General features: G+C 38.4%; 1 protein-coding gene across 1 annotated transcript; it reads left to right on the forward strand.

Annotated features, from left to right (window-relative positions):
- Positions 1-23222: 23222 nt before the first annotated feature.
- FUNDC1 (FUN14 domain containing 1) lies at positions 23223-41301 on the forward strand. The gene is made up of 5 exons (XM_043998786.1): positions 23223-23380; positions 24777-24933; positions 33766-33841; positions 39355-39483; positions 40670-41301. The coding sequence occupies exons 1-5, from the start codon at positions 23353-23355 to the stop codon at positions 40745-40747; spliced, it is 468 nt and encodes a 155-aa protein (XP_043854721.1). The 5' UTR covers positions 23223-23352; the 3' UTR covers positions 40748-41301.
- Positions 41302-72089: the final 30788 nt, after the last annotated feature.

The raw sequence follows: 72089 nt of genomic DNA on the forward strand, positions 1-72089 counted from the left end.
AAAGCAGACCAGAATAAAGGATTGATTGAAACAATCCACAGATCACCAACTGGAAAAACAACAAACAATCATAAACTTCTAGGCTGAAGACAGACTATTTAAATTTAATGATTCCTCATAGAAAAAAAAAATTCAAATAACCAGGAGAAAGACCTTCAACTATGAAAGAAAGACAAATCAAACAGTATTCTGTAGTCACACAAAATTGGAATTCAAACCTCAAACCAAAATGTCACATCCCACAAACCAGAACAAAGTCATCAATGAAAAAAAACTGGATGTTCAACAAAAAAGAGGTACTTAAGACAGTTCTCTAAAAAAGATCAGGGTTGGGTAGGTTATTTGACTTGCAAACACTCTGAACACAAGCATAAAAAATGTAAATTAGCATAATTAGCACCAAAGAAAACCTAAGTAATGAAATCAATTACCTCATATTTACAGGTTATTTTTTTTTATGTGGAGTAAAAGAGAAAGATTGATCAATGGGGTTGAAATTTTAAAAAAAGAAAAATAAACAAATAAATGGATAAATAAATTAAAAATAAATTTAAAAAAAAGAGACCCTCGGGGCAGCTAGGTGGCTCAGTGGATAGAGCACCGGCCCTGGAGTCCCGGGTACCTGAGTTCAAATATGGCCTCAGACACTTAACACTAGCTGTGTGACCTTGGGCAAGTCACTTAACTCCAATTGCCCCCCCCCCCACACACACACAAAGAGAGAGAGACCCTCAAAGAATAAAAAAGGCCTAAAGGACTAAAGATTTCAGGTGAACTGACTCAGGAGAAACAAAAGAGTAAATATTGGCCTTTTGTCCAGGTGAATCAATGTCTTTTGTGATAGTGAAAGGAAGAATGGAAGGTCATAGAAATGCATTCCAGGAGGGGAGTTAGTAGAGGGTAAGGTGGTATGAGTAATTTACCCCAATCAAATCCTAGGTTGAATTGTGAAAGGATGTGATTTCTATTGTGTATCTGCAAGGGGGAGGGCTGTGCCGGAAGGGAGGCTGCTGAACTGGGAAGGGGCTGTGGTTGGACCCAAAGGAACAGATTGCTGGCCAGTGAAGATCACTCTCACTGGGGAGGATGCAGACAGAAACCTTCTGAAAGACTTAGTTTAACAAAAAGTTATGTAATCTGAATGCTCTCTTAATGGAATTTAGATCTCTTTCCCACCAGAGAAAGACAGTGCCTGTGAAAATTAAAAGAAAAGTTTTATTAAGCCATGCAATAGATCACAAAGGTTTATATAAGGTTTAAACAAAGGCAAGTAAAGAATTTGTAGGAAAGGCAGGCTTAGAAAGGCCCACTCCCAAAAGGATGTGTGTGTGTGTGTGTGTGTAATTCCAGGGATGGAAGATGTGGCCTTCGATGCAAAAATCAGAAGGCATTCTTGGTGATATGCAGTTCAGTCCAAGGTCCCGATAAGGAGATCTCTTCAAAAAGAAAAAGGGTTATTCCAAATGTTATGGGGAAATAAGGTGGTGGTTTGGGATAGGGTTTGGGGTAGGGGTTCTTAGGAATTCCTCTTTAAAGAATTACACCCTCTTGCACACAAATCCAATTAGAATAAAATAATAGTTATAATAATAATAATAAGGGCTAGGGAAAGGAAACCAAGAGAGAAATCCTTGGACTTCTCATGGGGAGAAGACATGGCACAGAGCATGGCTCTGAGATACCGATACTTTTATAGAGGACTGATAGGTGTGATCATCTGTTTGTGGAAAGTTCCCTTATTCGGGGAGGATCATCCCCCACTGGTGGTGGCTGGGGGAATTTGGTGAGGGGTGGCTGTGGATCTCTCAAGCCATCTCTTTCCTCACACGACAAAGGTAGCAGCTACACCTAATCTTATCTCCCCAGGAGTGGGGGAGACTGGAATGAAAGGTGGTGGTCCTGGAGCTGGCTCAGTCCCAATCTGGTGCCACTTATCTCTTTTAGGTGTGTCTGTTCTTTGGTTTAGTTTCTCAAGGAGAAGGTTCTTTGATGTACCCCAAAGAACTTCTGGGGTATTAGGCCCATAACACCAAAGTTAGGGAATAGTTGAAGGTAAGGTCCATATCCAGAGTTGCATATCTTGAAGTTAGATAAGTCTTTGATTGGTTTCAAGGTTACCAATTCCCTGCATGTCCAGCTAGTTTTACTCTTAGTCAAGCAAAAGAATGATGGTGTTTTAGCCAATGAAGACAGATGTTCTGGTTACTTGGATAATTAGGGGACTCAAGCAACTTAAGGTATCCATTTTCAGTTAGTAGAATGGGAGGTTGTCTTGAGACATTGCTGTAACTCCCTTGGTAGCCACCTCCATCAAAGGGGTATATGAGTTCTTGGGTGACACCTGACAGAGTGGTGGGGAACCTAAATATAAAAATGTAGAAGTACTGAACATGACTTTTGCAGAAAAAAAATGTAATAAAATAGTAATCAATACAAGGAATGCAAACTAAAAAGTCCAAAATGGAGACTTAATCAAGATACCTTGATTAAAATAAATGGGCTCACAAAATTCTGGAGATACAAAGAGAAATCATTTCTATGAGGAAGATAAAGGAGGGGAGGGGGAAAGTTGAAAAAGATTGGTGTGAATTCAGGAGGCACTCATCAACCCATTATTATTATTTTTTTTTAGGCGATTGGGGTTAAGTGACTTGCCCAGGGTCACACAGCTAGTGTTAAGTGTCTCAGGTCACATTTGAACTCAGGTCCTCCTGACTCCAGGGCTAGTGCTCTATCCACTGTGCCACCTAGCTGCCCCAACCCATTATATATATGTGAGAAATGGGTAGTTGTCTTTTCTCAATGTGGATATGTCAGTCATACTCCCCCTTACCTGTTTGTAGGACAAAGGTCTCAGATCCCCTCCTCCCCCTCAGGTTAGCAAGGTCACATGGTTCAAGGAGCCCTGGTCTCAATAAGGTCTGCTCCAGAGTTGTGTCCATATAAGGAAGTATAAGGTTCACTCCTGAGTTATGCCCATACAAAGAAGAGGGGTGGGAATACTGTGTTCTGATTAGCTAGTTTTTGCACGTAGATTGTAACCCCACCAGTGATGAAAAAAGGGAAGGTGCATTTGCTAGGGACTAGGGTATAAAACAGGGCCTGCAAGCCCCCTTTCTGGGCACCCACTAGCTGCACACTAGGGTGCCTCCTTCTCATGAGAAGAAAATAAAGCCTTTGTCACATCGATGCTGAGTTCCTGAGAATTATTGAGAAGAGGATGAATTTTTCCATATATATATATATATATATATATGATGTTTGAACCTATTTTTAAAAAATCTATTTATTTATTTATTTATTTATTTATTTTATTTAGTTTTCAACATTTGTTTACATGAGATTTACAATTTACAATTTTTCTCCCTCCCTCCTCTCCCTCCTACCTCCCCTAGAGAGCAGGGAATCTGATATAGGTTTTATATATATACATATATATGTGTATATATATATATGTATATATATATATATAGTAACATTAAACATATTTCTGCATTAGTCATGTTATAAGAGAAGAATCAGAGCAAAAAGGAAAAACCTCAATAAAGAAAAACAACAGCACCAAAAACAAAAGAAATAGTATGGTCCAATCAGCATCCATATTCCACAGTTCCTTTTTTATTTATTTATTTATTTATTTATTTATTTATTTATTTATTTATTTATTTATTTATTTATTCATTCATTCATTCATTCATTCATTCATTCATTTATTTATTTATTTATTTATTTATTTATTTTTTGGTGAGGCAATTGGAGTTAAGTGACTTGCCCAGGGTCACACAGCTAGTAAGTGTTAAGTGTCTGAGGCCGGATTTGAACTCAGGTACTCCTGAATCCAGGGCCTGTGCTCTATCTACTGCACCACCTAACTGCCCCAGTTCCGTGTTTTTTTTTTTTTTTCTGGATTTGGAGAGCCTTTTCCATCATGAGTCCCTTGGAACTCTCTTGTACCACTGGATTGGTGAGAAGAATCTAGTCTATCCCAGTCAATCAACACACAATGTTGATGATACTGTGTATAATGTTCTGGTTCTGCTCATCTCACTCATCATCAGTTCATGCAAGTCCTTCCAGGTTTCTCTGAACTCCTCCTGCTCATCATTTCTTACAGCACAATAGAATTTCATTACATTCATATACCACAACTTGTTCAGCCATTCCCCAATTGATGGGCATCCCCTCAATTTCCAATTCTTTGCCACCAGAAAAAGAGCAGCTATAAACAACTGGAAAAATATAAATTACTTGTGAGTAGACCAAGCTAATATAATAAAAATGACAATTCTACTTATATTAATTTACTTATTCAGTGCAATACCAATCAATCTACCTAAAATAATTTTATAGATCTAGAAGAAATAACAACAAAATTAATCTGGAAGAACAAAAGATCAAGAATATCAAGGGAATTAATGGAAAAAATGCAAAGGAAGGTGTCCTAGCTATACCAGATCTAAAACTATTATTAAGCAGCAATCATCAAAACTATTTGGTACTGGCTAAGAAACAGTGGTGGATCAGTGGAATAAATTAGTGCACAAGACAGTAATAAATGACTACAGTAATCTACTGTTTGATAAACCCAAAGACTTCAGTTTCTGGGACAAGAATTCACTATTTGGCAAAAACTGTTGGGAAAACTAGAAAATAGTATGGCAGAAGCTAGGCATAGCCCACATCTCACAACATATAACAAGAGAAGGTCAAAATGGATACATGATTTAGACATAAAGGGTGATCTTATAAGGAAGGACAATAGTCATGAAGAGGTCTGATGTTTTAATAACTTTTTGAAAATTTTTTCTTCCATTTTCTATATTTTATATGTATATGTGTATATAGACACATATTTATTTCCTATATATACTTTATATGCCATGATATCACAAATTACAAACAAAAAAGGAGTTATTAAATATTGAAACCCCTTGATGATTTTTGGCCCACCCTATATAAACAAATTAGGAGAGCAGAGCAAGGAATAGTTTATCTGTCAGATCTATGGAGAAGTGAAGAATTTATGACTAAATAAAAAAGAACATTATAAAATGCAAAATGGATAATTTTGATTACATAAAATTTAAAGGTGTTTGCACAAACAAAACAAATGTAACCAAGTTTAGAAGGAAAGTAGAAAGCTAAGAAATGATTTTTACATCAAGTATCTTTGATAAAGGCCACATTTCTCAAATATATAGGGAATGGTGTCAAATTTATAATAATACATGTCATTCCCCAACTGATAAATGGTCAAAGGATATGAACATGCAATTTTTAGATGAAGAAATCAAAGCTATCCATAGTCATATAACCCCCTCTCCCCCCCCAGCACTGTCACTATTGATTAGAGAAAGGCAAATTAAAACAACTCTGGGGGCAGCTAGGTAGTGGAGTGGATAGGGTCCTGGCCCTGGATTCAGGAAGACCTGAGTTCAAATCCAGCCTCAGACACTTAACACTTACTAGCTGTGTGACCCTGGGCAAGTCACTTAACCCCAATTGCCTCACCAAAAAACAAACAAACAAACAAAAACAACTCTTAGGTGCCACTTCACACCTATCAAATTGGCTAATGACAGAAAAGGAAAATGATAAATGTTGGAGTAGATGTGGGATAATTAGGACACTAATCCACTGTTGGTAGAGCCAACCATTCTGGAGGGCAAGTTGGAAGGAACTATAACCAAAGGGTTATAAAACTGTGCATATTCTTTGATCCAGCAATACCACTACTAGGTCTGTATCCCAAAGAGATTTTTGAGAGAGAGAGAGAGAAGAATGGTATCTATAAACCATAGGTCAATAAGTTTGACTTTGATCCCCAGTCAATTTTAGAAGGTAGTGTTAAAGAGATGGTTAGGGAACATCTTAAAGAGGAAACAATGATCACCAAAAGCCAGCTTGGCTTCATGAATAATAGGTCATACCAAACTTTATTTACCTCTTAAAATTCTTTTTGACACTTTTATTAGCCTGGCCAATCAAAGTAAACTGCTATAGATATGGTTTACCTGAATTTTAGCATGGGCCAGCCAACAGGACTTTCCCAGGGACCTGTACACAACACAGGGATTGCAAAGATTGCAAAGATGCATAGGAAAAGATGTCTAGGAACACTAGAACCAGAAGCTGTTAAATGATAGCTTTCTTAATCATCTCTTAATAAGTGCCTCTTGACTCGACTTGAGCCCTCCTTCTAACACAATCAACTCTGCACCTGTGTCTGCAGCTTAGGAACAGCTGCAGACCAGAGGCTCTGGCCTTTAAGTGTTGCCTTTAGAGAGATAGGCTGGTGCTTCCTATTAATGCTTTTGATGATCCTTTCACTAAACCTTACAGCTTCCTACCCTCATCCCCTATATAGAATACTGCAAACATTTTATCTTGTCCCAACAAGTCCAGAACTTCCATTAGCCTCTTTCTTCACTATGTTCACCAGTTGATGGGAACTTCTTCAGCAACTCTCCTCTTTTCCTAATAATTCCTCAACTTTATCATTCATTCTCCTCTCCTTCACTCTTGGTCAAAGATGAAGCAGTATAGGGGCAGCTAGGTGGTGCAGTGGATAGAGCACCGGCCCTGAATTCAGGAGGACCTGAGTTCAAATCCGGCCTCAGACACTTAACACTTACTAGCTGTGTGACCCTGGGCAAGTCACTTAACCCCAATTGCCTCACTAAAAAAAACCAAAAGGAGGAATCCGTATCACCACTAAAGCCTACTGACTTCATTTTGTCCTCCCTCCTATAAGATTTTGCTCAAGCATCATTCCCTCTCTCATAAGTTTGTAAAATGAGGGTAATGATAATTAATAAGGTTGTTGTATGAACCAAGTGAGAGATGTTATATGTCAATCAATAAATGTTTATTAAGTACCTACTATGTTCCAGGCATTGTGCTGAATGTTGGGAATACAAAAAAGAGGCAAAAGACAGTCCTTGCCCTCAAGGAGCTGCAGAAAATATGCAAACAAATATATGCAGAGCAAGCTTTATACAGGAAAAATAGGAAAACAATTAACAGAGGGAAAGTACTAGAATTAAGAGGGGTTAGGGAAGGCTTCCAGGAAAAAATGCATAAAGGATTTTGAAAATCTTAAAGTGCTATACAAATGTGAGCTATGAAATTATTATCTCCTATCTCTTATTACTGATTCTTTATCTATTACCTACAAATAGGCTCAGATTTTCCACCCAAAGGACTTTCCTGGACCCTCTATCCTACTAATTATCGTTCTCATTTTTCATTCCCTTTAACTGCTTAGCTTCTTTTTCTGTTGTTGTTGTTTTGTTTTTGTTTTGCAGGGCAATGAGGGTTAAGTGACTTGCCCAGGGTCACACAACTAGTAAGTGTCAATTGTCTGAGATCAAATTTGAACTCAGGTCCTTCTGAATCCAGGGCCGGTGCTCTATCCACGGCGCCATGCTTAACTTCTTTGAATAGGATATATCTATTTCCTCTCAACCCACTCTCTTCTCCACCCTCTTCTCCACCTTTCCCCTGCCTCTAATACTCTGAAACTTCTCTTTTAATGACCAGATCCTAATTGTTAATTCAATAATCCTCTTTGATCTCCATGAAGCATTTATCATTTCCTCTTTCCATGCCACCCCACTCCTACGGACATCTTCTCCCTTGGTTTCAGACAACATTATTCTCCAGTCTGGCTTATCTTCCCAAATCTTGTGTCCTTGGCCTTCTTGCTCTTTCTTCACTCTCTGCCTTAGAAATCCCATTCTCTCCTACAACTTCACCTATTTATGTATGTTGTAGGCCCAGGGCACCCCAGAAGTTCTCTGGGGCACATCAAAGAAACTTCTCCTTGAGAAACTAAACCAGAGGACAGACACTCCTAGAGAGATAAGTGGAACCAGATTGGACTGAGCTAGCTCTGGGACCCCCCCACCCTTCATTCTAGTCTCCCTCAACCCTGGGGAGATAAGATTAGGTGTGGCTGCTTCCTTTGTGTCTTGAGAAGATGGCTTATCTGAAGCCATCCCTCACTCAATCCCTCCAGCCACCACCAGTGGGGGATGGTCCTCCCTCATTAAAGGAACTTTCCAGTCAAATGGTCATTCCCATCAGTCCTCTATAAAAATACCTGTCAGTCTCCTGCTCGAGGAGATTGGTATCTCAGAGCCACACTCTGTGCCATACCTTTCTCCCCATGAGAAGTCCAAAGACTTCTTTCATGGTTTCCCTTCCTTTCTCTTTCCCCTCCTCAGCCCTGAAATAAACTATTCTAACTGTGTGCAATTTTGTGTGCAAGAGGGTGTAATTCTTTAAAGAGGAATTCCCAAGGACCCCAAACCCCTACCCCTATCTCCTATCCCAAACCCCTTACCCTATTTTCCCCATGACATGCAAATACCTCCCAGAGTTTGGCAGTCTGGTGGCAGAGAGGACAAAGTACTGAACTTGGAATATAGAAGACCTGAATTCAAATATGAATTTGAACACTTCCATACTAGGGGTGTCACATTGGGCAAGCCACTTGATCTCCTTTTCTCATGGGTAAAATGGATGTAATAATAACACTCCTCCAAGAGTTGTTATGAGAATAAGATGAAATATTTCTAAACTGCTTTGTGGGATCACTGCCTTGGCCTGGTGGAGGGGCTTACATAGCTCAATGCAACTATGAGCTTTGCCCTGCAGGATTACCCAGGACACACAGGTCATAGTAGAGAGTTTCGACAAAAGGTGATCTACTGGAGAAGAAAATGATAACCAGTATCTTTGCCAAGAAAACCTCATGGATGGTATTAAAACAATAAAAGATCCAATACTGGAAGATGAACAGCACAGGTTGGAAGATGTCCAACACACTTCTAGAGAAGGGTGGGGGTCAACTATAAATAGTTCCAGTTCTAATGAAGAAATTGGATGAAAGCTAAAAGGAAGCTCAGCTGCAGATGTGTCTAGTGACAAAAGAAAAGTTTGAGGTTATAAAGAGCAATATTACATAGGAAGCTGGAATGTAAGATCTATGAACAAAGGCAAGCTGGGTGTGGTCAAACGGGAGATGGAAAGATTAAACAACATCTTGGGTGTGTCAGTGATTCTAAATGGAATGGAATGGGTGAATTTAATTTAGGGGATCATTACATATAATATATATTTTTTAAAGTTTCTCAACAAAAATTTATTTTTCCAGTTACATGTAAGGGTAGTTTTCAACATTCATTTTCATAAGATTTAGAGTTCCAAATTTTTCTCCCTCACTCCCTTTCCTTCCCTCCACAAGACAGCAACTAATCTGATATAGATTATATATGTGCAATCCACAAATTATCTTGTCAGTTCTTTCTATGGGAGTGGATAGTATGCTTCATCATTAGTCCCGTGGGATTGTCTTGGATCATTGTATTGCTGAGAGTAGTTGTCATTCACAATTGCTCATTGAACAATATTGCTGTCACTATGCACAATGTCCTCCCAATTCTGCTCATTCCACTGTACATCAGTTCATCAGGTTTTTCTGGGATCATCCTGCTTGTCATTTCCTATATATAGCACAATACCATTCTACTACAATCATATACCACAGCTTCTTTAGTCATTCCCCAATTGATGGGCATTCCCTTGATTCCCAGTTCTTAGCCATCACAAAGAGTTGCCATAAATATTTTTTGTACAGTTTTTTCCCCTTTTCTCTTTTTTGTAATTACTATTGTTAACTGTTTCCCTCCATCCTATTCCCTTCCCCATGATATTTACTCTATTGTCTATCTTCTTTCACCCTCTCTCTCTTCAAAAGAGGTTTGCTTGACTGTCCCCTCCCCCAATCTACCCCTCTCTCTTTATCCCCTTCCCTTCCTATTTTCCTGCAGGGTTAGATAGATTACTCCACCCAATTGAGTGTGTATGTTATTTCCTCCTAGAGCCAATTCTGATGAGATTAAGGTCTTTGAGCCAATTCTGATGAGTGTTAGGCTCATTTACTGCCCAGATTAAATAGATTACTCCACCCAGTTGGCTGTGTCATTACATATGCTATTGTGGGCAAGAATCCCTTAGAAGAAATAGAGTGGCCCTCATAACAAAAAGATGAAGAAAAGCAGTTCTTGTGGTATAATTTCAAAAATGACAGAATGAGATCCAACCATTCTGGAGAATAATTTGGAACTATACCCAAAGAGCTATCAAACTGTGCATACCCTTTGATCCAGCAATACCACTAGTAGGTCTGTATCCCAAAGAGATCATAAAAAGGGAAAAGGATCTACATGTACAAAAAAAATTATAGTAGCTCTTTTTGTGATAGCAAAAAATTGGAAATTGAGGGGATGCCCATAAATTGGGGAATGGCTGAACAAATTATGGTATATGAATGTAATGGAATACTATCGTGCTATAAGAAATGATGAGTAAGCAGATTTCAGAAAAACCTGGAAAGACTTACATGAACTGATGCTGAGTGAAGTGAGCAGAACCAGGAAAACAGTGATATTACTTCACTGTTTATGGTACCTTTTAACAAGATGTAGTTTCCTTCCTTATTATCTCTTTTAATTAGGTCAATTTTTGCTTTTGCTTTTTCTGAGATAAGGATTGCTACCCCTGTTGTTTTTTTTTTGTTTGTTTGTTTTTTAATTTTAATTTCAGCTGTTCAGTTCTATAGCCCTTTGGGCATAGTTCCAAATTGCTCTCCAGAATGGTTGGATCTTTTAACAACTCTGTCAACAGTGGATTAGGTTCCTAGCTTTCCCACATCCAATATTTTCCTTTTTTGTTATATTTGTCAATCTGATAGGTGTGAGGTGATACCTCAGAGTTGTTTTAATTTGCATTTCTCTTATCAATATGTTCTGATTCTTCTTTCACAACATGACTAATGTGGAAATATGTTTAAGATGATTGTACATATGTAAACTGAAAAATAAATGACAGAATGATATCTGTTTGAAGGCAAGGCAAACTGTTCAACATCATATTGATACAAGTCTGTGCTGGAACCACTGATGCCAAAGAGGACAAAGTTGATCAGTTTTACGGAAGACCTACAGTGTCTTCTAGAAATAACACCCCCTCCAAAAAAAAGAAAAGAAAAGAAAAAGAAAAAGACGTCACATTCATCCTAGGGGATTGGAATGCTAAAGTAAGAAATCAAAAGATAATAACAGGCAAGTTTGGTCTTGGAGTACAAAATGAAGCAGAAAAGTCGCTAATGGCATTTCATCAAGATAACTTGCTGGTCATAACCAACACTCTTTTTCAATAGCACTAAGGTGTTGGACATAACATGGACATCACCAGATGGTTATTATCTAAATCAGACTACATACATACTTTTCAGCTGAGGGTGGAGAAACTCTATATGGTCAAATAAAACAAAGCCTGGGTGAGCTGTCATTCAGGTCATGAGCTTCTTATTGTAAAATTCAAACTTAAATTGAAGTAAGGAAAACTATCAGATCATATAGGTATGACCTAAATAGCATCTCTTAATAATATGAAGTAGAAGTGATGAATAGATTTAAGGGATTAGATCTGATAGAGAGTCTGAAGAACTATAGAAAGAGGTTCACAACACTATACAGGAGGCAGAAACAAAAAACAGTCCAAAGAAAAAGAAGAGCAAGAAAGAAAATGTCTGATGCGGCTTTACAAACAGCTGAAGAAAGAAGGAAAATGAAAGAGAAAAGAGAAAGGGAAAGGATATACTTACTTGAATGCAGAATTCCAGAAACTAGCAAGGAGATATAAGGTTTTCTTAAATGAGCAATGCAAAGAAATGAGAAGACAACTAAAATGGGAAAGAGATCTTTTTTAAAAAATTGAGATATCCAGGGAATGTTTCATGCAAAAACCAGACATCATAAAAGACAACAATTGTAGGGATTAACAGAAGTAGAAGAGATTAAGAAGAGGTGGAAAGAATATACAGAAGTACTATATAAGAAAGATCTTAACATCACTAATAACCAGGATGCTGTGGTTACTGATTCATCCTGGAGAATGAAGTCAAGTGGGCCATAGGAAGCTCTACTAACAATAAGGCTAGTGGAGGTGATAGAATTCCAGTTGAGCTATTTAATATCCTAAAAGATAATGCTGTTAAAATGCTATACTCGGGGCAGCTAGGTGGTGCAGTGGATAGAGCACTGGCCCTGGAGTCAGGAGGACCTGAGTTCAAATCTGGTCTCAGAGATTTAACACTTACTAGCTGTGTGACCCTGGGCAAGTCACTTAATCCCGATTGTTTCACACACACACAAAAATGCTTCAGTCTTCCAGCAAATTTGGATAACTCAACAGTGGCCACTGTATTGGAAAAGATAAGTTTACTTCTAAAGAAGGCCCACGGCAAAGAATGTTCAAATGTACTCATTTCACACACCAGCAAAGTTATTCTTAAGATTCTGCAAGCTAGGCTTCAGGAATATATGAATAAGAATTAGAAGAGCAGGTTGGTTTTTGAAAGGGCAGAGGAACTAGAATTCCAACATTCAATAGATTATTGAGAAAACAAGGGAGTTCCAGAGAAATATCTACTTTCTGCTTCATTGACTACACTAAAGCCTTTGACTATGTTGATCACCACAAAATGTGACAAGTTCTCAAAGAGTTGGGATCAATCTCACACCTCCTGAGGAACCTGTATGCAGAGCAAGAAGCAACAGTTAGAACTGAACATGGGGGGGCAGCTTAGGTGGTGCAGCAGATAAAGCACTGGCCCTGGATTCAGGAAGACCTGAGTTCAAATCCAGCTTCAGATACTTGACACTTATTAGCTGTGTGACCCTGGGCAAGTCACTTAACCCCAATTGCCTCACTGAAAAAACAAAAGAACTCAACATGGAACAACTGATTGGTTTAAGATTGGAAAAAGATTATGAAAAGGCTGTATGTTGTCACCTTATTTAATTTATTTGCAGAGTACATCATGTGAGATGTCAGGCTAGATGAATCAAAAGGTTGCCAGGAGAAATATCAAGAATCTCAGATAATTACCTCAGATAAATACCTCTCAGATAATTAAGAAGTCTCTTGTTGAGAGTGTAAAAGCTGGCTTGAATCTTAATTTTTTCCTTCTTTTTTTTTTCCTTTATCAATCTTCCATTTATTTTAATTTTTTCCAGTTACATGTAAAGGTAGTTTTCAACATTCATTTTCATAAGATTTAGAGTTCCAAATTTTTCTCCTTCCCTCCCTTTCCTCTCCCTTCCCCAAGACAGCAACCAATCTAATAGGTTATATATGTACAATCTACAAGTGCTCTTTTTTTTTAAGTCTGTGTTCAATCAATATCAGTTCTTTCTCTGGGAGTGGATAGCATACTTTATCATTAGTACCTTGGGATTGTCCTGGATCATTGCATTCAGGTCATTCACAATTGCTCATAGAACAATACTGCTGTCACTGTGTACAGTGTCCTCCCAGTTCTGCTCACTTCACTATATATCAGTTCATATGAGTTTCCCCAGGTTTCTCTGAAATCATACTGTCCATCACTTCTCACAGCACAATAACACTCCATTACAATCATATACCAGTCATTCCTCAATTGATGGACATTCCTTTGATTTCCAATTCTTAGCCACCACAAAGAGTTGCTATAAATATTTTTTGTACAATTTTCCCCTTCTCTTTTTCACAATTACTATTGTTAACTGTTTTCCTCCATCCTATTCCCTTCCCTATGATTTTCACTCTATTATCTATCTTCTTTCACCCTATTCCTCTCCAAAAGGGGTTTGCTTTTGTTTGTCCCCTCCCCCAATCTGTCCTCCCTTTTTTTGCCCCTCCCTCTTTATTCCCTTCCCCTCCTATTTTCTTGCAGGGTTAGATAGATTATTCCACCCATGCTACCTCTCCCCTTCCCCCTCCCCAGTACATTTCTCTCACCCCTCAATTTTACCCTAATGATGTCATCATGGGGCAGCTAGGTGACACAGTGGACAAAGCATCCACCCTGGACCCAGGAGGACCCCAGCCCCAATTTGGCCTCAGACACAAGACACCACCCACTTCACAACCCCAGGCATGTCACTTAACTCCAACTTTTTATGGGTCTCTAGGGTCTTGTATTTGGAAGTCAAATTTTCCATTCAGTTCAAGTTGAATCTTAATTTAAATAGAAACAAAAGCAAAACCCCAAAAAATTAAGATTATGGCAACTGGTCCCCAAACTTCCTGGCAAACAGAGAAAAAATTGGAAGCAGTGTCAGATTTTATACTCTTGGGTTTTGTAAAGGGGCTAAAATTCTAGCTAGTCCGTCTAAAATATCTAATGAGTGGTCGCCAATAAATTATAAGCTTTAGCAAGAGTTAGACTTCTAAGCATTTATTAAGAAGAATAAGAATTTTGTAAAGAGAGAGAGAAAGGCCTAGATTCCTCTATCTATTAAAGGGAGAGAGCATTTGTAGCTCCCTTCTCCACCAGAGTCCTCAGGAAAGAGACCCAGTCAGAGCGCCAGCCTCTCCCTTCTTCCTCCCACAAGCCAACGTCACTTCCTGATGCCAAAGAAAAGACACATGGTCTTGCCCTCAGAGACCTTCACCTCATGGCGGAGCTTTTCTACAGTAAGTCTCCAGCAGGTGGCGTCATTCCAATTGTTACAGTCCCCCCTTTGTTTTTTCAAGAAACGGGGTGTTTCCTTGATGAAACAGTCAAAAATAACAAAATATAATATCTTATGCTAACAATGTTTTTTAAAAATTAATAAAGTATCTTTTTTTTTCTGTTACATGTAAAGATAGTTCTCAACCTTTGTTTATACAAGCTTTACAATTTCAGATTTTTCTCCCTCCCTCCCCTCCCTCCCTCATCCCCTAGACAGCAGGTAATCTGATATAGATTTTATATATATATATACATATATATATACACACACACACACATAATAACATTAATCCTATTTCTGCATTAGTCATGTTATAAGAGAAAAAAAATCAGAGCAATGATGGAAAACCTCAAAATAGAAAAAAAACAACAGCATCAAAAACAAAAGAAATAGTATGGTTCATTTAGCATCTATACTCTGCAGTTCTTTTTTTTTTTTTTTCCTGGATTTGGAGATCCTCTTCCATCACGAGTTCCCTGGAACTCTTCTGTGTCATTGCATTGGTGAGAAGAATATAGTCCATCACAGTAGATCAACACTCAATGTTGATGTTACTGTGTACAATGTTCTTCTAGTTCTGCTCATCTCACTCAGCATCAGCCCACGCAAGACCCTCCAGGTTTCTCTGAACTCCTCCTGCTCATCGTTTCTTATAGCACAATAGTATTCCATTGTATTCATATACCACAACTTGTCCAGCCATTCCCCAATTGATGGGCACCCCCTCAACTTCCACTTCTTTGCCACCACGTAAAGAGCAGCTATAAATATTTTTGTACATGTGGGTCCCTTTCCCCCTTCCATGTTCTCTTTGGGAAAAAGACCCAAAAGTGGTATTGCTGGGTCAAAGGGTATGCACAGCTTTATTGCCCTTTGGGCATAATTCCAAATTGCTCTCCAGAATGGTTGGATCAGTTCACAGCTCCACCAACAATGGATTAGTGTTCCAATTTTCCCACAGCTTCTCCAACATTTATTATCTTCCTTTTTTGTCATTTTAGCCAATCTGATAGGTGTCAGGTGGTACCTCAGAGTTGTTTTTATTTGCATCTCTCTAATCATTAGAGATTTAGAGCATTTTTTCATATGGGAATAGATAGCTTTGGTTTCTTCATCAGAAAACTGCCTGTCCATATCCTTTGACCATTTCTCAATCGGGGAATGACTTGGGTTCTTATAAATTTGATTTAGTTCCCTATATATTTTAGAGATGAGGCCTTTATCAGAAGTACTGGCCTCAAAAATTGTTTCCCAGCTTTCTGCCTCCCTTCTAATTTTGGATGCATTGCTTCTGTTTGTACAAATATTTTTTAATTTAATATAATCAAAATCATCCACTTTGCATTTTATAATATACTCTATCTCTTGTTTGGTCAAAAACTGTTTTCCTTTCCAAAGATCTGATAGGTACACTATTCTTTTCTCTCCTAATTTACCTATGGTATCACCTCTTATGTCTAAATCGTGTATCCATTTTGACCTTATTTTAGTATAAGGTGTCAGATGTTGGTCTATGCCTAATTTCTGCCATACTATCTTCCAGTTTTCCCAGCAGTTTTTGTCAAATACTGAGTTCCTATCCCAGAAGCTGGAGTCTTTGGGTTTATCAAACACTACATTACTAGTGTCATTTACTACTGCATTTCCTGAGCCTAGCCTATTCCATTGATCTACCACTCTATTTTTTAGCCAGTACCAGATAGTTTTGATGACTGCCGCTTTATGGTAAAGCTCCAGGTTTGGTATCACTAACCCACCTTCCTGTGAATTTTTTTTTCATTATTTCCCTGGATATTCTTGATTTTTTGTTTTTCCAGATGAATTTTGTTATTATTCTTCTAGCTCTATAAAATAATTTCTAGGTAGTCTGATTGGTATGGCACTGAATAAGTAAATTAATTTAGGCAGTATTGTCATTTTTACTATATTAGCTCTGCCTATCCATGAGCAATAGATATCTTTCCAAATATTTAGATCTGATTTGATTTGTGTGAAGAGTGTTTGGTAGTTGTGTTCATAGAGTTCCTGGGTTTGTCTTGGCAAGTAGACTCCCAAGTATTTTATATTATCTACCGTTACTTTAAATGGAATTTCTCTTTCTATCTCTTGCTGCTGGACTTTGTTGGTCATGTATAGAAATGCTGATGATTTATGTGGATTTATTTTATATCCTGCTACTTTGCTAAAGTTGTTAATTGTTTCAAGTAATTTTTGAGTTGATTCTCGAGGATTCCTTAAGTATACCATCATATCATCTGCAAAGAGTGATAGTTTTGTTTCCTCCTTGCCTATTCTAATTCCCTTCCTTTCTCTTCTCTGATTGCTAAAGCTAACATTTCTAGGACAATATTAAATAATAGGAGTGATAATGGACATCCCTGTTTCACCCCTGATCTTATTGGGAAGGCCTCTAATTTATCTCCATTGCATATAATACTTGCTGATGGCTTTAGGTAGATACTGTTTATTATTTTAAGAAAAGCTCTCCCTATTCCTAAACTCTCCAGTGTTTTTATTAGGAATGGGTGTTGTATTTTGTCAAAAGCTTTCTCTGCATCTATTGAGATAATCATATGATTTTGGTTGGTTTTCTTATTGATGTGGTTGATTATGTTAATAGTTTTCCTAATGTTGAACCAGCCCTGCATTCCTGGTATAAATCCCACCTGGTCATAGTGTATTATCCTGGTGATCACTTGCTGTAATCTCCTTGCTAATATCTCATTTAAGATTTTATCATCAATATTCATTAGGGAAATTGGTCTATAATTTTCTTTCTCTGTTTTTGCTTTGCCTGGTTTTGGTATCACCACCATATTTGTGTCATAAAACGAATTTGGTAGAACTCCTTCTTCACCTATTTTTCCAAATAATTTGTATAATATTGGAATTAATTGTTCTTTAAATGTTTGGTAAAATTCACCCGTAAACCCATCTGGCCCTGGGGATTTTTTCTTAGGGAGTTCATTAATGGCTTGTTCAATTTCTTTTTCTAATATGGGTTTATTTAAGGATTTTATTTCTTCTTCAGTTAACCTGGGCAGTTTGTATTTTTGTAAATATTCATCCATTTCATTTAGATTGTCAAATTTATTGGCATACAGTTGGGCAAAATAATTCCTAATTATTGATTTAATTTCCACTTCATTGGTGGTAACATCCCCTTTTTCGTTTTTGATACTGGTAATTTGGTTTTCTTCTTTTTTTTTTTTTATCAAATTGACCAATATTTTATTTATTTTATTGGTTTTTTCATAAAACCAGCTCTTAGTTTTATTAATTCTATAGTTTTTTACTTTCAATCTTATTAATTTCTCCTTTGATTTTCAGGATCTCTAATTTAGTATCTAATTGGGGATTTCTAATTTGTTCTTTTTTCTAGCTTTTTAAGTTGCATGCCCAATTCATTAATCTCCTCTTTCTCTTTTTTATTCATGTAAGCATTTAGAGCTATAAATTTTCCCCTAAGCACTGCTTTGGCTGCATCCCATAGATTTTGGTATGTTGTCTCATTATTGTCATTTTCTTGGATATAGTTATTGATTGTTTCTATGATTTCTTGTTTGGCCCATTCATTCTTTAGAATGAAATTATTTAGTTTCCAATTGATTTTCATTCTACTTTTCCCTGGCTCTTTCTTACATGTAATTTTTATTGCATCATGATCTGAAAAGGATGCATTTACTATTTCTGCCTTTCTACATTTAACTATGATGTTTTTGTGCCCTAATACATGGTCAATTTTTGAAAATGTGCCATGTACTGCTGAGAAAAAAGGTATATTCCTTTATATCCCCATTCAATTTTCTCCAGACATCTATCATGTCTAACTTTTCTAGTAATCTATTCACCTCTTTCACTTCTTTCTTATTTATTTTTTGGCTAGATTTATCTAATTCTGAGAGGGGGAGATTCAGATCCCCCACTAGTATAGTATTACTGTCTAATTCCTCTTGTAACTCATTTAACTTCTCCTTTAAGAACTTGGATGCTATACCGCTTGGCGCATACATATTCAATATTGATATTACTTCATTATCTATAGTACCTTTAAGCAAGATGTAATTTCCTTCCTTATCTCTTTTAATGAGATCTATTTTTGCCTGCACTTTGTCTGAGATAAGGATTGCTACCCCTGCTTTTTTTACTTTAGCTGAAGCTCCCCCCTTCTTTCACCCTATTCCTCCTCACCAACGTTTTACTTCTTACCCCTGCCTCTCCCAATCTGTCCTCCCTTTTTATCACCCCCCTCTCTTTTCTTTACCCTTTTCTCCCTTGTTTTTGTCCTCCCTTCTATCAGTCCCCCCCCCTTTCCCTTCCCCTTTTGATTCCCTAAAGAATGAGTTAAGTTTCTTTTTCCCAATGAACATATATGTTATTCCCTCTTTGAATCAGATCTAATGAGAATAGGGTTGAAACAATGCTCACCCCTCTTTTCTTTCCCTCTATTGTAATAGGTTTTTGTTTCACCTCTTCATATGATAAAATTCATCCCCTTCCACCTCCCCTTTCCTCTCCTCCCCATGGACTCCCTTTTTAAACCCTTAAAAATTTTTTTTTGTATCAACACATCAAAGACAATTTATATTTATACCCTCTGTGTAAAGTCCTTCTCTCTGCCCAAATACATTTACAGTTCTTAAGAGTTATGAGTATTATCTTCCCATGTAGGGATATAAACAGTTTAACCTAATAGGGTAACCTTTTTTTTTTTCTCCTCCTCTGTTTACCTTTTCAAACTTCTCTTGAGTCTTGTATGTTGAGATCAAATTTTCTATTCAGTTCTGGTCTTTTCACCAGGAAAGATTGAAAGTCCCCAATGTCATTAAATGTCCATCTTTTCCCCTGAAAGAAAACGCACATTTTTGCTGGGTAATAGATTCTTGGCTGCAATCCAAGCTCCTTTGCCTTCCGGAATATCATATTCCAAGCCTTGCGGTCCTTTAATGTTGAAGCTGCCAGGTCCTGAGCAATCCTGACTGTGACTCCATGATATTTAAATTGCTTCTTTCTGGCTGCTTGGAGTATTTTCTCCTTCACCTGATAATTCTGGAATTTGGCTACAATATTCCTTGGGGTTTTCCTTTTGGGGTCTCTTTCAGGAGGTGATCGGTGGATTCTTTCAATGATGATTTTATCCTCTGATTCTATGCTATCAGGGCAGTTCTCCTTAATAATTTCCTGAAATATGGTGTCTAGATTCTTTTTCTGGTCATGGCTTTCAGGCAGTCCAATGATTCTCAGATTGTCTCTCCTTGATCTGTTTTCCAGATCAGTTGTCTTTCCAATGAAGTATTTCACATTTTCTTCTATTTTTTCATTCTTTTGATTTTGCTTGACTGATTCCTGGTGTCTCATGTATTCCTTATCTTCCAACTGTCCAATTTTAATTTTTAAGGCATTGTTTTCTTCAGTGAGATTATGCACCTTTTTTTCCATTTGGCCAAGTGAATTTTTTAAGGCGCTGTTTTCTTCAATGAGATTATGCACCTTTTTTTCCATTTGGCCAGATGAATTTTTTAAGGCATTGTTTTCTTCAATGAGATTATGCACCTTTTTTTCCATTTGGCCAACTGAATTTTTTAAGGCATTGTTTTCTTCAGTGAAATTATGCACTTTTTTTTCCCATTTGGCCAGTCAGTCTTTGTGCTTCCTTTTCCAAGCTGCTGATTCTTTTTTCATAGTTTTCTTGTTTTGCTTTCATTTCTCTCCCCATTTTTTCTTCTACTTCTCTCAATTGATTTTTTTGTTTGTTTGTTTGTTTGTTTTTTAGTGAGGCAGTTGGGGTTAAGTGACTTGCCCAGGGTCACACAGCTAGTAAGTGTCAAGTGTCTGAGGCCGGATCCGAACCCAGGTACTCCTGACTCCAGGGCCGGTGCTCTATCCACTGCGCCATCTAGCTGCCCCTCAATTGATTTTTAAAATCCTTTTTGAGCTCCTCCAGGAAGGCTTTTTGTTCCTGAGACCAATTCACTTTCCCTCGTGAGGCTTCACATGTAGGCAATTTGAGGGTATTGTCCTCATCTGAGTTTGAGTTGGCTTCTTCCCTATTGATACAGAAGCTCTCAATGGAGAGGGCTCTTTTTTGCTTCTTACTCATTATTGCAGCTTATTTATTTATTTTTTTAGTTGAGGTCTGCTCTCGGGGCACCAGAGTCCCTGTTTTGGGCTTCTTGTGCAGGGGTATAGGTGATGTGTGACCGGCTTTTTACTCTGAGGCCTTTATGGTGTGTGGAGATCCCCGGCCCTGCACTTCCTGTCTGGGTGCCAGGTGCCCGCTCCTGACGTCCGTTCCTGCCTGACCCGTTTGTCGCCCTCCCGGCCGGTGCAAGGTAGGTTTTTCCACTGTCCTTCTTGGCCACCAGATTTTTGAACCAGGTTCCAGGGGCCTCAGTTGTTCGGCTGTGGCCCGCAGCTCCTGCTGACTTGCCCTGACCCCCTCAGCGCTGGGTTGCTGCCCTGCGCTGGGCCTCCCTTTTGCCCGAGTCAGACCGACCTTTTCCTGAAGTCTTCTAAATTATCTCTGGTTGGAGGACTGTGTCTCTCTGTCTCTTTGCAGGTTCTGTAGTTTCAGAATCCATCCAGAGGCTTGGTTTAATGTTCTTTTTGAGGGAACAGAAGGAGAGCTCAGGCAGTTTGCTGCTTCCTCTCCGCCATCTTGGCTGTGCCGCCGCCACCCCCCCCAATAGAATTTCAAAACAGTTTTTCATGGTGAGTCTGTCCTTGAATTCATTTGGTTGGCTTGCAGGTGAGATCAATGTTATTCCTTATTTCTCACTCGCTAGTTTGCAGCAGGTTGAGGATCTAAGGTACTGTCCACTTCTAAGAACTAATATGGCTCACTCCCCACTCCCTGGTTTACTTCTCAAACTAGCTCAAAGCAACAGCTTCACCAAATGACATAATAGTGAACTATATATAGCATTCCTTGTATAAACTTTGGACATACTTTTCCCCACAAATAAATATGGTATCTTATGGGTACAATGGACACAAACTTAAGAGCACAATCATAGTGGTCTACACGTGTGGCCAAGCTAACAGTATGTCTCCAAATATTACCCTGAAGGCCCTTAATATCCTTTCTTTTAGTGTGGAATCTAGGTCTTTGTTGGGTTGGTCAACTGAGCTCCCACATCCAGCTTCTCATCAAAGCTCTCATTATTTTTCCAGTTCTTGAATTTTTGCTAGGGGTCAACTCTAAAAGTACATCCACTAGATCTCCCTTGAATTCAAGGAACAACCTTTAAAATTACACCCACTATAGTGCTCCAGAAATACTAGGGTTGGCTGTTTTAAAGGTTTCCAGGGGTGTGGTCAATTATTTTTCAGCCAATGGCCAGGCTCCCTTTCAAATTCAGACAAGAAACTTGTTTGCACCTCATAAAGGTATCAAGAGGTGGGGCCACATTTTTTGCATTTAGTTTAGCAACTTGTTATTATTCTCTTACTGTCTGTGACTACATTAATGATGCTGGGGGTTAGCAACCAAATCACACTACCCCCCCCTTCCTCCACCTTAATATAATCTCACGGGGCTTCTGAGTGAGGAAGTCAGCCTCATTCTTCCATCTTTTCCATGTTCTCTGCTGCAATTTGTTTCACTGATTGATCTGCCGATTTCTTTCTGCCTGCCTTCTTACCACTCCCACTCCACTTACCCTTTTCCCTACTCTTCTGTCTTTTAAATCAAAAGAACTAGAAGTAATCTCTCTATTTTTGTTAGGAAGATCTATGTAGGCTTCCAGAGAAGGCAAAAATAAATACCCTGAAGGGATCGGGAAGCTTTGATGGTGGGGGAGGGGGCGGTGGCGAGAGGAGGATTGAAGTCTGTGCAGGTGGAGGGAATACACAGATCTTTCCAAAGATCAAATTAAGGAATTTGGTTGTGGTTTCACTGGGCTCCTTTTGTAGAGAAATAGAGTCAATATCTGAAGAGACTGGGGCGGGCAGTAGGGGAACAAAGAAAAAAAAGGGGGCAGAGTTAACCTGCTTCCTTTGGGTGATATTTTAGCTTAGTTTTCAAAATCTACCCATAAAATGCTTTTTATGTTTGTTTTTTAAAAAATGTTTTCTCAAGGCACTTTCCTGCAGGTCTTGAATTTTGACCACTTTGAGAAAGAAAAATGGAAGAACGTGTGTGTGGGAGGATAGTAGATCATTATGTTCATTATCTCCTATTTATCTTTGCTTTGTATATATTTGTTTGCATGTTGTCTCTCCTTTAGATTTTGAACTCTGAGGGCAGGGACTGTATTTTACCTCCTTTTGTATCCCCAGAGTTTGGCACGGTGCCCGTACACATACATACTCGGCGCTTAATAAATAAATAAATATGTATTGAATTGAACTGAAGTGTCCCAAACATCTGGCCACTTCCTTTCTGAAGTGTCTGCAGGGCCACCAAAACGATCGCAGGAAGTGGGGGAGGGGGAAGGGAGCCAAGGCGCAGCGGGGAAGCGTCAGCTCTGCATGCTCATATGCTCGGGTCACCAAGACTACAATTCCCATAAGTCTCTGAGGCCGAGCACAGTTGGGGCTAGGTACTTCCTCCGGCTCGCACAGTTTACGCTTGCGCAGGAAGCCTTATGCCGGGGGCGGGGCAGGGGGCAGGAAGAAGAAAAGGGCTGGATAAGGAGGAAGACAACCATAGAGTTCGGACTTCTCCCGCTCCCAGGGTAGAGCGGCCCCTAGAGTGGTGGGGCGAGCAGCTCGAAGAGGGGGGCTCGTAGGGGCGGGGGGTTGGGGGTCTTTTTGACAACAGGCCGCCGGCGGGATCATGGCGACCAGGAACCCCCGTGCCACAGGTGAGCGGCCCCGAGGGGCCCCCAAGACGCCAATCGAAGCAGAAGCTGCCGTCATTATGTCCCTTTTATCCTTCTCCCCCATCCCTTCCTTGAGACCCAAGAGGGGGCTTCTCACACACCCTCCACCCCCGCACCCCTACCCGACGGCCCAACGGTCCCAGCTACCTCCAGACACGACCCTTCCCCACAACTCGGACCTTTCTACCTTCCCTCCCCCCAGGATTCTCCCCTCCCCCTCCCATTGCATCCTATCTGGACCTCGAACCCATGAATCCTCTGCCCCTTCCCCCAGGCACTCAGCTTCACCCCCTTTGGCCCCCCCCACCCCCAAAATACCTAACCACCCCGTCTTTCTGCCCTGGAATTCCTCTTCCCCCGAGCGTCCCCCGGCCCCTCCCCCCTCTCTATTTACCCTCTTCCGTATTGGTGCACATCCTTCTTCCCCGTCTACACCGCCCCATCCCCCGCCTGCCAGCTTTCTCTGCAGACGGAGCCCCAGCATCCCCCAACCTCATTTATCCTTGTAGGGGAGCCTTCCTGGTCACTGAGGACCCCCCCCCCCCTACACACACGCACCCCGTCTCATTCCCCGCCCCTCCCCCTATTTTTTCCTTGTACCCGCTTCCCTCTTCTAGGACACAAACCAATACCCCCCCTCCCCCACATAAAGCACGTAGGCCTATCCACCGCTATACAGGGTGTCCCAAAAGTCTTAGTGCAGCTTTAACTGCCCGAGTCCTGTATTTGTTCTTTACCAACCCTTTCTTCCTCCCCTCCAAAAGAAAAACAAACACCTTTTCTCTCCCTCAGTTTAAGTTCCTTATAAACTACAGTGCCATCCTTCTGGACTGTTTATAGTTATTTCAGCCTCTCACATCAGCATTTATCTTTCTCTGATTCTGGGCAATCTGGATTCCTTGAATTGTTTGAAAAAGAAAACTTCATTTTGCCGTTCCCATTGCACCTGTCACTCTTTTACTGTAAGGCCTACCATCAATTAACAGATGCTTTGCTTCAGCATTACTTCCAGAGACATACTGAATAGGGCTGATGAACACTTTGGCCATTTCACTTCCTCCTTCCAATTTAACTTCCCCCAAGTTTCACCTGGTGTTTCAGTATATCTTTGTGCTAGGTAAACGGGAATACTGCTATCCCCCTTTTACAGTAGGGATTCAAAGATCAAGTTGTATACATAGATGTGTATCTTTATAGAGAGACAGAGAAAGATACATATCTCTCTTGTATCTGGAATTAGACATTAAAACACAAGTTTAAGAATTTTCAGAAATGAACATTCTACTAGAATTAGTAATTTTAAAAGAAGACTGTAAGGAACATTTCTTGGCTTTTGACTGAATTTAATGTCTGTGTTTTCATTTTTTCTCTCTGAAAGAACATGACAGTGATGATGACTCTTACGAAGTGCTGGATTTAACAGAGTATGCGAGAAGACATCACTGGTGGAATCGTGTGTTTGGCCACAGCTCTGGACCTATTGTAGAGAAATATTCTGTAGCTACTCAGATTGTTATGGGTGGAGTTACTGGATGGTGAGAATATAATTTTTTTTTTATCTTGTAGGATGTCAGTGACTTGGCAGAACAGCCTTAGAGACCTGGATTTTAAGCCCTGCTTCTAAAACTTTGTGGCTGTGTGATCAGGGATAAGGTTCTTAACCTTTCAGTGCCTCTAGGCATTGAAACATTTGGTTTGAGGCTATAATGAAGAATTTTTTCTGATGTTGATTTTTAAAAGTAGTTTGCTCATAGATGAAATCAAAAGTTAGGACCAAGAAATAGTTAACTACTCTTACAGAGCTGCCTTTTTTTTTTTTTTTAGTAAGGCAATTGGGGTTAAGTGACTTGCCCAGGGTCACACAGCTAGTAAGTGTTAAGTGTCTGAGGTTAGATTTGAACTCAGGTCCTCCTGACTCCAGGGCCGGTGCTCTATCCACTGCGCCTCCTAGCTGCCCCAAGAGCTGCCTTTTCAATAAAGTAAGGTGTATGTGAATGGTAAAACGGCACATTAGCCATATTCATAATTGTAATATTTTCATTTGCAACCAATGTTATGAGTTTTTTGATGTATAGTAGTTTGGCTTGGGCTTTTAAGTGAATAGTGGAAGTAAGGGATCCATTCACTAGTACTGCTAAATTTATTATGTGTTCTACTAATTATGTCTTGGAAAAATTATTTATAATTGCTCATGCACTGAAATAACTGTCTTAACTTCTCACCCATGTTAAGATAAATACCTTGACTTTTCTTCCTACCGTCAAGTTTGAGGTAGAGGTAACTGATGTTTCCTTCTCTTCCCTCCCAATCAAGGGATCTTTGAGGTGGGACCCCTAGCCAACTGGTACTATATCTCCACTCTTTGGCTTGCAAACTCTCATCTTCTCTTCTAATTCTGTGATTAGGACTGCCTGGCTGCTTAACAAAATCCCTCCTCCCTTCTGTTGACATCCATGATCCATTTCAACCTTTCTCTGAGTCCCTGTCTGCTTCTGCCCCCTCTTTCTATTAAGTTCTGAGGAACTGCCATTTTCATTAACAAAACTTACTTTCATAGACCTTTTCTTGGCCACAATCCTTCCATCTTCTTGCACTCAAAGACACCTGGCTTTCCCCAGAAGACACTGCATCCCTGGCCACCCAAACCATATGTACCTTTTTTTCTAGCCTCTGATATTTTAGACCAGGATAAGTTCCTTCTATTATGCTAGATCTTCCCTCTGCTCCTTCTATTATGCTAGATCTTCACTCTGCTGCTATCACTCAGCAATTGTTCTTTCTTTTATGTCCAGTGCCCTTTCAAGTTCATAAAATCCAAATAAATCGCCCTTTCTAAATCCTGTTGGCATTTATTTACTAGTGCATAGTTTATTAACTGGTTCACAATCTTTCTGCTACAACCCCTGACCTTATACTTGGCATCCTCTCAACCCCTGCTGGCTTCCCATTTCACCAACCTCAGCTTTTGTCATCACATGTACCTTAATTCTATCTTGGCCACACATGGTCACACCCATTATCTCACCATCACCCATAAGTGTTCAGTCTTTCAGATCCAGAGCTCTGCAATGCTTTATTCCATCAATTCCTGTACTTCCATGTATCCCCTTAATCCTCCTAAACCTGCCCTTTATCTTTACTGTGACTTCTTTTCCATAGTCCCCTGCTTTCCCTAGCCATCTTCTCGTCTCTGGCCTAACATTATTCAATTTCTGGCCTTCAAACCTATAAATAACCAGTCTGTAACTCTCAAGTATCTTTCCCTCTTGTCTTATTGCCAGTTCCTTGCCAAATCCCATCTCTCTCTCTCTACTCCTACTAATGTAAAGAATTAATTGTTATTTGAGGGTGCCCCCTGGCCTGGGGATCTGCAAACAGCACGGTGCTCCACCCGCTGGTTGTAGCCGTTGCCATGGCACTGGCACCTCATGTCATCACCACTCGCAGACACCTACCTAGGCCTGGAAAAATTATAATGATTGGAAGCCTAGTGAGGGCAGTCATGTGACTGTCAGAACGGCCATCCAATTGGCTGGGGGATGTGTGGGGTTTTCTGGGATTGGGGAGGAGAATTCGCTGTTGTAGCTGGAAGCTGGAAGGTGACAGTAGTGCTGCTGTGTATTCTTAGCTGATTCCTGGGCGGTGGTATTTTTTCAGGTTGTATAATTTCCCTTTCCCCATTTTATTTCCTTTCTCTTGATCCTACTGATCCTGTTTTTTTTTTTTTTTAAGTTCGTTCTTGTTAAAATAAATCTTGTTCTGTTTTGAGGGAGGCTGCCGGTCTCCTTCCTTGCCCCAATATTGCGGCGAGCCACTTAGCTAATACTCACCAATTAAAAATTGGTCCCCACACTTACCTGCTAATAATGCAGTTTTGGAGGAAGTCATGTAAGCTTGCTGATAAAGGTCTATTACAAACGTGTTACTTAGTCTCAGCTGGGGCCTCTCTGCTATGTCGCTATATTTTTATTCTTCCCTAATTGATTCTAGTGCACTCTTCCCAGTGGCTTTTACAAAACTTTTTTATTTACTTTAGCCTCATAGATCATTCCTTTCCTATGCTCTCATGACCCTAAAGGACTTTGACTTAAAAAATAGAGGCACCCTGCCATAAAGTTCCTTCTTTTCTAACTCCTAACCATCATGACATCATTTCCTTTTTTCTTCTCCTTTGTCTCTGATGAGGAGGCTTGTCTCTTCTCATCAAGGCCAACCTCTCAAGGGTGTCCCCTTCCTTATCAAGGGTCTCCTCTTTTCTCCAGCCTTTTTCCTGCTGCCTACAAATTTTTATGAGTCTGCCCAGCTTTAAAAACTTTCATGTGACCTGTTTCCCCTCAACCTTTTATCTTATATCTCCTCTCATAGCCCTAGTTCTAGAAAAAGCTGTTTTATACTGCTTACTTCTATTTTCTCTCATACCTATTTTTCTACCTCTTTCCATCTGGCTTCCAACCTCACCACTGAACTAAAATTCTTCTTGAAAATTACTAATACTCTTTTAAAATATATTGTTATTGATATCTTTTGGTTTTTAGGTTGCCTAGATTTCCTTTTCCCTTCTTCCCAAAGAGCCATTCCTTACAACAACAAAAAAAAATATTTTAAAAAAGGGGAAGAGAAAAAGAAATGAAACAAAACTGATCAATGCATCAAAAAAACTGACGTGCAGTATTTCAAACCATTATTTTAGTATAGCACAGTAATGTTCCACTAATGATCTCTTAATCGCTAAATATGATGGCCTACTATCATTCCTCATCCTCCTTGACCTTTCTGTGGCATTTGATGGTGTTGGCCATCTCCTTCTGCATAACATTTCTCATCCCCAGGATCTTTGGCAAATGTCTGAGGCCAGATTTTTTTAAGCTCCTTAGGGAGGGGGCTTCTTTTCCCCTGCCAAATTTGTTTTTGTTTTTTTTTTTATCTCTAGTTTATAACACTGTGTATGCACTACATGTGTTTTTCAGTCATGTCCGACTCATTTTACAGATGAGGAAACTGATGACTTCCTCTGGATCATACAGCTAGTAAGTCTGAAGCCAGATTTGAACATAGGTCTTCTGACTCCAGGCCTGGTACCTTAGATTGGTTGGATCTTTTTTAAGGATGAGGTCTAAAATATATAGGAATATCTATTCTCCATTTATTTTATTTTTTCCAGTTACATGTAAAGGTAGTTTTCAACATTCATTTTCATAAGATTTAGAGTTCCAAATTTTTCTCTCTCCCTTCTTTTCTTCCCTCTTCCACAAAACAGCAACCAATCTGACATAGGTTATATATGTACAATCTACAAGTACTCTTTTTTTTTTTTTAAGTCTGTGTTCAATCAATAGTAGTTCTTTTTCTGGGAGTGGATAGCAAGCTTTATCATTAGTCCCTTGGGATTGTCTTGGATCATTGCATTGCTGAGAGTAGTCAAGTCATTCACAATTGCTCCTAGAACAATACTGCTGTCACTGTGCATAGTGTCCTCCCAGTTCTGCTCACTTCACTATACATCAGTGCATATGAGAGTCTTCAGGTTTCTCTGAAATCATCCTGCCCATCACTTCTCACAGCACACTAACACTCCATTAAAATCATATACCACAGCTTCTTCAGTCATTCGCCAATTGATGGACATTCCTTTGATTTCCAATTCTTAGCTACCACAAAGAGTTGCTATCAATATTTTTTGTACAATTCCCCCCCCCCCACTTCTCTTTTTCACAATTACTATTAATTGTTTTCCTCCATCCTCTTTCCTTCCCCATGATATTTACTCTATTATCTATCTTCTTTCACCCTATCCCTCTTCAAAAGGGGTTTGCTTCTGTTTGTCCCCTCCCCCAATCTGCCCTCCCTTCTTTTGCTCCCCCCCCCTTCTCCTTTATCCCCTTCCCCCTCCTATTTTCCTGCAGGGTTAGATAGATTACTCTACCCAATTGAGTGTGTATGCTATTCCCTCCTTGAGGCAACTGATGATATTAAGGACTTTGAGCCTATTCTGATGAGTGTAAAGTTCATTTACTACCCTGCTCCTCCCCCATCTCTTCCACTACTCCATAAACCCTTTCCTGTTTCATGTGGGATTTCACCCCATGCTACCTCTCCCCTTCCCCCTCCCCAGTACATTCCTCTCACCCCTCAATTTTACCCTAAATATGTCATCATGGGGCACTTAGGTGACACAGTGGACAAAGCATCCACCCTGGACCCAGGAGGACCCCAGCCCCAATTTGGCCTCAGACACAAGACACCACCCACTTCACGACCCCAGGCATGTCATCCAACTCCAACTTTTTATGGGTCTCTAGGGTCTTTGAAAGTCAAATTTTCCATTCAGTTCAGATCTTTTCATCACAAATATCTGAGAGTCCTCTTTTTCATTGAAGTCCCATTTTTTTCCTCTGAAAGATTATAATCAGTTTTGCTGCATACGTTATAATCCCAGTTCCTTTGCCCTCTGGAATATCATATTCCGTGCCCTCTGATCCTTTAATATAGAAGCTGCTATATCTTGTGCTATTCTGACTGGAGCTCCACAGTACTTGAATTCTTTCTTTTTTGGCAGCTTGGAATATTTTCTCCTTGACCTGGGAGCTCTGGAATTTGGCTATAATATTCCTAGGAGTTTTCCTTTTGGGATCTCTTTCAGGAGGTGATTGGTGGATTCGTTCACTTTCTATTTTACCTTTTGCTTCTAGAATATCAGGGCAATTTTTCTTCTTGGAAGATTATGTCTAAACTCTTTCCTTTATCATAATTTTCAGGTAGACCAATAATTTTCAAATTATCTCTCCTGGATGTATTAGGAATATCTATTAACAAATGCTGAATGCCTTGTAGGTAATTAAATTATTTTGTACACATAGCTGATTTAGACATTTAGTTTTACTGTATGGTTATAAAAATGACTTTAAATACAAGTGTATAAATTAGGAGCCTTCCCCATAAGATCTTGGCATTTTTCCCTCTGTGCTAACCATTTTGAATTTTGTATACACATTGGGCAACATTGTGTTTATCTCTTATGTCTTTTAGAAAAAACAGATCTTTCTTTTCAAGGTTTCTAGCTTTTCCTTACCATCATTTCAAATTTTGAGGGACCCATAAAGAAAAACTAGTCATCTTCACTCAGACACTTTGATCATTTGATAGGAGAGGAGGACCGTGTCATTCCTTTTTACATGTGCCAGATTCTCGTTAGATTACATCAGAATACATGGAGGAGTGGAGCATATTTACACAGTTCATTCCATAGGCTTCTGGTGGGAATAAGGAAGCACCAATTTTATACTCTCTTCATCCTGTTGGCTAGGGGACCTTTTAATGTAGGGCCTTAGCCTAGGTTTTTAGTGTGGTTTGCTTTGCTTCTGTTGGCTCTCTTTGGATCCTCTCTTATTTTGGTACAATGTTGTTAACGTGAATCTGAGTCGGTGTGTAGGTGGATAGGAATGGATCAGAAAAAATCAGAAGCATTTGTCTTTGGAGATGACAGTAAAAGAAATTAACTTGAAAATTGTTGGGGCATAAGCTTCAGGTTTTGTGCTCAAATGAATGTTATAGTAAGGTTATTTCTACGCTTTTAGAAATAATCTCAGGTCATTTAAATACATGGTTAAGAAAAACTTAGTTGAGATCTCTTCTAGAGTCAAATTCCCAGAGGTCCTACTAGTTAAGCCTACCAGTATCAGGAAAAATAAATAAATAGAGTTTTATAGTGAGAGAAGTGATTAAAAAAAATAGACCATATATTGGTGTTTTGAAAATGTGTAGGGTTATTTTTGTTAAAGATTTAAAATTTAACAACATGTTAAACTAATTATGGAGAATTGAATTTGAGAATAATATAATAGCAAATGTTTTATGATTTAAGTTGTGCTGTATTACATATGTGATCTTATTTGAGGTAGGTGTTGTTATCCACATTTTACGGATGAGCACATTGAGGCAGATAGTGGTTAAGTGACTTTCCTAGAGTCATTCAGCAAATATCTGCGGCTATTAGTATGTACAAAAAAATACATAATAGGCACTCATTTAACCAGTTCAGATTTTAATGTTACAGTGGATCTATTTTGTCCCTTTATTTTTAGGTATAAAGATTAAACAGATTATAGATATACTAGCCCATAGTTAAGTCCAGTTGTCACAACTTAAGAATTTGCTTTAGGCTCAGCCAAGGATTTTTGAAAGGTTGGTGTGGTGAGGGTGATTCTTATCCAAACCAAATTTATTTTCTTTAGAAAATGAGTCCACCCAGCTTAAAAATTTAACAAATTTTTTTTAACCTAAAATATAGGTTCTTTTGGTATGTAGAAATAACACATAAAACACTTTAGGATTTACATGGTTTTCTTCACAAAAACCATGTGACAGAGTGCTAGTATTTTTCCCATTCTAGAGGTGAGGAAACTGACTTAGTGTAGTTATTAATGATTTAGTGTCTCTGTAGCAGGGGACATCTCCAGTGGAGTACTCCAAGGGTTTTTGCTTGACTCTGCTGGTTATTACTTTTTTCAATGACTTGGTTAAAGGTGTAGATGGTATGCTTCTGACATTTGCATATGACACCAGGTTGGTTAATATACTGGGTGACAGAAAGAATATTGACAGACTAGAATATTAGGCAGAATATAATAAGATGAAGTTCACTAGGGATAAATGTGTATATGTTGTATTTATGTGTATGTATATGTGCATGCATGCACACACCCACGAGGGAATCCTGGTTAGACAGCAGTTCTGAGAAAAGATTTGGGGTTTTTAATGGACTGCAAGTTCCATATGAATGAGCAACATGATGCAGCAATCAAAAAAGCTAATGCAGTCTTAAACTGCATTAAGTAAGCTCTTGCTTTTAGGAACAGAGTGCTAATAGTGCCTCTGTATTTTGACCTCATCAGACCTCAACTTGTGTTCAGTTGTAGACACTGGTTTAAGAAGAACATTGATTACCTGGAAAGTGTCCAGAGGAAGACATTAAGTTGGTAAAGGGTCTTGAATTCATGTCATATAAGGATCATTTGAAGGAGCCTAGGCATGGTTAGCCCATAAAAGAGGAGACAGTTATTTGAAGGGCTGTCATTTGGAGGAGGGACTTGTTCTGTTTGGCTGCACTGGGCAGAGTTGTAAACTCTGTGTAAATTACAAAAAAGACAAATTTAGGTTTGAGGTCAGGAAAACCTTACTAATGATTAGAGCTCTCCAAAATGGAGATGGGGTCGTCCTCTGAAAGTCTTCAAACAGAGGCCACTTGTTAGGTATATTATAATGGAGATTCCTTTCTTATAGGTTGGCCTAGTGACTACCTAGGTTCCTTCCAGCTCTCAAATTCTAGGTTTATGATTCAGAGAATTTGTTCCAGTCTATTTGAGCATCAAGAGGACTTTGTAGAAGAATTAGGCTAGTCCAGTAGGCCTTTACTTGGGGTGTTTAAGGAAAATCTTTGTGGCTTAATGCTGAAAGTACGGAGGGGAAGAAGGAAGTGATATGGTATCCACTCATCAAACTGGGTTATTAGCAGGTGATGCCTCCAAGATACAATGAGGAAAAATGAAAGGGCTTTAGCTAGAGATTTTGCCAGTGCCTTTGGGAGCAAAGTAATCTTTAAGACATGTATAAAGGAGAGAGCCCATGATTCACCAGACTGTGAAATGATAGGTTATGATGGATAAGATTTGTGTGTGAAGGAGTTAATCATGCGGCCTTATCTTGTTTATGTATTATGATGTACTACAGAGATTAAGTACAATAGTATTTCAGAGAAGGGAGAGATCTCTGTTGGCTTAAGTAAATTTAGAGATTTTCCTGGAGGAGGTGGAGCTTGACTGAACTGAACCTTTTTTTTTTTTAAAGGATGTTGAATCTTTATATGGGGAGATAAGAAAGATAGAAAGCAACCCAAGGAAGGGGTCAGAATAGCATGAGCAAAAGAAAACAATGATTTTGGGGGCAGCTAGGTGGCGCAGTGGATAAAGCACCAGCCCTGGATTCAGGAGGACCTGAGTTCAAATCCGGCCTCAGACACTTGACACTTACTAGCTGTGTTACCCTGGGCAAGTCACTTAACCCTCATTGCCCCCCCCCCCCAAAACAGTATGAGCAAAGTTAGGTATGAGACTGTGTCCCATAAACAATGTGAAGAAGCAAGTGTGCCTTTTGCAGAGTAGAGACCTAAGACTGGATAAGAAGGATGGGTTGGCATGTACAGTATCTTATTTCCCAGGCTAAGGAATTTGGATTTTTATCTTGTACTCAGGGACAATCCATTTAGGGACCCAGTAATAGAAAATAGAAAGCTGCCTTTAATAAAATGAACATTTTCCCCAGGAAAGCCACAGAATTATATTCTTTCTACTTTTCTTTTTTTTTTATTTTAGGTGTGCAGGATTTTTGTTTCAGAAAGTTGGAAAACTTGCAGCAACTGCAGTGGGTGGTGGCTTTCTTCTCCTGCAGGTAGGTGATTAGTTTTTTTGTTTTGTGTAGCCATTCCTTAAGTTCAGCAGGTGAGTGAATTTACGCAATTGGAATGAAAAATGAGGTTTCTTCATTTCCTTTTCCAAACAACTATAAAGATGTATACTTTATACATCTTTATAGATATACATCAGTACACTGTCTGATAGTCATATCTATTTCATATACGAATACAATTGAAGATCAAGTATAAGTCAATAAGCATTTATTAAGCATCTACTATGTGCTAAGCGCTGTGCTCAGTGCTGGGGATACAAAGAAAGGCAAAAAAAAATCCCTTTTCTTTCTTTCTTTTTTTTTTTTTTTTTGCAGGGCAGTGGGGGTTAAGTGACTTGCCCAGGGTCACACACCTAATAAGTGTCAGGTGTCTGAGGCCAGATTTGAACTCAGGTCCTCCTGAAACTAGGGCCAGTGCTTTATCCACTGCACCACCTGGCTACCCCCTAAAAAATCCCTTTTCTTAAGGAAGTAATAGTCTAATGGAGGAGAAAACATACACACAAGTATGCATGGGGGGCAGCTAGGTGGAGTGGTGGATAAAGCACTGGCCCTGGATTCAGGAGGACCTGAGTTCAAATCTGGCCTCAGATACTTGACACTTACTAGCTGTGTGACCCTAGGCAACTCAGTTAACCCCTCATTGCCCTGCGCCCCCCCCCAAAAAAAAGTGTGTGTGAACAAGATATATACAGAAGAAGTTGGAGATAATCTCAGAGAAAAGGCAAAGAGTATGTTTTGGGGAGTAAGGTATAAAAAGACTAGAAGGGTAGGAGGGAGCTGGTTATATGAAGAGCTTTGAAATCCAAACAGAGCATTTAGTATTTGCTCCTGGAGGTAATAGGAAGCTGCTGGAATTTGAGTAGAGGGGATGACATGATCAGACCTTCACTTAAGGAAAATCACTTTAGTGGCTGAATGGAAGATGGATTTGAGGCAGGAAGAATGACCAGTATTAACCATGAGGTGATGAGGGCTTGCACTAGAGTAGTGGCATTGTTGGAGGAGAGCAGGGAACTGTGTTTGTACAGATGAAATCAGCAGGCCTTGACAAAACCTTGGTTAGGGGAGATGAGAGCTAGTGAGGAATCCAGCATGGCTCCTAGTTGTGAGCCTGAGGGACTGGGGGCATGGTGATGACTTCTACAGTAATAAGGAAAGTAGGAAGAGTGGTTGGTTTGGGGAGGGGGAATTCCGTTTTGGACCTGCTGAGTGTTAAGTTTATAGGACAGCCAGTTTGAGACATCTGGTAGGCAGTTGGAGATAGGAGATTGGCGGTCAGCAATAAGATTGGGTCAGGAAAGGTAGATTTGAGAATCATCAGCTTTGAAAATGGTGATTAAATCTATGGAAGTGGGTGAGATTGCCAAGTGAAGTAGTATAGAGGGAGAAGAAAAGAGGACCCAGGCCAGAACCTTGAGGGACACCTATAGTTAGAGGGAGTGATCTGGAGGCAGATCCAGGAGAAGGAGTGGTCTCATAGGGAGGAAGAGAATGAGGAGACAGTGGTTTCCTGAAATCCTACAGAGAAGAGAGTATTAAGGAGAGAGTGATCAGCAGTGTCAGAGGCTGCAGAGAGGGCAAGGGGAATGAAGATGGAGAAAAAGGCCATTGAATTTGGCAAGTAAGAAGTAATTATTAACTTGGAGAAAGCTGTTTTGGTGGAATGATAATATCAGAAGCCAGATTGTAAGGGATTAAGAAGAGTGAGAAGAGAAAGTAGAGGTACCTGTATAGGTGACCTTTTCAAGGAATTTAGCTACAGAGGGCAGAAGAGAAATAGGATGATAGCACACATGGAAAGATCAAGTGAGGGTTTTTTGAGGATGGGGAGGACATGGGCATGTTTTTTAGGCAGTAGGAAAGGAGCCTTCAGAGAGAGAGAGATTGAAAATAAGTGAGAGACTGGGAATGCTAGAGAGGAAGCAAGTCTGGAGGAGTTGGGATGGAATGGCATCACTTATGTGATGTTTAAAATCTAAATTGTGGTCTCCTTAAATCAGAAGCTTCAGCTCCAGTCTAGTCTAGAGTTCCAGCCTGGTTGGGTTCTTCCTGAAGTCCTCCTCCAGGAGCCTGCTTTAATCAGGAACACCCTAGCAAACTGTTTGTGGAAGCTTTTTATAGATCTGGAACAGGGGTGGTCCTTACACACTGCTTCAAGATGATTGGTTGGCGTCATCCAAATCCATTGGTGTTCTCAAGTTGACTTCACAATCTAGTTTCTGAGAACAATACCTTCTTAAGGGATAGCCAGGTGTGATTACAATCCAATTAACTTGAAGTAGGCTTAATCAGCAGTCAATCACTCTCACTTTGAAGTCTAGATTAATCTCCAGGTGGGTCTTTGAGTATCTGCTAAATCCCATTATTTCATCACACTTATACAAGTAGAGTAGTTGGCCTTGGTGAAGAGTAAGGTCATTTTGTCTTGTGAGACAGGGTGAAGGAGGAGATGGTGGCAGAAGGCACCTGAGTGATAGGAGATAAGGAAGAGGGAATTTACAGTGAATGGCCTCAGTTTTTTTCCATAAAATAAGAGGTTCTCAGCTAAGTGAGTTGGGGGAGAGGGCTCCATGGGAGGTTTGAGGAGGAGTGAGAAGGTTTGGAAGAGCTGTGGAGAGTGGGGCAGTGAATTGATGAAGGAAATAGAGTAGGATTGTCTAGCAGCAGGCAAAACTCCATTGAGGTTGTGCAGTGGGCCCATCAGAATGGGTGAGTGTTTTTCTCTACCTTTGTTCAGCAACACGTGTATAGGGATGAAGGTGACAAAATGGTGGGAGTGATCCAAGGCTGAGGTTTGCCTGGGCATAATTGGTGATGAAGAGGATTCAAGAGAAGAGGACATTGTGTAGTTAAATTTGTTTACCAAGGAGTCAGGATGAGATGGGGAGATGGCTTAGAAGAGAAGTGAGGGGTTAAGGATTGGGAGGTCATAGTGGGAGAAAGAGTACTGTTATGTAAGAGAAAGCAGAGGGAGAGGTGTTGAAAAGACAATAGATTATGGTCAAATAAGGAGATTTCGGAATTCTTGAACATGGAGGTAGTACATTTGTGGGTAAGCAAGATTTAGGGTATAACTATCTTTGAGTGTGACTTAGGTGAAGTGGCTTCTTGGCTTCCAAGAATTCATGTTGAAAAAACCATATTGGATCAGAGTTGGCAAAATACAAAAACAGTGGGTAAAAGCAGCTCAGGGAAGGCAAACAAATTTGAACAATTCACAAATGATTAGAGATTATCTAGATTATTTATATTCTAATAGGGAAAGGGAAAAGAGATTGTTTTTCCTTTTGGAATTCCACTATGTCCAAGAGTTTGGTGATGAAAAATGAAAGTCAAACTATAGAATTTGGTATTAAAAAACACAATAAACAAAAAAATGATGTAATCAAGAAATAATACAAACAAGAGAAAAAAATCATACAATGCCGGTATGATTTGAGTCCAAGTTGGATACTGCTAGACATTTTTGAACTAGATCATGACTTTTCCTGGTAAGACATATATACCTAGCATTTGACCCAGACCATCCACCAAGGATAGGTTTAGTGGAATTTTATTCTATGACACTTGATATCATGACTGAATGAGAATTAATATTTTAGTTAGTAACTACCATATTCACTGTAATGCAGGCCTTTGTTAACATCACCTTCCATATCTGGATTGGATTATCAAATGGGAGAGCTAGCTGCATCAATGGCTACATATATGTAATATGTACATACAAATGTAATATAAACAAATTATGACTATAAAGTAATGTATTTTGTTTTGCGTTTTTTTTTTTTTTTCTGGAGGTGGGGAGGGTTAAGTGACTTGCCCAGTAAATGTCAAGTGTCTGAGTTGGATTTGAACTCAGGTTGTCCTGAATCCAGGCTGGTGCTTTATCCACTGCGCCACCTAGCTACTTCCTAAAGTAATGTATTTTGTGACTTAATAGAACCAATTTTTTTAGTTATATGTTGTTTCTTTGTGTATATGAAACAAAATAATGGATAATTTTCCTGATGTGTGTGTGTGTGTGTGTGTGTGCGCACGCATCCGCACATAAAATAAGAGGGTTCTCAGCTAAGCGAGTTGGGGGAGAGGGCTCCACACACACACACAGATGTGATGATTCTGGAATAAGGCCTACATTCATACTCTTCAGATAAAAGTGATGTGGTCATGGGCAAATCTCTTTAAGCTTCAGGTTCTAAATATGTTTTTAAAAATGAAGATAATACAGTATCTACTTTACAGAGTTATTGTGAGACTTAACTGTTAGCACATTTCATTTGTATCTTCTAAAATATATATAATTGTCAGCTAGTGTTAGTATAATGATAGCTCCTTAAACATTTCTAGCAAATGGTAAATATTTTATGAGTCTGCTAAATTTGCAGTTTAGGGTATTTTTTAAAATTATACTTGAGTAAAGTTGGCAGGAAGAAAACTTATAGGACATATTTTGATTCCCTATAAGTTAAAAGTAAAAATTATAGTCAAATACATACACAAAATAGATATGTCCCGTCATAGGCTCTGCATGATAAGAAAGAAGTAAAGAAGATAAAGCAGCAAATGTAAAATTTTCAATTTTAAGTAGCAAATCTTTTTGGTTCCCAGATTAGACAAGTTCCTAAACATTGAGCTTTATCATCAATTGAGTGCCAGCTATTTAGAAGTTTCTGCACCACCCCCAAAAAAGAGTTGACCTTCCACTTGATCTACACATATTCTTTTACATTGTTTTCATGATGATGTAGAAGAATATAGAGAAGTATTGTAGATAAATGCATTCTTCGGCGGGTGACATTGATAGAAGAAAGTCCAGAATTCATAATCATCTTTTGTGTATGACCTGAGATATTTTCATTATTTGAAAGGCCCAAAGAATTGGTTTACACAGAATGTATTCTAGAAGAGGTTCTTAATAGGTAATATGACTTGGTTATTTACTGCTAGTCTGATTGTCATCTTTGATTTTGTTATGTAAGTATTCTAAAGTGCTCCTGTCGACACACAAATATTTTCTCATCCACAAATATAGTGGTAGCTCTGTTCTATCACATTGCATTCCTTTTTTTGTGTGTGTAATAAGACTTATATGGGATTTCTTCAGTGGAAAATTAGCTAGAGCCTACTTTTGCCCCATTTTTACATTTTACATTCAGAAATCAAGTCCATTTAAAATGTGTAACTTTTTTAAAAAGATGTATAACTTTGTAAACATTTAATATCAAGTCGGTTTTTTTTCCTCTTCAGATAGTAATTGGATACTCGAGTATATTTCCACAATGTCCAGCTCTCTTTCCCAAAAGAAGTGTTAAAGGAGTAACTTAGAATATTTATATCATAGCAAAACCTTCCTATATATAAGCATCATAGGTAGCCCAATTTAGTAACATGATATTATTCAGTAGTAATATCAGCAACAATGGAACTTTAATGAGTGGCTGAGCAGATCGACTGGTTTAATACCATTTTATGATTTTGTTAAATTTTCCTAGATTGCCAGTCACAGTGGCTATGTGCAAGTTGACTGGAAGAGAGTTGAAAAAGATGTGAACAAAGCAAAAAGACAGATTAAAAAAAGAGCAAATAAAGCTGCACCTGAAATCAATACCGTCATAGAAGAGGTAAGATTTTGTATATGAGGGAATTTTTTAAATGAATTATAAATTTTATATATATGGTATTTGCCTCCCCGCCAAAATTTATTTTATTTTGCTTTCAAGATATCATGAAGATTGAGTAACATTTGATATAAAATAATGATTTTTTAAAAAGCATATGCTTTAAAATATTCTGAATTTTTTTCTATATTAATGAATGTATCAAAACATTTATTAAGATCTTACTGTGTGCCAGGCACTATGTTAACCTCTGGGGATACAAATACAAAAAAAGTAATAGGACTTGTCCTCAGGTAGTTTATGTTTTATTAGATGGAGACAAAAAATGTAGGGGAATAGTCATCAGGGAGACATCTTGGTAAGGGGAATGACAGGGATGGCTATTTGAGCCAGTCAGTCAACTTCCTTTCCAAAAGCTATGGTACTAAAAATTTGGTCACTGTCCCAAGCTCAGTATCGTCTCTTAGTTGAAGTCAACATAAAATGAGCCTAACACACTAATTCATTTTACTGATGTTCATAAGTGTATTTGAGCACTTAGTGGTTGCCTATCTAAAGCTTTTTCATCCTACATGTTTCTTCTTTATTCCCAATAAAATGGAAGTGTGCACAATGTGGGAATTTATTTATTAGTTAATATTGCAGTTGGACTTTAGTGGGTCTAGTGATAGAATTTATTTTCTCTGAATTAACTAATTTGAAGAGCTTCATCAACACATTTGTGGTATGGTGCTGAATTTTAGTGACACAGTAAATCTTGAAGACCATCTTCTAAATCATTAGAAGGGTTATTATCTGGGTCAGTGAAGGGATTACCCACACTGATTAAACCACAGGTCTTTGAAGTGAATTGTTGGAGATGATGGGCAACGAATGACTTCTTAGGACAATCGTACAGTCTTTAAGAATACTGTCCGTAGTTACCATGGTGCCCAAGGTGCCCTGCACTAAGCCCAGTACTTTTGAAGTGAAAACATAAGAGTCTTGTATTTTTGTAGATGCTTATGTCTCCCATTTTCTAAAATTTGATTCTCTAATATCCAAAAGCTCTGTGAGAACCTATTTTCATTGAAAGTGAATAAGGCAAAAAAAAAAAATTAAGTGAATAAGGATAGAAAAAGTCAAGTAGTAATTATATTTTATTTGTATGCAATTAATAAAAGGATTCCTTTTTTTCTTTTTCTTTTAGTCAACAGAATTTATCAAACAGAACATAGTGGTATCCAGCGGATTTGTAGGAGGATTCTTGCTAGGCCTTGCATCTTAAGGACATGAATGTTGCTGTCTTGATGGATTCATTAACAACAAAATCACTGGTGACAGTGTACTCTTTTGCAATGTAGTACCAGTCATCAGATTCTTCTGGGCAAGAAGATGAATTAGTTGGACAACACTGAAACTTACATTTTAGGCTTTTGCCTTCTGAAGCTTGGCAAACTAGGTTTTGCTAAAAAATAAAATAAACCGTGCAGTATATATCGCATTTCTGGACAAAACCTGGCTAACTTTCATCATGACTTTTTAATCCTGTGCCTGTTCAGAAATTAGCATTTTTAATGTTGGTGTGTAGATATGTAATTGTCTTGGGAAAAGGACCTTCTGTTTGACATTTTACCCATTGAATTGCTATTTTTTCTTTATTTAAAAAGGCATTCTCCATAGTGCTGTAGAGTTAAATAGTGCCAATAATTAAATGATATGTATTATAGTTTGAATATCAACAGATAAGAAATCTGTTTGCAATAAATTGTAGAATTGTAATGTACTTTTATGGAAGGATTAGAAATACTTATTAGAGATATTAAAAGCAAATTAAACAGACTCTTCTGTTGCTGTTTAGTGCTATTTTTTAAAGATTATTTTATTTTCCTACAAACATAGTTTATTGGACTGGTCTGATTTCATAGTGTAGGGAGTTCCCAGTGAAGAAACTACCTCCATTAATACAGGTTGGTGACTGCTCTACTACTTAACCTTTCAGTGCCCCAAGGCGGCAAAGTCAGCCAGGAGGTATAACACCTCTCTATACACTATGCTGTGCTGCCTATTTGCTTAAATATCCATGGATGTTCTATTCCTTGTGTCCCAGATACCTTTTCTTCCTCATTAAGTTTTTTAAGTCATATTCTTAAAAACACACCTTACTGTATATATACTTTTATCTTTGGAATACATCTGTTGGTTTTAATATTGTAGGAAGAGGGAAATTTGTGTTTTGGAGAGGGTCACCGGAATGTAGACATGGAAGGAGGCTTTGAGGTCATCCAGGCCACCACCCCACTTATTTTGCGAATGTTACAGATGAGAAAACAGAAAAACGAAAGGCCGTATGATTTGCTCAAAGCCACACAGATAGCATGTAGCAAGGCCCCATGGTCGGGTTTAGGTTATCTGACTTCAAGTCCATTGCTCTTTGTTGTGCCAGTGATTTAATTTTTGTCTTGAATATGATCATAGATCAGAGATTTAGAGTTTGAAGAGACCTTAGAGATCGTCTAGTACAAATCATTCACTTTATAGATGAGAAAACTGAGGCTCAGGGAGATTAAATGATTTGCCCAAGTTACATGGGACAGCTAGATGTCACAGTGCATAGAGTATTGGGCTTGGAGTCATGGAGACCTGAATTCAAATCTGGTCTCAGACACTAGCTGGGCAAGTTATTTAACCCTGTTTGCCTCAGTTTCCTCATTTGTAAAATGAGCTGGAGAAGGCACTGGCAAACCACTCCAGTATCTTTGCCAAGAAAATTCCAAATGGGATCACAGAGTCAGATAACAACTATAATGACACAACAACAAAAAAGATTTCGTAGGTAGTAGGCAACAAAAAGAATATTTGAACCTAGGTCCTCTGACTACATACAGATTAAATGTTTGTTTCTAAGAATAAGACTAATTAATCTAGTCCCCTATTTCACACAAGGATGTGAGAACAGTTTTCAGTGTTTAATAAGGATACTGCTATTTGAAGAGCATTGATAGTCTTATAATTGTGAAGTTGTAGCTAAAGTGAATAGCTTGGTTGATCTAATTTGAAATGTACAAATATGAATAAAATTGCAAAAATTTCTGACTATTAGCATCATTAAGTTGAACCTTGAGGCATCCCATTAGTTTCTTGTGGGGAATGAGTACAGTACACATAATTAAAGAAAATTCCTTGGGACCCTACCCTGTTCTAAAAAAGCATTATGAACTGTTATATCTGCATTGGGTCTAGATTAAAAGCGAGGGAATTTAAAACAGTATAGTATGTGTTCAGAGTACATAGATGTAATGTATTCAGGCTCATTTCCCTTTCAATTTTCAGGTGCTTCCTACTGTGTTTTCTAGTTTATTGTTTTACATTTTGTGTAGCATTAAAAAGTGGAACACGACTTCTATGATTGGTTATGATCTGATAGCTGTCATCATGAGAATTATTTTCATGTTGTTCCTCAAGTTTTTTCCTTTAACATCAGCGATAGCCTCAGGTATGAGGCCAAATAAACTCCATGCTTTATTAATCTGAAATGATTACACTTGTAAACACTTCTTTGGGTGCTCTTTTCTGTTGCTATTCCCTTAACAAGTTTTTATTTCTTGGGAATAAGTAGACATGGATCCAAGATGTCAAAATATGATCAGAACTACAAAAGGAACTTTTGCCTTCCTTGTGTTGAGCTCTTTAAATATCAGTAAAGAGTTCTCATTTGACATTGTGATACAACTCAGATTTTCCTTTTTAGAACAAAGGGTGATGTAGCAGGAGAAAATCTGTAAAGGCCATCTAAATCTTCATTCAGTATTTATCTATTCATTCATTCATCTATTCATTCATTCATTCATTCATTCATTTATTGGGCAGGGCAATGGGGGTTAAGCGACTTGCCCAGGGTCACACAGCTAGTAAGTGTCAAGTGTCTGAGACTGGATTTGAACTCGAGTACTCCTGAATCTAGAGCCAGTGCTTTATCTACTGCACCACCTAGCTGCCCCAATAATTATTTATTATTTCAAAACAAAACATGATTTATTTTAACAAGAACGAACTTAAAAAAAAAAACACAAACAGGATCAGTAGGATCAAGGGAAAGGAAATAAAATGGGGAATGGGAAATTATAATACCTGAAAAAATACCACCGCTCAGGAATCAGCTGAAAATACGCAGCAGAACTTCTGTTGCTTTCCAGCTTCCACCTAGAATGCCCAATTCTCCTCCCCCAAACCTAGAAACACCCCACACAGCCCCAGCCAATGGGATGGCCGCTCTGACAGTCACATGACTGCCCTCACTAGGCTTCCAATCATTATGATTTTGCCAGGCCCATGTAGGCGTCGGCGAGTGGTGATGACATGAGGTGCCAGTGCCATGGCAACGGCAGTGCCATGGCAACGGCTACAACCAGTGGGTGGAGCATTGTGGGGTTTGTGGAGCCCCAGGCCAGTGCGCGCCGAGGCATAAAAACCTCAAATAACAATTAATTCTTTATAACACCTAATATATGATGTATAGGCAAAGAAGTAAAATTAATGGTCCCTGTTCTCAAGGTTTAGTGAGACAAAACATAAGTCTGAAGTATTAAATAATAAAAGAAAGTGTGACATCACTCAGGGTAAGGTGTCAGATGAGTGATAAGGGTAAATGCTAGAGAAATCCATGCATGTGAATTAAAATTTTTAAAAGAAGTTTAATAAATTCTTTGCTTTTCCCTACACGTTGTTGAACATCTAAATAGGAAGGAAATATCTACATAATTGTTTAGCTTTCATGTGTTTTGGGTCACAGACTATGACAGTGAAGACAGGGTAAGGCAATATGTTAATATTTAGTAAGATACATATGTTAAGTTTATTGAATTTAGAGAAAGGCTCTTTTAGTCTTTGTGGAGGACAAGTCAATGCCAAGGCTAGAAAAGACTTGTTTTATCAGGTGAAGGAAAGACTAGGCATTGGTATCCTTCTTTTTGAAAACTTCAACTCCTCAAGAGTTGAACTTGTCTGTCATTGTTCAGGACACTCCTTTTACTCAAATGTTGACTAGTTGAGATGGTGTATTTATGTGTAATATGAAAAATATTTGAGCATAGAACAAGCTTGATTTTTAAGAGGAAAAAAGCACAGGGTAGCAACCAAGAAAAAAAATCTTATGAAAAAATTTTATGAGATTTTTCTGACATCATAGATTTAGAGTTGAAAGGAACCTCAGGGATTGTCTAGTCTAGGTCTTCTTAAACTTTTTCCACTCACAACACCTTTTCACCCAAGAAATTTTTACGTGACCCTGGGTATATAGGTATTATAAAATAGATATACATAACCTTTTACTATTGCCAATTTTTTTGCAATTCTCACATGACCCATATGGGGTCATGACCTTTAAGAAGGTCATTTTATAGATAAGGAAGCACACTTGGAGAAGTTGAGTGATTTTTTTTCTCAAGGTCATGTCCATAGTAATCACAGGAAAATATTTGAATTATGCTTTCTAGAGCCCAATTCTCTTTCTCTTTTCACTTTGCATTAAAAATACTTATATCAAGTATTTCCGAACCTTAGAGGCTGAATATACTTTTTGTGTCTATTGGTCAAGTCCAGGGAAACATTATTTGTTTCTTGTGAGCTAACTTAAGTTCAGCAAGAAAATGGAAAGCCTACAATTGGACAAAATTCCATTGATACCATCTGAAAACAAGATAGTCCCATTAGGCTAATTTTACTTTCAAAGATGCATTCTGTTTACATCTGGTTAAATCTTTTCCTCTTAATGTAGCCATAAATATTTTTTGGTCCTAAGGCAATAGCTGTTAATGGTGTTGGGCCTTATTTTGGCAGCATGATCACTGTAGTCTTTGGGAAAAATGCTTCTATAAGCAGCACAAAATTCAGTACTGGGAAGAATGATAGATCTTATTCCTGTTGATCAGTGGAAGTTCCATTTGGAAATATTGTTTGGAAATATTGAAGAATATAGTCTATGTATACAATGGTGATGTTGGCATTTACTTGGACCTGACCTAGAGAAAGAAGATCCTTTCAAGTTACCAGATCTAGTGACTCAAGTATCATGCATGAGATTAACTTGAGTTTTTTAGCTGTCCCTGAAATTTTCTTGTGAATTTTTTCTTGCAAAGAATTTGAGACATCAAAGCTATTTTCTTCACAAAATGTAAATCAGAAAAGAAGCTAGAGAAAATCTTCTATTAGAACAGTAACCCTTTGGTGCAAACAATTCTCTTGAATCCATTTCTTTTTACTTCTTTTAGATATTTGGCCCTTTGAGTTCTTCTGTTCCATCATGGTCAAAGCTGTCTCTTACTGACTTATAAAATATTTAAACCACAAAGGAATTTTAAAGTGTACCCAGCAAGTAATAAGCTTTGGTTTGCTCTTGATTCAGCAAATGAACAATTACTGAGTGCCTCATGTCCTCAAATGCTGCTTAAAGAAAGAGGTTATGGAAGAATTAATATGGTAGGAAGGAAAAGAACAGTGGGATCAACCAGAAGGCCTATATTTGAGGCTGGGCCCTGACACTATGACCCTAGGCAAAAAAACCCAAAACATTTTATCCCTTTTGTCTCAGTTTCTAACCTTTAAATGGGAATACTTGAACCTCATGAAGAAGGTAGTTTGTAAACCAAATACTATACAAACAAATTTGATTTTGGGGAAAGTGAAAATTTGGAACTAATTAGATGCTTACAAGTACATTACAGATATTTTTTCTTAAAATTTTTTTTTTTGCAGGGCAATGAGGGTTAAGTGACTTGCCCAGGGTAACACAGCTAGTAAGTGCCAAGTGTCTGAGGTCAATTTGAACTCAGGTCCTCCTGAATCCAGGGCTGATGCTTTATTGTTTTTGTTTTGTGGGGCAATGGGAGTTAAGTAACTTGCCCAGGGTCACACAGCTAGCAAGTGTCAAGTGTCTGAGGCCAGATTTGAACTCAGGTACTCCTGAATCCAGCGCTGGTGCTTTATTCACTGTGCCACCTAGCTGCCCCTATTCTTAAAATCTTACTACTGGCTTAAGTAGTGAGGATGAGGCAAAAATGTTACACCATTGTTTTCTTATCAGTAATGGGAGAGACAGGCATCAGGAAAATCTTGTTTTCCAATATATAAGTTTTAAATAGAACCAGGATCTCCAGAATATTGTGTCATAATGCTATTTTGTGATTTGTAACCTTCCTAGTAAAGGGAGAAAACCTTGGTGTATGCACAGAATATTTGGAAGAGACTTCTCATTAAAACTCAACGTGAGAACCAAGGGCTGAAGCATTACCTGGTACACTACAATTAGAGGTTTTTTAATGCTAAAGCAACTGGGGAAAGAGCTGGAGGTGGTGAGGAGAAGGAGGTGGTAATCAACACAAGGGATTTATAAAACCTTGCCCAAAGGAATATTTTTGTGGAAAGCTTCCAGTTTGTGATTATTTAAAAAATAACTATAACTACAGCAACCCGAGCTGCTTTCTTTTCATTTTAAGATTGAGAAAACAGCAGAAGAAATTTTTATAGCCACTATTGATTAGAGAAATTCAAATTAAAACAATTCTGTGGTACCTATCTGATTGGCTACTATGACAGAAAAGGAAATTGACAAATGGTGGAGATTGGGAAAATTGGGACACTAATGAATAGTTGGTGGAATTGTGAACTGATTCAAGCATTCTGGAGAGCAATTTCAGACTATGCCCAAAGGACTTTAAAACTATGCATACCCTTTGATCCAGCAATGCCACTACTAGGTCTATACCCCAAAGAGATCATAAAAAGGGAAAAGGACCCACAAGTACAAAGATATTTATAGCAGCTTTTTTTTTTTTTTTGGTGACAAAGATTTGGAAATTGAGGGAATGCCCATTAATTGGGGAATGGCTCAACAAATTGTGGGATATGAATGTAATGGAATACTATTGTCCTATAAGAAATGATGAATGAGTGGATTTCAGAAAAACTGGGAAAGACTTATATGAATTGATGCTGAGTGAAATGAGCAGACCCAGGAAAACATTGTACACAGTAAGAGCAACATCGTGTGATGATGATCAACTGTGATACTTAGCTCTTCTCAGCAATTCCAAATGACTCATGGTGGAAAATGTTATCCACATCCAAAGAAAGAACTATGGAGTCTGAATGCAGATTGAAGCAGACTATTTTCCCTTTTTTATTTGTTTGATTTCCCTTCTTTTGTTCTGTTTCTTCTTTCCCAACATGACTAATGTGGAAATATGTTTAACATTGTAACGATTGGAATAATGCCACCTGCTGGATACTTACTGTAGAAGAGTTCTGCCCATGAAGGGAAGGTCTTTGAGGGCAAGACCAGGAGTCTTTTCTTCAGGATTCAGGAAGTGACGCGGACTAGTGGGAGGAGGAAGGAAGAGACTGGCGCTCAGTCTCGGGCTCTTTCCTGAGGACGCTGGCGGAGAAGGGAGCTAGAAATGTGCTCTCCCTTTAATAGATAGGAATCTAGGCCTTTCTCTCTCTCTTTACCAAATTCTTATTCTCCTTAATAAATGCTTAAAAGTCTAACTCTTGCTAAAGCTTATAATTTATTGGCGACCACTCATTAGATATTTTAGACAGACTAGCTAGAATTTTAGCCCTTAACAGATGGCTGACCACGAAGAGGAAAGCTAAACTTCAGTCTTCTTCTGATCTTCTGGTTGGGTAAGAAATTTCCCCTCCCTTTCCCTTTAACTGCTAAGTACTGGTGTACTGGCTGTGTTTTCCTTTAAATTTTTTTCGAATGGACCTTTTAAACTCCCTAATTACCCTATTTTTGATTTTAGTCTGTTTAACCAGAGAAATGGGAGATAAGATCATGTTAATGCTTTGTTTTTGTGGATTTTCTATTTTTCTTTTTATTTTTGTTAAAAGAGCCAGCAACTTACTCACACAAGGAAATATCTCTCCCTCTCCCAACCATGCTTTTTCAGAGAAACCTGAAGAGATTCCTGCAGCTTTTCCCAGTTCTAACACTAATTGTTGCTCTAATTTTGCATGCCTGGAGGCAATGACCCACCCTCTAGAAGCTTTTAATCCCCTAGCACCTGGAGGCAAAGTGGGGGAAGAGGAATCCAGGCCTGAGTTCAAAATCAAGTCTGATTCAAATTGTGCTGGTCCCTCCCCTCCTCTCCAGACCCCACCCTCTACTCCTCCCATGGCCAAGCCCATTGCTTCCCCTGCCTGGGAAGTCCAGAGATCTAATGCTCATGCGCAACTTTCTCTAACTACATTTGCAGCTTCAGGCTCAGCCCTTCCCCAGCCTGGCTGTGCTTTTGAGACAATCTTAGAAAACTCTTTAAATTCCAGATATGCTCGTTTTGTTCATAATTTTGCTAACCTGCTTTTGTCTTTAATTAGTAATCTTATAAAGCATTTGTATGGTGAAAAGCCCGACAGACAATATAGAGGGGTTAAAGAAGAAAAACTTAAGCTGAATAAGAATGACAATCAACATAGTTCAAGACTCTGCTTCTTTTGCCATGGAAGGGTCTATATTTTACAGAAATGTAGAAGTAAGCAGCAAGGTACTGATATGAGTATTGGGGATTTTAGATACCGGAATCAAAAGTGTTCTGAATTCACTCAGAGTAATAGTATCAGTTCAGAGGTTACATAGGATTTCTATGCTATTACATATACATTTTGAAATTAATGGTATGGGTTTATTTTCATAGAGATTTTCATGCTTTTGAGGTTGTGTTTTATACTTAGTTTTTAAAACAAGGAGAATATTTGTAAAAGTTTTTTATAGTCATGTGATCAAGTTTATATTTTATAATACTCTTATTAAGTTCATATTCATTTATATTTCCTTAGTTTGAATTTCATTGTCTTTTATTGTTCCATGTGTATTTTCTTCTATTCATTTATCTATCTAATTTTGAAACATTGCAAGATGGTTTTGTTTTTATTATACAATGTTAATTCTAGGAGTATTGTGCTCCCATATTCTGAGTTGTTTGTTTTTGTTATTTTTTCTCAACTGATTATTTGATCAAACTCTTTGAAGCATTTCCCTGGCAAATTGGTTGCCATGGCAAGTGTAAAGAAGTATTATTTTTGATAAGCATATTCAAAAAAAAAAAAGAGGGGAACATTTGTAAAAGTTTTCTTTGAGATTGTGTTGTGCTTTAACTTGTATTTAAATATGTTCAGATTTTTCAAAAAAGTAATTGTATACTAAGTTAAAAAAAAAGGGTATTATTTGAAATTGTTGCATAATTATATATTATATTTTGAGTCAAGACGTATTCGCATTTTTTGCAATCATTTATTATCCTCATTTTTAAATCCATATGAGACTTGGATTATGGGAATTTATCATTTAAGACATTAATTGCCATTATTCTGAGTTATCAGATGCCAGTTGGCCAAGATGCCATCCAGTCACAAGAGGAATACATGCAAGAGCAGACACTGAACTGTCACATGAGGGGAGACATGCATGAAGTCAAGGTATGGCCGAGAGAACGGCTTTTGACAAATGTTGAGGTTGGATTCTCTTGGTTTAATATTTTATTTTATTTTTCCCCACAATATTGTACAGATGGCTGGAAGTATTCATCCCACCCATCTCACTCCTACACCTGGCTTCTATGCTCCCTCCTATATGCCTGATGCCATGGACATCTTAATCCCATGGATCTGATTAAGTCTGACTCAGTTTCCTCCAATATGTTCGGTGGCATGGACGTATATTCCATCCACCTATTTTAAGCCTGGCATACTGTATGGGCAGTACATATTGCTCAAGTGTGGGAATGCTCATATCCCATCATTTCTCTGTTCTTTTATGGTAACCCCCATAATTATCTCAGGTGTCATGATAAATACAGTGTTGAATTTGGCCTTGACACCTGTTACCAATTATATTAGATTTTTAAATTTCTCATAATGGCATGAGGATAATTAGGCAGATGATGCAAAAAGTGATAAAACAAAGATAAAAATTATTTTTATTAATTAATATTGCAGCAATTGTCTTCTCAATTACCCTCCATGAGGGGGGACTATAGTAAGATTATAATTTTAAAGAATGTTTCAATTTTTGTTTTATTATATGTTTCATGTGTAACAACTAAGATTCTGAATTCCCTTAGACATGTTTTTGAGAACTTTCATTGTTTGATTTGATTATTGACAAAGCTATTTTAAAGTTGTGTTAAGCTCAATTTTGTAGGAAATTTTCCTGGCTGATTACCAGCATCCACACATCAACCCCTGTAAAGACTTCCATTCCACGACTACACCTAGAGGACATCTGAAAAAAGACTTTCAGAGACTTTAAATGAACAGTTTTGATTTGTTGTTTTTTTTTCTCTTTCTGTTATAATATACACCATCTGTAACATGTATTCTCTGCAGAGGCCCTCCCTTTGCAAGACTAATGTCAAAGCGTCGGTTCATGAGGACAAAAAAAAAAAAAAATCGCCCCTCTGGACAAAACTTTTCTCTCTTCCTTTTCTATATTGTTGTTCACATATTATTAGTTAGCAATAGTTATTATATTCTTTTTACTGTTCCGTCAAGGAAACATTTTGTTTCTTGAGGAACAACAGGGGGGACTGTAACGATTGGAATAATGCCACCTGCTGGATACTTACTGTAGAAGAGTTCTGCCCATGAAGGGAAGGTCTTTGAGGGCAAGACCAGGAGTCTTTTCTTCAGGATTCAGGAAGTGACGCGGACTAGTGGGAGGAGGAAGGAAGAGACTGGCGCTCAGTCTCGGGCTCTTTCCTGAGGACGCTGGCGGAGAAGGGAGCTAGAAATGTGCTCTCCCTTTAATAGATAGGAATCTAGGCCTTTCTCTCTCTCTTTACCAAATTCTTATTCTCCTTAATAAATGCTTAAAAGTCTAACTCTTGCTAAAGCTTATAATTTATTGGCGACCACTCATTAGATATTTTAGACAGACTAGCTAGAATTTTAGCCCTTAACAACATGATTACACATGTATAACCTATCTCAGACTGCTTGATGTCTTGGAGAGGGGGAAATGGGAGAGAAGGAAGGAGGGAGAAAAATTTGGAACTCAAAATCTTATAAAAAATGAATGTTGAAAATGATCTTTACATGTAATTGGAAAAAATAAAATGCTATTTACTAAAAAGAAAAAAAATTGATAGTAAAGAAGCAAGTAAGAGTGAAATAGGGACATAGATATAATTAGAGTAGGATCTCTCAGATAATAGGTATTTCTTCACTGGAAAAGCCCTAACATCAAGCAATAAGGCTCATTTTTAGATTTCTGGCTCCCATAAAGTACAGTTAACTGATCTTGAAAATATATTTTAAATGAGAAAAGCTATGGAAGTACAGTTAAATCTTCTACCTCTCTAACTTTATCTTCAAAGTCCTTTTTGAGCATCTCTATGGCCTGAGACCAATTTGTATTTTTCTTGGAAGCTTTAGATATAGGGGCCCTGATGTTGACATCTTCCTCTGAGGGTTCCCCTTGGTCTTCCTTGTTACTGAGGAAACTTTCTATGGTCCTCACCTTTCTCTGTCGGCTCATTTTGCCTTTCTTTTACTAGACTTTTAGCTCCTTAAAGTGGGACACTGTTTCTAGGCTACAATATCCCAAGCTTAAGATGTCCCAGGTGGTATGATTTAAGGAGAATCAGGTTCTTCCCTTGCCCGGCCTGTTTCCTGGTCCTAGATGACCCCAGACCAACTTGCTAATCAACCAGCTTTGTGTGTTGTTGTTGTTAGCTCTGACGAGCCTGTGCCCCTCCCCCACCTGGGCCACTTCTACTCGAGCCTACCACCTGGTTCTCAATAGGGGTATAAAATCCAAGTTCTGCCTTAGCACTAGCATAGATCCCTGTAGTCTCTCCCCTCCCCAGGGCTCAGCCCACTCATCAGACTGTGAGCTTAGTTCCAGATGACACTGGTGCTTCAGCTGATTCAGAGGCTCTGGGGGTCTCCTTCTCTGGTGAGCACTTCCTGAGACTGGATCTGTGTCAGGGTGACTGTGGGGTTGGGCCCATCTCCTGTATCAGCACAGCAGCTCCTGCCTTCTGACCTTCCAAGCCGTTCTTGGTTAGAAGATGATTTCAGCACATTATTCTGTGAGTTTTGTTGCTCTGGGCATTTTCCTATGGCATTATTTGTATGTTTTTGGGAGAGATCGTGTCATGAGTTCAGGAGCTCACTGCCTTTCCTCTGCCATCTTGGCTCTCTATATTAGATTTATCAGTACAGTTAAATCTTTGTCAGTTGCTTAAGTGCAATTTTATTTGGCAGCTAGATGGTGCAGTGGATGGAGTATTGGACTTTTAGCCAGAAGAATAACTCAAGGGGCAGTTAGGTGGCATAGTGGATAAAGTACTGGCCTTGGATTCAGGAGGACCTGAGTTCAAATCCAGCCTCAGACATTTGATACTTACTAGCTGTGTAGGTCAAGTCACTTAACCTTCATTGCTCAGCAAAAATTAAAAAAAAAAAAAGAATAACTCAAAGCCTTCTTTTATGACCTCTGGGCAAGTCACTTAAGTTTTCTGATACTCAGTTTTCTTATCAGCAAAACTGGAATAACAACAGCACCTAATTTATGGAGTTGTGAGGATCAAATGTGGTTTCCTTTTTTTTTTTAGTCATAGAAGTATTTTATTATTTTCTAGCTACCTATAAAGATAGTTTTCAACATTTATTTTCATAAAATTTTTAGTTCTGAATTTTTCTCCCTCCCTCCCTCTCTTCTGTCTCCCCTCCCCAAGACAGAAAGCAATCTTATTTGGTTATATATGTACAATCACATCAAACATATTTCTGTATTAGTTGTGTTGTGAAAGAAGAATCAGAACACAAGGGAAGAACCTCAGAAAATAAAAAACAAAAACAAAAGTAGAAACAGTATGATTCAATTTGCATCCAGAATCCATAGTTCTTTTTTCTGGATGTGGAGAACATTTTCCATCATGAGTTCTTTGGAATTGTCTTGGATCCAAATGTGGTATCCTTTAAAGCATTTTGCAAACCTTAATGTGCTATATATATTCTAGCTGTTACTATAATTTTCCCAAATCTTGGAGTCACAGACAGAAATGAGGGAGAACCAAAACAAATAAACAACAAAAAAAAGATGGCATTAAGAACTGGAAACTCAAAAGAAAATCTGAAAAAATCACTAGTTTTTTCTGCCTGATAAGATCTGATACTTATTGAAGATGGAAACAGATTGATGTAGTTGCCATTTTGCTGGTAAAACTTGGCAAAAATGGAAAAAAAGAAAAGATGAAATGAGGTGCTTGGAGGTGGTGAGATGGAGTAGCAAACAGCTGAGAGGATTGGAGGAAATAAGGGAAGCTAAAAATCTTTCCATGGAATACTGCACCCAAACAGCCAACTGACCTTGGTTTAGATAAGTCAGAACTTCTAATTGCACTGAGCCACTGCTGATTATAGGGAAGCAGCTTCAGATTCAGTTTGTTCTATACACATTGGGTTCTCCTAGATCTCTAAGCCTGAAAAACTGCACCAAGCCCTGTGAACAAACCAGGATCTTCTTTTGACTTTCTCACTATGAATTTCGCTAACTGCTACTTTGGTCCTTTTTTTTTTTCTTGCCCTCTGATCAAATGCCAATGTTCATTTCAGAACCATCTCTTTTTTTTGTTTTTGTTTTTTGTTTTTTTGTGGGGCAATGGGGGTTAAGTGACTTGCCCAGGGTCACACAGCTAGTAAGTGTCAAGTGTCTGAGGCCGGATTTGAACTCAGGTCCTCCTGAATCCAGGGCCGGTGCTTTATCCACTGCACCACCTAGCTACCCCCAGAACCATCTCTTTACAGAGAGCCTTCTTGAAACCTTTCTATTGAAAAACTTGCATCTCTCCACTGCCGACCCTTCACAAATTATTTTGCTCGGGGGTTCAGTGGATAGAGAGCTGGGCCTGCAGGGAGGAAGACATGAATTAAAATTTAGCCCCAAACACTATCTGTGTGACCTTGCACACATCACTTAATCTCTGTCTGCCTCAGTTTCCTCAATTATAAAATGAAAATAGCACCTACCCATTTGTGATGATCAAATAACATACTATTTGTAAAGTACTTAGCACAGTGCCTGGAACATAGTCTTGTTGTTGGTTCGTTCTTGAAGAGGACCAGTGACATCAGAAGAATAATGTCATGACTTGCAAGTGAATTGGATTTAAGTGAGGCAGAACTGTGCAGTCACCAGCCTTACTTTCTCCTCCAGAGTCATTGGACTCCAGTGCAAGATGTAAGTCAAGATGACTGGCGATGGCCTAGCCCTGGAACATAGAAGGCACTTAATAAATGCATATTCCCTTCCTTCCCCTTCCCTTTCACAGTTCCTCTTACTGTCTGCTTACCAGACTTTTTTTTTTTAACAAATATTTTTCTTCTGAACTTAAACACTAAGTGAAATAAACATTTTCATTTATATGTATATGTACATATATAGATAGACATCTATGTTGTTGTTAAGTTGTTTCTGTTGCTTCTGACTCTTTATGATCCCATTTAGGGCTTTCTTGGCAAAGATACTTTGCCATTTCCTTTTCCAGGTCATTTTATAGATGAGGAAACTGAGGCAGAGGGTAAGTGACTTGCCCAGGGTCATGTAGCTAATAAGTATCTGAGGTGTGATTTGAATTCAGATCTTCCTGACTCCAGGTATGGTATTCTATCCACAGCACTATCTAGCTGCTTAAATACTACTCTTGGACAACACCAATTATTAGGAAGTTTTTCCTGATACCAAGCTGAACTTTTTCTTTTAGCTGAGTTCAAATCAGGCCTCAGGAGTAAGCTAGTGGCTTGACTGAGTTTAGGAGTTCTGAGTTTCAGGAAAGATAAAAAAGTGTGGTATCAATATATGGCAAACCCTCAGGAGTAGAGGAACACCAGGCTGTCCAAGGAGGCACACTGGCCCAGGTTGGAGAAACAGGGTTGATCAAGCTTCTATGCTGATCACAATTGAGTTTGGACCAGTGAGTGGCTACTTCCTGAAATGATGAACCAGTCTCTAATATTAAAAAAAAAATCAATACAAATCTATTTAAAGATAAAAAAAAAGACAACTCTGATACATTGAAATAGCATCTCAAGAATATTGAAGCTCAGCTTTTTTTTTTCCAAGTCAGAACAGAATACTCCTGAGAAAAGTAGTACTTTGTGTTTTACATTACATCTGCTACATATAGAAATCCAATAACTTTTCTTAGGACTGAGGAGGATCCCAGTTCATATATGGGGTGATACCTGAACCCAGAGACAGTACCTTTCTTGCCTAGAACTTCAGCTCTGGGATTCCTCTGGATAAAGAAGCAAGCTACAGAAGCTAAAAATGGCAATAAGTTTATAATATCAATTTACATAAAGATATAGAAATACAAACATGTCAAAACAAAATTAGATTTTTCCAACATATGAATAGATAAAATTATGATATTTTAGGAGGAGTGGTTACACCTTCAGATATATAATTCATTGTTGAATTATATATAATTTTTCACATTTTTGATGCCTTATGTGTATATTATTTTTTAACTATTATGATGACAATCACGTAAAAATTTTTTTATGGTGACAATTACTAATTCCATATTGTTTTTATCCTATTTAACTATTTTCATTATAACTATTGTAAGTGTTATATTGTTTTCCTTCATATATAGAACAAATTTTTAAATGGTGCTTTACATTGTGACACATATATTTTATATGATATTACTGATTGGGAATTGAGAATGGATTGACTTTCTAGGATTCATAGATTAGAGGTACAAGTGTTCATATACCTGAGAGAGATTTGGACAATCACAGTCTTTTAACCAGGAGGCAAACTGGAATCACACCCTGAAGTTTGAAAAAGAGACACATAGGCTGTGCTGGAGAAATAAGATAAATGGAGCAGAGATGATAAAGCATACTGGCAAGCAGTGTACTTGTGGGAGAGGGAAGGAGAGAAGAGTGAGGGGAGCAGACTGTAGCTAAAGGGGTAATTACAATAAACCACTGGGTCCCTACTTCCATCCTTAAACAAAGAATCCAAGCCAAGGCTACTTGCTGATTGTAATTACCACTTCAAGGTCCGAGGGAAGCTCTAAATGGTTTGTTCTCTCCTGATTCCCCTTCCCCATGCCTATAACAGTCACTGTTACATAATCTTAAAAAAAATGTTGTTTTTTTTTTTAGTCTGAGCTTTTTCTTTACTTTTCTTTTTTTTTGGGGGGGGGGTGGCAATGAGGGTTAAGTGACTTGCCCAGGGTCACACAGTGTCAAGTGTCTGAGGCCAGATTTGAACTCAGGTCCTCCTGAATCCAGGGCCAGTGCTTTATCCACTGCACCACCTAACTGCCCCCCGAGCTTTTTCTTTATACTAATTTTTATTTCATTCATTCATTCATTCATTCATTCATTCATTCATTCATTCATTCATTGATAGATAGTAAGGAAATTGGGATTTTAAGTAACTTGCCCAGGATCACACAGCTAGTAAGTGTCAAGTATCTGAGGCCAGATTTGAACTCAGGTCCGCCTGACTCCAGGGCCAGTGCTCTATCCACTGCACCACCTAGCTGCCCTGATGGTTGATCATGAAAGCTTATACTACATATCTGTATACTCCATTTGTTTTTTTTCTCAAGTATATTTTATTATTTTCCAGTTACATTGAGAGATAATTTTCAACATTTGTTTTTGTTTTTGTTTTTTTTTTTGTTTTTTTGCAGGGCAATGAGGGTTAAGTGACTTGCCCAGGGTCACACAGCTAGTAAGTGTCAAGTGTCTGAGGCCGGATTTGAACTCAGGTACTCCTGAATCCAGGGCCGGTGCTTTATTCACTGCGCCACCTAGCCGCCCCCAACATTTGTTTTTATAAGATTTCTAGTTTCAAATTTGTCTCCATCCCTCCCCTCCCTACCCACTTCCGAAGACAGCAAGTAATCTGATATAGGTTATATATGTACAATCACACTAAACATATTTCTGCATTAGTCATTCTATGAAAGAAGAATCAGAGCAAAAAGGAAAAACCTCATAAAAGAAAAACAACAAAAACAATAGAAATAGTATGGTTCGATCTGCATCCAGATTCAATAGTTCTTTTCATTCTGGATTTGGAGAGCATTTTCCATCATGAGTCCTTTGGAACTATCTTGGACCATTGTGTATACTCCATTTGTGCTGGGCAAAAAGGAAGGAGGAAAGCAAGGGCTAGCTGGAAATTCACAGAACTTAAATTGAACAGAGATCTAAACTTCTGAGTGCTTAATGAATGATTATTGAATTTATTGAATTGAATTGAAATTGCAGAGAAGGAAGGACACACTAGTAGTCTGAATTGTTAGTTGAAAAATGTCTTTTGGAGGCAACTAGGTGGCACAGTGCATAAAGCACTGGCCCTGGATTCAGGAGGACCTGGGTTCAAATGCAGCCTCAGACACTTGACACTTACTAGCTGTGTGACCCTGGGCAAATCACTTAATCCACATTGCCCCACTCAAAAAAACCAAAGTCTTTCTTTGAGGTGTTTCTCCCTATGGAATCAGGAAGAGAGTGTATATTTTTTGACTCTTGATTTATTACAGTCCATGAGATAAAATGTAGAGAGACTATTAAATATGATAGTTTGAGGGAAGCTGAAGAGACTTATTTCCTGAAGTTCCCGATGTCTGGGAAGGAGATGAAGAAAAGAGAAAGGTGATGGAAGAATCTTTTCTGATGAAGCTACTTATTTTCATCTTTATTTTGTGAAGAGAATTTTTTAGGAGCTATCATACTTGATATCTTGAGAGAAATTGAATATTGTAGAAGTGAATTTTCATAGGTAAATTTAAGTCTAAAGGTGATATAGAGAAGATTTGGGTTGATCCTAGCTGTGATGTTTTGTAAGTTAAGATAGATTAAATAATTATCTATGCTTATTATTTATTTTGCTTGTTAATTGTTTAGTAAATTTTAGAATATATTTAATGATAAGAAATTAATATTAGAGAAATAAGTAATACTCTTGGAGGTTTCTTTAATTCATTAAATAAATAATATTAGAATAGAACTAGGGTAGAGTTCAAGCTAATTAATTAAAAGATGTTGCAATTGTATTTCTGAGAAATTATCCAAACATACCTCTCAATCATTCTGTAACTCAAGATAATAAAATCTTTTTAAAAAGAGAACAAATCAGAGACTGGAGCCAAGATGGCAGAGTAGCAAGAAGGGCTCTGCCCCACCCCCCAGTAGAAAGCCCCCCAAACCTTTGCCAAACAGATCTAGAAAATGTACCAGACTAAATACTATTGGGAAAATCCAAGGGAAAAAAATCACTATGAATTTTTTTTCCCTAGGCCAGTATAGAAAGATAGACAGAAAGCTATGTGGCTAGCATCTGGCCAGAATTGTATCTGAGTGTCAGGAGAGGTTGTGTTCCAGGGAAAGAGGAGGTCCAACACCCATGTCAGGATACTGGGACTTCATGCAGGGTGTGGGATCAGGTGTCAACTGCCAGTTCTGGGTCAGGCATCTAGAGTGAACTGAGGAGGAGGAGAGCTGTGCCCAGACTTGGCATGCCAGAGTAAGAAGCATCAGAGGCCCTAGGTTGTATACCCAGAGATAAGTAACTTCAGAAGCAAACAGTAGCTGTTGTGGATCAGAGGGATAACCTGCAGAGGGATAACCAACCAGGGCAGAAATCCTAGCTGTCACTCTGAACTTTGACTCAGAGCTTCCTAATTGGCTGATAGTGGTAGAGTCCATCAACAAGTTGGTATTACTCAGATCAGAAGCAAAGTTGGAAACTTGAAGAGTTCAGACCAGGGTAAGGTAGTGATCAGACTTTGTTCTAAATTGCACCACTTTGGGATCATTGAAATCTTGCAAGTCCCCAGCCTGAGCTATTCCCCCACACCTATAATAATTCAACATTCAATAATACCCCAAGGGGGCAGCTAGGTGGCACAGTGGATAGAGCACGGGCCCTGGAGTCAGGGGTACCTGAGTTCAAATCCGGCCTCAGACACTTGATACTTACCAGCTGTGTGACCCTGGGCAAGACACTTAACCCCAATTGCCTCACCCCCCCAAAAAAATCTAATTGTTACGACTAAAATCTAATGTGTGGTCACCCTAAATTAGAAGCTTATAGCACCAGTCTTTGGGCATTAAACATTTATTAAAGTATATGAGAAATTAGCAAAAGAGAGGAAGAACACGTGGAGTACAGAAAAAAAAAAGCCTAGCTACCCTGGCCCTGCAGCTGCTGCCATGACCTCCAACCATAAGAAAGATCCCCCATTCTCCTAGAGTGGAAACTCCCTGTGGACTGCAAGAGGGGTGGTCCCCACACACAGCTCCAAGCTAATTGGCTGATAGCATTGATTAACATGACTTATAGGCAGTTCTATGAATAGATGTAACTTCCAGATGCTAGTCACATTCTTTCTCCTCAGGGTGGTGCTGCCCTGGTTCTGATGATAGTAAGGTTCACTCACTCCCCCATTCCTTTCTCCTCTTCCCCTCCCCTCCATAAGCTTTTTTCTTGTTTCCTTCATGTGAGTCACCTCTCCCCAGTCCACCTCTTCCCTTCCCCCTCCCCCAGTGCATTCCTCTCACCCCTCAACTCTATTTTAAAGATGTCATCATGGGTTAGCTAGGTGACACAGTGGACAAAGCACTAGCCCTGGATCTAGGAGGCCCAGAGCCAAAATCCAGCCCCTTGACATAAGACACTCCACCATTCTTGCCCCACAAAGAACAAGGATAAACAAAAAATAAATATTTTATAGATACCATCCCTTCATATTCAGTTCAGACCTGTGTCCTCTGTCTAAGTGCATTCCTTTCAGCTACCCTCTTACCGAGAGAGTTCTCATGAGTTTGAAGTATTATCTTCCCATGTAGGAACATAAACAGTTTAATCTTTTAATATTCCTCATGATTTCTCTTTCCTGTTTACTTTTTTATGCTTCTTTAGAGTCTTGTATTTGAAAGTCAAATTTTCTATTCAGTTCAGGTCTTTTCATCACAAATGCCTGAAAGTCTTCTTTTTCATTGAAGTCTCATTTTTTCCTCTGACAGATTATACTCAGTTTTGCTGGGTACATGATTATTGGCTGTAGTCCCAGTTCCTTTGCCCTCTGAAATATCATATTCCATGCCCTCCAGTCCTTTAATGTAGATGCTGCTAGATATTGTTTTATCCTTATTGTGGCTCCACAGTATTTGAATTCCTTTTTTCTAGTTGTTTGCATTATTTTCTCTTTGACTTGGGAGCTCTGGAATTTGGCTATAATATTCCTGGAAGATTTCCTTTTGGGATCTCTTTCAGGAGGTGACTGGTGGATTCTTTCAATTTCTATTTTGCCTTCTCTTTCTAGAATATCAGGGCAATTTCCCCTGACAATCTCTTGGAAGATGCTGTCTAAACTCTTATTTTGGTCCTGGTTTTCAGGTAGTCCAATGATTTTCAAATTATCACTCCTGGATGTATTTTCCAGGTCAGCTGTTTTTCCAAGGAGATATTTCATATTGCCCTCTGTTTATTTATTTATTCATTTGGATTTGCTTTACTGTGTCTTGGTTTCTCATAAAGTCACTAGCTTCCATTTGTTCAATTCTAATTCTTAGGCAATAATTTTCTTCAGAGAGCTTTTATATCTCCTTTTCCATTTGGCTTTTCAAGCTGTTAACTTTTTTCTCATGACTCTCCTGTATCGCTCTCATTTCTCTTTCCATTCTGTCTTCCACCTCTCTAAATCAAGTGGGAGAGAGTACTTATAACTGTGGAGATAAGTAAAAAGCTTTGTGTAGGGAATTAGCATCTGAACTTTGTTGGAATTAACCTAGGGATTTTATGAGGCAGAGGTGAAGAGGGAGTAAATTAGTACCTTCTAGAAATAGCCATATGCAATAACACACATCTGTATTCACTGCTATTGGGGCAGGCAGTAACAGTGGTTAAGGCTGGGGGATTGCTTGAGCTCAGTTCTGAATTGTAGTAGGTCTAAAGCCAATTGAGTATCTGCACTAAATCTGGCACCAAAATGGTGAGCTCCTGAAAGTGGGGGTGGGGTGGGCATGGGCCACCCAGGGAAAAGTGAACTGGCCCAGGTCAGAAACACCAGGTTAAAGCTTCTGTGCTGATCAGTATTAGGCTACTCATGGCACTTTCCACCTGTGTTAAAGTAGGGAGAGCCCATCACAAAACAACCACAAAAACAAGAAACAACCTTCCAGACATAGGGAAAACACATATGTTGAAGTGGCAGGAGATGGGAGGTAGAATATTATATAAGCAGTAGAATATTATATATACAGCTAGCACATCAGTTTGACTAGAACAGCAAATGCAAAGGGAAAAAAATATGAAACAAAAGTGAAGATAAATATAACACAAACATGACATAAAATATAATATGTGAGTTAAATATACAAGTGTTAAATATGAAATAAATGAATATGAAATAAAAGTGAAGGTAGGAGCCAGATTGTGAAGGACTTTATTGGTAAAGTTGAAAATAAAAAGTACCTGTGACATATTGTAGGAATCTTGAATGAAATTATATAGAAGCAAAGGCCCAGTGAGAAGAAAGGCTTTTTTAAAAAATTATTTGGTCTTCCTGCCCCCTTGCATTAGTAATCGAAGTCCTTTGTGCCTTTGATTGTTTAGTTATGGTATGGTTAAATTATAGCTCACATTCATCTTATGTGGGGGTTCTTAATCTGGTGTCTATGAACTTATTTAAAATTTTTTAATAACTATTTCAATATAATTAATTTCCTTTGTAATCCTGTGTATTTTATTTTATTAATTTAAAAACATTTTAAGGAGTCTTTCTTTCTATTAAGGGGACCAGAAAGCCTCTGATCCATCAACTTTAATGGAAAGACTAAGGGGTCCAAGACACAGAAAAGGTTAAGAACCCCCAATCTAGTGCTTTGCTGCTAACACAGCAGTGACTTCTTGGAGAAATTACAATTATTTAAAGTTTGCAGATAAGGAAACTGAGACCTGAAAGGATTTATCCACAGTCAGTTTAGTGACTGAATTGGGACTTAAATCCTCGTCTCCAGATCTAGCATTCTCCATATCACAACATACTGCCTCCCCAAAGCTATGTATTTGTTTGCTAAGTTCTTGAGCTCTACAGACTGTAAGTGCAAAAGAATATAACTTTTTTATTTATCATTATTAGGAAGTCAACTACTACTTGCAAAGAACTCCCTTGGGCTTTAAGCAATTCATACTTCCTCAGTTGTGAGCTTATTGGATTGGAAAGATGCTTCTGTCATGTCCTTTTCATCCAATAGAAGAAACTAGGAAAATTACTCCATCACATCTCAGGTAATTCTATTTAAACAAATAACTAGCTGCTAGTCTTAGGGAAGTAGACACATCATGATTAATTAGTATGTTTTGGTTTTGCTTTCAGGTTCTCTAAACCCAGAATGCATTGGGTTTTTTTTTGATTCTTCTCTCAGGGCTAGACAACTGAAGAGAGCTGGCTCTGAAAATACAAGTGATATTATTGATAGGTTAGATAATAAGTCTTGTTGTTGTAGTTGTATCACTTGTTTCTGACTCTCTATTTGGGGTTTTCTTGGCAAAGATACTGAAGTGGTTTCCCATTTCCTTCTCCAGCTCATTTTACAGATGAGGAAATTGAGGCAAACAGGGTTTAGTGACTTGCCCAGGGTCACGCTGCTAGTAAATGTTTGAGGCCGTGTTTGAACTCAGGAATGTGAGTCTTCCTGAGTCCAGGCCCTGTGCTTTAACCTCCTGTGCCACCTGGTGGCCATAATATGAATTATTCATCTCTATTTCCCATAACATGCACACAAATAAAGTGATCATAGACATTTAATCACTCTCTGCCTCAGTTTCCTTATCCATAAAATGGAAATAATAATATTACATAATAGTAATACATGTAGTATTTACCTCATAAGGTTGTTATAAGGTTTAAATGAGATAATGTATGTAATGCGCAGTGTGCATATATGTATATATGTGTGTATGTATATGCATATATATATACATTGTGTGTATATGTATGTATGCATATGTACACACATACACACGTGTGTGTGTGTGTGTGTGTGTTAGAATGAGGCACATTTTAAGTGGGAAGGAATGTATTTTGCACTAAGTTATAAATGATGAAATCATCCAGTAAAGCAGTGGTATAAGATGAGGGGGAAGGGAAAAGAGGGAGCGTTTGGCAAATGGCTTCAATCTTTTCAGTAACATGAGGCATAGTTCTCATTTGAGAGGATAGGGGTGTACTAAAGTACTAAAAGTATATCAGGAACCTGTAGTCCTCAGCCCTAGACTTAGAAAACCTCAAATTAATATTGTCTATATATTATTGTATTTTTTAATTTATTTTGTTAAATATTTCCTAATTGCATTTTTTTTTTTTTGCAGGGCAGTGCTTGCCCAGGGTCTCACAGCTAGTCTGAGGCTGGATTTACACTCAGGTCCTCCTGAATCCAGGGCTGGTGCTTTATCTACTGCGCCACCTAGCTGCCCCCTCCTAATTGCATTTTAATCTGGCCACCCTTCCCCCACACTTTTGACACCTCTGCTCTACAGAATTTCCACAATCTCACAGAAATTAAGTCGTGAGAACTTGAGTCAGATCTGTCTTTGAGGTCTTGAGGCTTATGGGAATTTCAGGCCTTTCCCCTTGGATGTGCCTTTATTGCATAAACAAATTTCAGCCATATAAGAAAAAAGGGGGAAAAGAGGAAGAATATTGGGGTAGACAGAAGACATAACTAGCTGCAGTGTGTTACATAGATTAGGAGAAGGAAAGAAAAAGGTTCTTTAAAGAAATAATGTAACCTTGCTTCAAAATGCATTTGCAGAAGATTCTCCTTTTTGATGAAGTTTGAATATTCAATGTTCCTTATCAGTGAGAGAGGCTGTTGGGGCTCAGAATTTAGAAAAACAAGTCTTGGCTCTTGAAACTAGAATCTGGATGTCTGAGACTTCTCCTCTCCCAAGCCCTTCTTAGCTCTATGCCTTACACAGAGGCAAAGCACTGAGTAATTAATTAATCTCTATCTCCAAAGAGTATCATGAGAATGGACTTTGAGCCTTAGGTTACATTTGGGAAACCCCAAATGCCCTATAATAATGTTTAATATTTTAATTTTATGGAGGAATGAGTTCTAAGTTCTGCCTAGGATGATGTGAGGTAACTTGTGTTGAAATATCTTTTTTCAAGCGGTGACAGTAATATATTCCTTCAATCCAGCTCCAGGCAGAACAATAATTAAAGAGAGCATCAGTGGGTTGCGAAATGAGATTGTAGCATGTAAGAGAACCTAGCATAGTGCCTGGCACATAGTAGGCTCTTGTTCATTGTTTAATTAATGATAGATAGCTCAGTGAGGGCAGGGTCTTTTTTTGTGTGTCTATTAGTATCTCTAGTGCCTTGCAGATATAATAGACACACAATGTTACAACTTGGCGAACTAAAGAGTTGTCTTCTGTTGTTAGCTAAGTAGGACCTCTTTGACTCCAAACTGACCTGTTTGTTGCTTAAAAAGCAGAGACGTTTTCTTTTTCTTTTTTTTTTTTTTTTGCGGGGCAATGGGGGTTAAGTGACTTGCCCAGGGTCACACAGCTAGTTAGTGTCAAGTGTCAGAGGCTGGCTTTGAACTCAGGTCCTCCTGAATCCAGGGCCAGTGCTTTATCCACTGCGCCACCTAGCTGCCCCCGACATTTTCAAATGAAGCTATTGGCCATCATATCTGGGGATGATCTTATAATATAGAATATACACTTTTGCCTCTAACACTTAAGGAACTTTGAGGTGCAGGGGTTTGAAGACTCTAGCGGAGAGAAATATAATATATGAGTTTTGGTAAATTGCCTAAGCTAAAAACGTGACTTGGCTATAGGTGAGTTAGAAGGAAGATTATAGGGATAATGCTCATCTCCCTCTCCCTCTCCCTTTCCTTTTTCCTCTTCCTCCCCCTCTTGCCCCTCCACACACACACACACACACACACACACACACACACACACACACACACACACACACACAGAGGCAGGACAACAGCCTGGACTAATCTCTGGCTTCTTGCTATCCTATCAACCCTATACTCACAGCTCTCTTTTTTATGTCTCTTTCTGTCTCTTTTTCTCTCTTTTATGTTCTGTCTTTCTTTGTCTCTATTGCACTGTCTCTGCTCCATCTCTGTTTCTGTCTTTGACTCTGTTTCTGTCTCTGTTTTCATCCCTTTCTACCTGTCTTTGTCTGACACATAATCAGTGCTTAAATAACTGCTTGTTGATTTTTTTTTGATTTAATAATTTTCCACTATATGCTGTTCAACATTTGTGCATAAACCATTTTTTATTACCTTTAGGCAGGTATGCCACAACTCTGGGTTATATTAATCTTTTTTCAATGTCAGAAGCAAAAAATTTAAAAGAATTTTAGAAGACTCTCCTTTATTCTTTTGCCCTAACATTTTGAAGAATCAAAAAATTAGGACAATGATTTAATGGTCTTTGGACTACATAAAATATTGTTTTCTGATACAACTTAAACCTCTATAATTCACTGAACAAATATTTATTGACCACATACAACAAAAATGATGTGTATAGGTTAATAATATAATGTATAACAATAATCCTAATATAAGACAATGTGGTAAGTGCTGTGAAGAATAATATATGACAAGGCTTTAAGGAGCTTAAAATCTGGTAAGAGCATTTAGATACATTCACAAATAAGGGGAGGGAAGGGAATAAGCATTTACATAGCACTTGTTATGTTCCAAGCACTCTCTCTCTCTCTCTGTCTCTCTCAACAAATATTTCATTTTTTGCTTATGACAAGCCTGGGAAATTGGTGCTATTATTATCCCCATTTCATAGTTGAGGAAACTGAGGCAGACAAAAGAGAAGTAACTTGCCCATTGTCATGCAGCTAGTAAATGTTTGAGGCCAGATTTGAACTCAGAAAGATGAATCTTCCTGACTTCAGGCCTGGTATTATTATATCGACTACTTCACCTAGTTGCCCTGACTTCATCTTTGTTGTTGTTCGAGTCACTTCAATTGTGTCAGACTCTTCATGACCCCATTTGGGGTTTTCTTGGCAAAGATAATAGAGTGGTTTACCATTGCCTTCTCCAGCTCATTTTACAGATGAGGGAACTGAGGCAAACAAGGTTAAATGACTTGCCCAGGGTCACACAGCTAGTAAGTGTTAAGTGTCTGAGGCCAGATTTGAACTCAGGTACTCCTGACTCCAGGGCCATTACTCTATCCACTGCGCCACCTAGCTGCACCACCTTCTTTGTGTGCCTTTTAAAAATGTGTTTCTTGAATACAGCAGATTGCTGAATTTTGTTTTTTCATCCATTATATTGTCAGGTTTGTTTTCCTGTCCATCTAATCTTGTAAAAAAAACATTGCTCATAAGTAACAACATCTTATTTTTCTTAAAGCAATTTGTTCAAGGTTTTGTCCTCACCAATAATCTCCCTTTCCCTTTGCCTAGCTGAGACCCAGATCATTTGGTTCCACTTTTATTAATATATTAGGTTGTTTTTATTTTTTACTTTTCTTCATGCTGTTTATTAGTCCGTTAGGAGTATTGTCATGAAAAGTTGGGCTATTCAAATAAGTTCAGTAATTACAAATATTCTTTTTTTTTTTTTTTTTAGTGAGGCAATTGGGGTTAAGTGACTTGCCCAGGGTCACACAGCTAGTAAGTGTTAAGTGTCTGAGGCCGGATCCGAACTCAGGTACTCCTGACTCCAGGGCCAGTGCTCTATCCACTGCGCCACCTAGCTGCCCCAACAAATATTCTTTTTCAGACTGAACCTATAAAAAGTAGGGCAGGAGGTGGGGGCGTGGAGGGAAGAAAAAAGCAAAAAAAAATTTTTTTACATAACTTTATTGTACCTTTATAAGGAGTACCAATTTGTACATAATAGATTTGAAGTTTCATGTGCAATCATCCTTTTTTTCAATTCTACTAATGTTATGGATATATTGTTTTTATACTTATTCATACTATATCAGCATAGCTTATTATCCTCCCCATTTAGGCCTTTCTTTGTTTAAGTAATCTTCACCTGTGACACTTCAATAAAAAAATTCACTTCTTTCTCCTCTCTCCTCCTTCATTCATTAGATATCCTTTTTTAAAAAACAATTTTAATTTTAATTAAAAAATTTTTTTAGATATCCTTTCTGCTTAAATTGCATCATTGGCATTAGTCAAACACTCCACTAGCATTGATTAAGAACCTACTATGTTCCTGGTATAGGTAGCAACAAAAATTACTTCATTTTGTGAAGTCCCTCCCTCTTGTTCCAGATTCTTATCTACCTCAGGGTCGTGCTCCATTTTATGGCCCTAAGAATGTTGCAATCAACAGAGGTTTTTCTAATAGATGGTGCAATTTCTCCCCCAAACTGTGGAATGTTTTAATCGTATAAACAAATACGAATAAATGGGGGGTAGTTTCAGAGGGAAGGCCCTAAGATAAAGTAGGACTGGGAAAGGCTTTTTGTGGAAAGTGGAACTGAGTTTTGAAAGAAGCCAAGGAAGGTCAGAGACAGAAATGGGGTTGGAGAGAATTCCTGGTATGAGTGACAGCTCGTAAACAGGCCCAGAGTTGGGAGAAGGAATGTCATGTGGGAAGGAACAGCAAGTCACTGGATCAAAGAACATGTGGAAGAGAGTTAGGTGTAAGAAAACTAGAAAGGGACCAGGTTATGAAGGACTTTAAAAGTCAAAGAGACTTTTCTATTTGAACCTAGAGAAAATAGGGAACTGTTGGAGTATATTTTATGAGGGAGCAGGTAACACACTGACCAGCGGGCTATTGCAATAGTTCAGGTATAAGGTGATGAGAGCCTGCATCAGAATGGTGGTTATGTGAGGGGAGAAAGTAGGGAGGGGTCTATGTGAAAGGTGTTATGAAGGTGAAATCAACAGGCCTTAGCAACAAATTTTGGGTATAAGTAGTAAGGATGACCTTTGGGTTTTGAGCCCAGGTGAATAGGAGAATGATGGTATCCTCAACAATTACAAGGAAGTTAGGAAGAGAGAAAGATTTTGGAGCAGAGATAATGAATTCAGTTTGGGGCATGCAGTGTTTAAGATGTCCAAGGGACATTCAGTTTGAGATGTCCAATAGGCAGGTGGACATTCAAGGCAGGAGGGCAACAGAGAGATTAGGGATGGGTCAGTAGATCTGGGAATCATCAGCATAGAGTTGACAGTCAAATGCACAGGAGCTGATGAGACCATCAAGCAAAATAATATAAAAGAGTAACAAGAGACTTAGGACAGAGACCTGTGGGACATGCAGAATTAGCAGGAGCAACCAAGATGAAACTCTAGCAAAGGTGACCGAGAAAGATTGATTTTAAAGAGATTTCAAAATAAGAAAACTAGATATGGAAAATAAACTTTATGGATTAAGATTTTCACTATAATGAGTTGGGTTTTCTTTGGGGGGGATGATCATTTATTCTCCATCCCCCCCCCATCACAGATATTTAAGGTTCTAGCATCACCTTTTTATGTAAATGTTGGACTTTTGAAGGTAGGCAGCATGACAAATCCTATTTCAAAGACACATGAGTTGTGTGAACCCCGATAAATCACTTAAACTATATTGTGTCTCAACCTTCATAGGTAGGAAGGAGAACCAGGAGAGAGTTCACAAGAATGTCAAAAGAATTTAGAAAGCTATGGGATTAGCCCATACCTTTTTTTTCTCACTGTTCAACCAATTACACTTGGATAAAATGGGGTTTTTAAAAGTTTTATCTCTTCTCTATATCATGTAAGCATTGATTATTATTATATTTTATGCTATGGCATATGGGATTATTAATCTTTGTTAAATTTCCTTTGTTGGCTATGCTTCAATTTTAAAAACTATTTATTTTGTTGTCTTTGAAAGCATGATTTAGTCTGTCATCTTGTTGAAGAGTACACACTTTTCTCATGTAAGTGTGTGCGCAGCTCTGCAGGATACACTATCTGGGAGTACAAGCCATTTTCCTTTATTTTTTGACATATCATATTCCAACCTTTTCTTTCTTTTCTTTTCTTTTTTTGTAATTTGTTGTCCTGTATAATTTGATATATAAACTACTTCCTCTTGCATATTTCTAACACTTAGAAAAAAAACACCAAAGGCCTGGAATTTGGTGATTATATTTTTGCATGTGTTATATGAGGGGCTCCTCTCCGATGAACTTCCATGATCCCCACTGATCTGTACTTTAGTGCCTTCTTTCAGTATTTCTGGCCATGGTCTCTATGTGTGTGTGTGTGTGTGTGTGTGTGTGTGTGTGTGTGTATGTGTGTATGAGTGAAGATTGAGGGGATTAGGACAGCAAATGGTTAATTATGGGACTTGAGTGAACCACATTGACTCCATCTTGTGACTCAGTTCTAGAGCTAGCTCAGTTCTCTTTCTATTAAATTATGGTTGTAGTCCAACTTCTGTCTTGGTTGTTTTTTGTGGAAATTTTAATCTTTAATAACTTTAGAAGTATAAATGCTGTAAATTAATTTAAAAAATAAACATAATTTGAAAACCTAATTATTTAAATTTCTTTGTACTTATTTGGTTTTGTGAATTTTAAATATTTACTTTTTTTTTTTTGGTGAGGTAATTGGGGTTAAGTGACTTGCCTAGGGTCACACAGCTAGCAAGTGTCAAGTGTCTGAGGTTAGATTTAAACTCCGGTCCTCCTGAATCCAGGGCTGGTACTCTATCCACTGTGCTGCCTAGCTGCTCCATATTTTTTAATTTTTAAAATGTAATATTTCATTTTTCTCTAAGTATATATAAAAACATTTTTGACTTTTTAAAAAAATTGAGTTCCAAATTCTCTCCCTTCTCTCCCTTTTTCCCTCCCTTCCTCCCCCTCCCATTGAGAAGGCAAGCAATTTGATGTATGTTATATATATGCAGGTAAAACATATTTTCATGTTTGTTATATTGTGAATAAAAACACAAATTTTAAAAAGCAAACAAGAAAAATAAAGAACAGCTCTGTCTTGTGGGAAAACTTTACTCAATTGTGGGAACTGGGAAAAAAAACCTTATTGCATTGTTTGAACTTAGCCCTGCATGACTGGGAAGCTGAACTACCTCTACTGATGTTTAGAGACCCTTAACTAAGGACCTAGGTTATGCTGACCAGAAACTCAGTTTTCTTTTTCTTTTTTTTTTTTTTGGTAAGGCAATTGGGGTTAAGTGACTTGCCCAGGGTCACACAGCTAGTGAGTATTAAGTGTCTGAGGCCAGATCTGAACTCAGGTCCTCCTGAATCCAGGGCCGGTGCTCTATCCACTGTGCCACCTAGCTGCCCCAACTCAGTTAGTTTTGAAGATTGATTCAAGATGTTTTCTCACAATTGCACATCTCAAGCAACCTATATATCTTACCTGAAAACTGGCCCCATACTTAGCAGTTGTTGTTTCTATGTTCCTTTGATTGTCCATAGACCCTTGGCAGGGGTGGGGGTGGGACACATCCTTTTCTAATTTAAGGAATTATACCTTCCCCTCCCAATTTGGAAAGTTCCTTTCATCAAATTAGCAGATTACCTAATATTGTATTGTTTCCCTTTTAATTAATTGGTCTTATTTGGTTAATTGTTTTTAATGTATAAAAGTCTGTGTCCCCCTGTATTAAGGGTCCAGCCCTAAGCTGAAGAAGAGGCCTGGTCCCAATTTGTCGGGCAATTACTATGCATTGGTTAACAATTCTATAGCCTGGAAGAATGAATGAAACTTTGTTTTCTGAGTCATTTAATCTGAGAGAGAGAGACAGAGAGACAGAGAGAGACAGAGACACAAAGAGAGACCCAGAGACAGAGACACAGAGAGAGGCAGAGAGAGACAGAGAGAGACAGAGAGAAGCAGCAGCAGCAGAAGACATAGATGCCAAAGAAGACAGAGAGAAAAAGAAATTTCCTGAAAATGGTATTTGGCTTTTTCATCATATTTTTCTCAAAGGTCAAAGATTGTCATATTCTTTTACTGAAGTAAGTTGCTTTGATTTGTAGAAATCTTATGTTCTAATTTTGCTGTCTCTTGTATGCTACGAGGTTGCATTTCTTCATTTTTGAGTTTTGTCTCTTCGCTTCCCTTTTATCACTGTCCACTGCTTTATTAAGGTTTCCCTGTATCTATTTTAAACTTTATATTTGTCTTTTCAAACTCTTCTTTAAAAGCTCAATTTCCTTTCTTATATCTTGCTTAGGTTCAAGCTTTTCAATCACTGTGAGAGGTGTTACACTCTCTCATTTCTAGGGTTTTCATTGTTACTGAAACTTCCTTCAGGAGATTTGTTTGAATGGTTTTATTGATGCCTTTTGTTTTTATATCACAATTATTTCTGGAGATATTCCCCCATACCCCTCCTACCCCATTTGATTCCTTCTGTATGACCAAAAAAAGGTTAGGTACAAAAATTTTTTATAACAGTGCTCACATCTGACAACAGATACATTATTCTGCTTTAGTAGTCTCCCACCTGTGTCAACAGAAGTATGTCTCCTTACTTTTTCTCTAAGACCTTTAGTGCTTTTTTAGTTACTACAAGACCTTTATATCACTGTATTCTTTGTTCATGTT

The sequence above is a fragment of the Dromiciops gliroides genome, chromosome 3 (genome assembly GCF_019393635.1).
Source record: "Dromiciops gliroides isolate mDroGli1 chromosome 3, mDroGli1.pri, whole genome shotgun sequence".
NCBI classification, from domain to species: domain Eukaryota; kingdom Metazoa; phylum Chordata; class Mammalia; order Microbiotheria; family Microbiotheriidae; genus Dromiciops; species Dromiciops gliroides.

Coding starts and splice junctions, on each gene's coding strand:
- FUNDC1 (XM_043998786.1), top strand. CDS start 23,353: ATGGCGACCAGGAACCCCCGTGCCACAG. Junction 23,381..24,776: donor CAGGAACCCCCGTGCCACAG/GTGAGCGGCCCC, acceptor TCTCTCTGAAAG/AACATGACAGTGATGATGAC. Junction 24,934..33,765: donor ATGGGTGGAGTTACTGGATG/GTGAGAATATAA, acceptor TTTTTATTTTAG/GTGTGCAGGATTTTTGTTTC.